Here is a 72,089-nt window from a genome sequence, read left to right as displayed (position 1 = left end):
CTGTTGCTCCTAGCAACCTGCACTTTTTGTTTGCAGGGTGAACTAATCAGAGGAGAATCTTAATGGACCAATAGTTAGTATAAGGCAGCTCCACATGTTCACCCGTGGTTAATGACTTCTTCCTATCTCCCTCTGAAGGAGGAGGCAACAAAAGGTCAGGGGCAGATTAAATGATGCAACTGATGGTGCCTTTAGTAGTGGAAGGAAACCACCAGATGGCATTTAGATCAGGGGCCCCCAAACTTAGACTCTGCCTTGATTCTCCTTCCCTCACCCAGAGTTCTTTAAAAAGTCTTGAAAATATATTTTTCTTTAAAAGAAAACATGCTGGGAAAGTGCTTTTGAAGTCTTTTAAAAGTGTTTTTAAGGTGCTTTTAAAAGCTTACCCAAAGAATCAAGAAAAATCACGCTGAAGTTGTAACCAGGTACAAGTGCAGAGGCAACAGAGAACATCCCACAGCATGAAAACATAAATTGCACAGGCGGGTGGGGGGTATCTATATATTTATGTGAGAATTGTGCCTCTAAGAGAAAGCTTCTGTAGATGTGATCAAGAATAGGAGTCCTTTTGTTCCCGAGTAACAGCGCTGAGCAGTCTTTTGGAATGAAGATGTGTGAAAGTGAGGTCATTTAAGATAAAACTACACCTGATGCTGAAGCTCCAGACCAGGAAATCCTAGGAGATTTAGGGGCGGAGCCTGAGGGAGGGCAGGGTTTGCATAGGGGAGGGACCATAGTGAGTTATAATGACACAGATCTAACCTTCTGAAGCAGCAATTTTCTCAAATGGTGCTGTTGATCCTTGTAGTCTGGAAACCAGCTGAAATCCTGAGAGATCTTCAGTCCCCTCCTGGAAGTTGGCAGCCCTACATCCAAAACTTCAGCCATGTAATTTGGCCCTAAAAGCAACTGTGCGGGAAGGAGTAAAGAAATCCCTGAAATGGGATCAGTGTTTGGAGAAGTGGAATTAATATTTCTGTCTTGCAAAGTTGGCTCAGTGAAAAATCTGCCTGCTCATACCGTGTTTCTCCGAAAATAAGACAGTGTCTTATATTAATTTTTGCTCCTAAAGATGTGCTATGTCTTATTTTCAGGGGGTGTCTTATTTTTTTCTGCTCCACAGCTGCATGCTCTGGTGTTCTGTTCGACGGGCATGCTTCCAAACAAAAACTTTGCTACGTCTTACTTTCGGGGGATGTTTTATATTTAGCACTTCAGCAAAACCTCTACTACGTCTTTTTCTCACGGGATGTCTTATTTTCGGAGAAACAGGGTATCCCCAGTTCCTTTCAGCCCCAATAGTGAGTAAAAGGGGGAAGAACAATAAGGGTATTCATCTTCTCCCCTTTCTGGAGTTGCATTTCGGATTTTTAAATTGTTGGAATTTCCAGCCTTGCTTTGCATGCAGCAGCAGCAAGAGCAGCATGGAATTCTGGGAAGCTGCACGAACATTCTAAAAGTGGCAGTTAAAATCCGTTGGTAGTGTTCTGTTCCCTCACACACACTCTCTGAGACTGCCTGACTGACTAACTAAAAGAAAGATGCTCTGTATTCTACTGCTGTTAACCAAATGATATATAAAGTGCTCTAACCAAAAGATATTGTAACGCAACCAAACTGTAACAAACCACTAGCTGTGCATGTAACTATTATTAGTGATGCTGTGTATATAATGTATCTCTCTCTCTCAGGTTAAGTAAAGTTCTGCTTATGTTTTAATGAACTTCTGAGGTAAAACGGCTGGTCTTTTGACAGATAAACTATTCTAATTTGAGGTGCCGCACAATCCACATTTCCACTTGCTACTTTCCTTGACAGGATTATATATTCCAAATATACCTGTTGCCCTTCAAAAATGACATGTTCCTAAGGTTGACAACTCTGGAGAGGAGAGACCTCATGCAAGCATAATGCCAAACAGTCCACCTTCAAAAGTAGCCTTCCCCCCCCAGGTGAACTGATCTCTGGAGGATGGCAACCCTAACTATTTCATAATATAGCAGCCGTGACTCTCATCAGTTCCTCCCCAGCTTTTTTTAGGACCAAGCAACATGTCTGGAGTTCCAGTCACAGAACTGCCAAATCTAATAAAACCCTTAAAACCAGTTTGGCTCGGTCATAAGGGGGGGGGGGTCCTCTGGGACAGACCCAGAGATCTTGTTTCTGTTCCTGTAGCTACCTGACCTCAGTGATCCCATTGCCATATTTTGGTTTATCTTGTCTCTTTGCACCATGAGGTTTCAGAGTATGGATGACCTCCAAAGGGCCAGATCTGAGCTGGGTTCATTTAGGCTCTTCCTTCCTCTTTATCCAAATAATGATACTAATAATTGTCTTTTAAGGAAGAGTTATGCATATAATTAGAACCTGATTAGTTTGCAAGTGAGAATTTAATGATGATCACTATCTCTGCGCAGGCATGTGGAACCTCCCAGGATCATGCCATTAATAATTGCGAGCAGTTCCTTGGAGAAATGCCTTAGAAGATAGAACCAGCTAGCGGTTAAAACAACAGCTCCTTCCTTATTATACAAATATGTATGTAGCCATGCTGAGTCTGTGAATCCACTGAGTATTTTTTTTTATTACGCGCAGCTCTGAAGAATAATATTTTCTTTGTGAGAAAATGAGATTAAACTGAGAGCTAGTCTGGTCCGATGAATAGCATGTCGGACTCGGGAAGCATTATTTCAAATCGCAGCAAAGCCAGCAACTAACTGGGTGGCCTTGGGCGATTCACTGCCTGGCAGTCCCAATTCCCTTTCTGTCAAATGGGAATAATAGGGATCTACCACACAGAGTTATTGTGGACGCCTAACAGAAAGATTGCAGCTGACTCAGAGGGCTGTAGCCACAATCCTCGGCATGATGGATTGGATACCAAGATCTGCACAGCTCATTCTGTGCACCATAGAGGGCTTTGGGGGCTTTGGGCTACCCAGAATGCTCTCTCTAAGCATTATGGTAAACGGCTTTTGAAACCAAGTGGGACTTATCAAAGCAGCTTGTGATGTGGTGATGCCATTCAAAGGAAGCAAAAAAGCACTAATAGGCTGGCTCAAGCCCTTGAGTCATGCCTAAAGCAGTTCTTTGGATCCCAGCCCCCATGCCCTCACATAGATAACTAATAGAGCGGTCTTGTTCCAGTGACTGGCTAGCTGGGACAGGATTATTCCTCAGTTCTACTCCCACTCCCCCCCCCCCCGACAACTTTGTTGCACCAGCAGGAAAGAAATGCTGCTGGCATCACAGTCGTCTGGTGCTGGGAGGACGCTACTGCCTACAGAACGCCACCAGTGAAAAGTGCAATTTGTGGGCACAGCAGTGTTACAGTACGGGAAGAGCAAAACCAGAGATTTTATGTCCTCTCTGGGCTCATTTTTGCCCATGCAATGGAGTGATATTATAGGTATGTTAGATGTTGCACACCCTAACCTGGCTAGCCCGACTGGCCCAGTCTTGTCAGTGTTTGGAAACTAAGTAGGGTTGGCCTTGGTTAATACTTGGATGGGAGAACACCAAGGAATACCAGGGTCTCTATGCAAAGGCATACATTGAAACCCCAACTTGGTCTCCATAGGTTGGCTGCAATTTGACAATAACAACAAAAAATTACATTGTAATTGTAATCAATGGGTAACCCCAGACAATTGCTTCCATTGGAGATATGGAGGGGGACAGAATCACAGCGTTGGAAGAGACCCCAAAGGCCATCAAGTCCAACCCCCTGCAATGCAGGAACACACAATCAAAGCACTCCTGACAGGTGTTCATCCAGCCTCTGTTTAAAAACCTCCAAAAAAGGAGAGGGGCAGAGGAGGCAGATGACCCAGGAACAATAAAAATCACCTGTAACAATAAAGCTTTTAGTGTTGCAAATGCTTTACCCCCATTACCTGTGCGACTTACTCCAATTCTGCAGAGCCTGTAAGATAGTTGACAGCAGCAACAGTGTCCATCTTGGCTGGTCTCCCTTCCCTCCCCTTCTTTCCTCCATTGTTTCCTTTTTACTTTCATTTCTGTAAAGGTAGTTCCCTGTGCAAACACCAGATCACGGGGTAACATCATATCACAATGTAGAAGAAGAAGAAGAAGGAGAAGGAGAAGGAGAAGGAGGAGAAGAAGAAGAAGAAGAAGAAGAAGAAGAAGAAGAAGAAGAAGAAGAAGAAGAAGAAGAAGAATTGTATTTCTATCTCCCCTTTCTCTCCTGTAGGAGACTCAAAGGGGCTTAAAATCTCCTTGCCCTTCCCCCCTCACAACAAACACCCTGTGAGGTGGGTGGGGCTGTGACTAGCCCAAGGTCACCCAGATGGCGTGTGTGGGAGTGCACAGGCTAATCTGAATTCCCCAGATAAGCCTCCACAGCTCAAGTATCAGAGCGGGGAATCAAACCCGGTTCTTCCAGATTAGAGGACACCTGCTCTTAACCACTATGCCACAGCTGCTCCTTAGGAGGACTTTGTTTACATGTCGGTTTGCCATTGCCTTCCCCAGTCACCTATACTTTACCCCCAGGAAGCCATTAACTCATTTTACTGACCTTGGGAGAATGGAAGGCTGAGTCAACCTTGAGCTGGCTACTTGAAACCGACATCTGTCAGAATTAAACTCAGGTCGTGAGCAGAGCTTTGATTGGAGAACTACTGCTAACCACTCTGTGCCACAGCCCTCCACATTTAATGTATCCTCATTTAAGGGTCCATTATGCATGGAGTGCTTTTTGTGAAGCTCCTTTCGCTGCAGTGCATTTGCAGTGGAGTCTCCTCACATTTCCTTGGAGGTACTCTATTGCCTGCTGTGTAGCTTGTGCAGCTTGCTTGCCCCACTTCTGGGTTGCTCCCCATTGATCACAAGATTGCCAGCTTTTTTTCATATAGATATACCTCATATTGCTATTATACAGGCTCATTATCATTAATGTGGGAGGGGAGCTGGCCATTGATCCCCCAGAAATACCTGTGAGGAGTGGGGGGAGGGACACTGGAAAAAGCAGAAACTCCAAAATGAGGGGAAACATGGGAGTTTCCCCACTCGCAGGACCCATGAGGCTTCCGGGATCTTCGGCACTGTAAATGTGAGTATGTCTGCAATTAAATCTCTGTCCCAAAGGAAATGTGCCTTTGCTGCAGGGCAGAACACCCGTGTATAATTGGCCAAGAATTCACTGTGGCTCTTTCCTTGATTTCTTCTCTCCCTCTGCTTGGGTTTCCTTTACATTGGAGTTTTAGGGTGCTGAAATAATTGAAATGTTTAGAGTCAGGGAAAAAGTAACAATTGTGTTTTTATTATTGCAGATTAGATTGTTGTGTGCTGCTCTGAGCCCATCATGATGGGAAAGGGCATGTTATAACTCCAACAATCAATCAAACAAACAAACAAATCTCACAAACCGTAATGTAGGATAGCACTTTTATCCCGAAACTGTAGACAAGTCTGAAGGAAAGAGTCCATGCCAGATGAAAGATTTCAAATAGGACTTCTTAGATCACAGTTCATTGTCTTAGCCAGAGTGCTACATCTGTGTGTACATTTATTACTAGCAGGACGCATTCCACTACAGTTAACTCTATCCTTATTCCATCTGTGGGACTGTTCCTCTAGTGGCCAGCAGCTAGGAATCCCCCTACTTGTTACTCACCTCGTATACTCAGAAAACAGTGAGTTTCCTGCCGTGGTCTTCCATTGGAACTGTAGGTCATCATCAGAGTTTGAGCAAGGGTACGTGAAGGAAGTCTCAACACCTCAGTGCCTCTTGATACACTCTCCTTCCTATTACTGCTAAAAAAAGCCAAGCATTATTGCTGCCTTGATGTGTAAGGGTACAGGAGCAGTATCAACTAAAGGTGGTAAAAACAGAATTAACAAAAAAAACCTTAAAAAAACCTTATTAGGTTTTTTCGAGATTTAATTTTGCTGAAAAAAAACCCCAGGCTATTTGGCAAAGCCAAATAGCTTAGTTGCCGAATATGATTTGGCTTTATTGGCAGAGAGGGCTTGAACTGAATGCTGGAGTCCAACGCTCAACTGAAGCTCTCTTCTTGTTCCACTTCCCCTGTCACCATTTCCCAAGTCCACATGAACTTGGGAAATGGGGTGAAGGGAGTTCTCCCTACTGCTGCTTCTCAAGTCCATGTGGTGGAAAGAACTGAAATATTTCAGGTTTCAAAAACAAAAAAATTAGTATAAACACAAATAAAGCCAGTGGGTATCAGCTTTATTTGGCTTTACCGAAAATTTTCTGCATTTTAAAAACTTGAGCCCGAGTACAATTTTGTGCTCAGTCCTAACATCAACATCCACTGGGGAGACAACCAGGTATTCCTAATCAGACAAAGTTCGGTAGGAGAGGTATGACTGGATGAGATTAAGGACACAGATCAGATGAATGAAAGCTGAGATCATTTATTTGAACAAGGCAGTTAAACCACATTGAAGGCTGAAATGAAGCCAGTATTGATCAGTATTGAAAAAGCAGCCCAAGTGATTCTTCCCATCTTCCATGCTGATCCTGCCAAGCAAGACAATATCAGTAAGAAATTCAAGTTCCTTTCATGTGGATGGGGACTGAACCTCAGATCCTTCAGAGCTATTGCACTGTGCTGTATCTATGACTATGTTTCTTGGTGAGATTGAAAATGGGGTATGTCCTTATGTCACAACTGGGCTCAGGAGAGAACATAAAGTCCAAATTGGCTCTTGTGGTTTAAGGGAGTTGTGGTGAGGAGGGAAAACTTTGAGGGCTAGTCCACTTGATCTCCTCACCCTCTAAAACCACTCTTGCTGACTGAACATTGAAAAAACGAGTTGAGCCCTGTGGCAGTCACTTCTATTTCCTGCCGAAAGGTTGTTTTCCAGGTAGCTCCTGTGAGTTTCCCATTTCAGTTTTGGGTCATCTTTGTGCATGGATAATGTGAGGATATCATCAGTGAGGTATTTCCCAGCTGGTATTGAACAGCGGGGTTATCAGGAATGCCATGGGTTTCTCTGGCTGTGCTTCTGCATTGGCTTTCCATTGGATCATCCAGCCCTACTTCATTTCTCCAGCTATTGTTCTGAAGAAGGTCTTCTGGTAACTGGTGAGTTTTAAAGGAAAAGCACAGCACCCTCCTCGCTGTGCAGCCCAGAGTAGAGTGGGGAAGCCGAGGCGAAGAGCCCTGTCACTGGTGCTTTGCAAGGCAAAAAAATTTTTTTAAAGAAAAAGCAGCAGCATTCTCCTCGCTGCATAGTGAGGGGAAGCCAAGGCAAAGAGCAAAGTGATTTTTATTAATTTCTGTGCCCCATTTACAAGGTTCTTCCTTTCTAAAAAACAACACCCCCCCCCCCCTACTGATCATTACTCCACACTGTGGGACAAAGTCATGATGTACTTTATTATATCCCCAACATCATATTTGGGGGGGGGGGGGGCTTCAGCGCAGTCACCCAGCTTCTTCCCAAGCAGAGAAACAAACTGAAAACTACTGAATGTGGGGATCTAAGACTTCTTCTTCATGCCTCGCAGCCTGAGCTTGAGAAACTGATATCACTGCACCAAGCACATTCATCCCATTAAAACTGTGAAGACATAACGGGTGAGATGGAAACATCCTCTTTCATATTGCTGAAACAGTTCATTGGTTTACTTTTACTAGTTCATGTTTTATTTGTGAAATACACATGTTTACAGTGTTAGAAGTGTAGAATGTGCAGCAGACCTGATACCAAGAAAGAGGTCACATATGTGTGTGGGGGAGGGGAGGGCACAAAGGATGCGCCCTGGGAACCAATGGGGCAACAGCCCGAAAAATTTAATTTAAATAATGAATTTAAAAAGTTTGAGAACCACTGTAAACCTAAACCATCTGCAGTCCTTTTGTTTTCTTGATATTATATATTAGATCTGCCCTGTGTGCTGTTTATAGTTACAAATCTCACCAGAACCTGAACAAAAAAACTGTCTTCTCAAAGGCTGCCTTTGAGTACCTGCAGATTTATAAGATGTGCCTACATCCACTATTTCTAGGGTAAGCGAGAACCGTTGCCAGCTAGGCGGCATAATTCTTTTTCAGAGCCTTTATCATTTTGCATTTGATGCAGTCTCAATATTTCAATTTCCTAGGATGTTCACAGCTTTCTCCCCACCCTGCCCCACCCCCTGCCGCCTTTGTTTTAAAAACAACTTGGCCATATGCTGCCACCGGATTCTGTAGCCAAGGCCACGAAATCCAACAGAAACCTAAATACGCTCCAGTTTGTTGAAATCAATGGGCTCGAGTGCACTTAATGTCATGTTGGATTGTGGCCAAAGACTTTTAAGCTGTTTGAAGTTCTTCCAGGTGTTAGTAACCACAACAAGGATTTATGAGGTATAGGAACAGGTTTCTCCTACCTCCTGAAAGTTTACAAGGCATTTCGCAAATAGGACTTTGAACTCAGAAGCGGTAAAACAGAGACAAAGTGTTACCACTAGCGTAGAAACAGCTTCATAATCTAAAAATATTTTTAAAAATAACAACATGATAATTTAATTTGAAGTACAATAACACTTGACGCTGGAATGAAATGCTATATATTTTCTTGGGTAGATTTCTCCAATAAATAGCAGTTCTCCATCATCCCAACTGGCAGCGCTGTAGAATGAATTGCATGAATTTCTTTATTTCCCTTTGATATATACTTCTAGATCAGTAACTCCTTATTATTAAAGAATATATATAATATTTTTATTTTTTTAAAGATGAATTTATAATGCAGCTGACATACACAATTCAAGACACCGCTGTCAAATGCTAACAAAGAACAGAAACATTATGCATATGTTGTACCAAAGCCTCATTGCATTTATTTGAGTAATTATGATTTTGAACCTTTTTGGGTTGTTTCCCAGGGTTATCAAGGAGAATTGTTTTATTTTTTTAAGATCCCTCAAACGAAATTCGTTCATGGAAAAGGTGAGATCTGTAGAGTACTAAATTCCTTTATTCACCAACACAGAAATATCACAAAAGAACAGTTTTACTGGGCAAATCAAATGGTTTTATACAGTTTTGTACATGCCCCATAAGTGATTTGAAATAAATACACCATTTTCCAAAACCTTTTTTTTTCATAATTGCACAAGCATACATACACCTGACACAAAGATCTATTAGAAAATTTAATAGATAACTGCACAGTTCAGAATAGGAGAACAGTGTGAAAAGAGAACATTTTTGTGGCCCATGTGACTGGGGGGGGGGGAAGTAATCCTAGCTCCCTGCAATTGGGAAAATGGAATATTTCCTCACGTTTGAGCTGTCTCTTGTTCGCTAGGAATTGGCCGATCTCAGTGTGAAACTGCCAAATTTAATAAAAACAAAATCTGAAACGTTTAGCGGTTACATGAGAACCAACTGTTTGATAGCACTATGCATCCGACCATGATCAAAGACCTACCACTGTTTTTTTGCAGGATGCATTCAGCCTGGATGGTATGTTCATTTAATTGCTTTCTCTCTCTTTTTTTTTCATTATTTGATTACAGACATAGCTGGTTTAAAGACTTTGCATTCTTTAGTGTTAATTGTATGACTTACATACCAGGGGTTTCGATCAAAAGGGAATCTTTCCTTTCTCTTGCAGAGTTTTCTATTATTAATTCTCATCATGCTTATGTGTGCTTTCCTGGCAGCCTTATAACAGAACAGGTTTATCTGGGGTATAGTTAAAAAATATCAAATTCGGTTTGGCGTACTGAGCACTCAGTTCAGCAAGACGTGAGTTGCACGCTCTCCTCCCAGCTGTGAGATCTACACGCATCCTATAACTCACCCAGAACTCTTTCATGAGGTATGCTTTGCTTCTATGGAAGAGGAAACCCTGAATATGTGTCCCTTGGCCCATAGAGAGTTACCCCTTTGACTGAAGGAAAAAAATAGCCCATGCAAAGAATGGGAGATTGTATATTTGCTCTTAGCAATGCAAAAAAAAAAAAGGATTAGCATTTCACATTCGAATTTCTAGGTTACTTAAGGAGGTTTTGAACAACACAAATGAGATTAGACCCTGACAATAATCTATGTTACAAATAATCTGATGCCCAATACAGGAGAAAAGAGGATAAGAGGCCAGAAAAGAGATTTCCTTCTTCAATACCAATAACCAAAATACACTAAAATACATCATACAAATATTGTGTCGGTAAAAGGGGAAAAAAATCTTTGCAAAGTCATGGAACTATACTCAAAGCTTTAAAAAACATACTGGGAATCAAAGTAAAAATATCGGTGTCTTTTTTTTCTTTTTATTAACAGGTTTGGTATTTTTAACAATTCAGATTTGACATGTAAAACATCACAATTTACAATATACAAATTCATCAGTTCTTCAAAACCAAACCAAAAAATCCCCCTCAGAAATGAAACCACATTCAGACATGCAACATCAGGGTATTAGACAGTAAGTACATTGCTATGAATCATTGTACACCTAATGTAACCTGGGCTGAAGTTTGTCCCGAGTGTCATTAAATTGTGATCACTAACTTCCTTCCAACCAAGGCAAACTCAGGAGCCAGAAGGGCAAATAAGGCTTCAAACATTTACTCTACTGATACTCAGTGATCAGTTTGGGTTTTTAAATTATTTTCCCCTGCCAAAGAAAAAAAGGCCATACAGTTCCCACTGCTCCTCAGTTAAGGTAGAGAAAAATTAAAAGGCTTGTTCAGACAGCATACAAACAGGAGGGCCAGAAATGTCCCAAGAGAAGCACAAGTACATTTTCTTTTGGGACATTCTCACAAGCACCAGTTAAAGCCACTCTTATCACATTGACGCAGTCCTTTACCTGCCTGACACAGGTCCTTTACCACTTTAAAGCCTAACACAGTCCTTTACCACTTACGGTCAGCTGCATAGACTGGCCAGCCCCACAGCTAGCCCCACTTTGCAAGCATTCCAATCAGTCACATGGGGTAGTGAAGTTTTAAGGGTGGCCTGTGTTTTGGATTGTGCTCACCAATATGATTCATTGCCAGCTTGTGGGCTAAGGGAACCTAAAACGTTCCAGACGTCAGCAGATGCAGCATGCAGTCCAAGAGATGAACTCTATGATGTCTTGTAGATGTCACAGAAAATTTGGGGCACACCTCTTGGATCAGGCTGCAGCAGCCAAATGTTGGACTGGCCCTGGCAGAAGTCAGCACAGGACAAAATATCCCCTCAAGTCAGGCAAGTTCAAATAGGTCTCATATCCCTTCTGGCTGCTGTCTGAAAGGGCCCTTAACCTGAAGGTCTCAAAACAATACTCGACACACAATGTCCAACTTAAAAACTTACAAATAAGGATATTTACGGTAACGATATCTATTTTACAAATTACCTTAATGAGCATAGAGAGTTGTTTATTTTCTGCAGGTATGGATGTGATGCCACATTGTTTTTGCAGCTAAGAACTATATACCAGCTGAAGCTTTGTGCAAAATAATGGTGCTTCCATGTTATCTCTGGGCCTGTTTCAGCTCATCTTTTGGCCCCCAACATACAAAAAGTAAGTTTCTTAGTCCCTTCCTCTCTACTAGTTCTGGTTTTGTTTTAATTATTTCCACAGTTCTTCACAACTTGGGACATATACATGAAAACTGAGCAAGATGCAGCTCATTTGAGAGCTGAGGGAAAGACACCACTTTCTCTACATTAGAATTAAACCTTTTGCAATTCTTTGTGAGATGGCTTTCCAGTAGAAAACCATACAGCAAGTGCCTTGAGAGATGGACAAAACTATTGAGCTGTGAAAAGAATCTTGAGCTTCCCCACTGACACATGCACACAGAAATCACATTAAAGTTAAGGCCATACAGATAATAAACACTGATGTGCTTTTAAAAAAAAATCTTTTCGCACTTAATTTCCACTAATTTCAATTAAACTTGAGCCAAATGGTCTAGAATGAACATTTTTAGCTGCAAGAGTGGCTCTGGGGACAGATGGTTTCTCACACCATTTGCTTTTTTCTTGCCCTTTGTTCGCAGTTAGGCCCCTTCCCAGAGGCGTAGCTCCAAGGGGATGCGGGGGCGCACCGGGTGCACACCCCTGTGGGTGCGTGGCAAGGGCGTTCCAGAGTGGGGGCGGAGGATGCAGAGTGCATTAGGCGCTTTCCCCCCTTGCTACGCCTCTACCCCTTCTGCACATGCAAAATAATGCATTTCCAATCCACTTTCAATCCACGTTGCAACTGTATTTTACTGTGCGAAATAGAAAAATCCACTTGCAAACAATTGTGAAAGTGGATTGAAATTGCATTATTTTGCATGTGCGGAAGGGGCCTCAGTGGCAACCATGTTCTTCATTGCTGCTTGATACCATCTCTCACCCTTTGGTCAACTCAGAACAAAGGCAAGAATGACCACCTTTGCTGATTTGGCTTTAGATATTATCATATCTCGAAATCTCATTGGCTACAGGGTTTTGGTACGAAGCAAAATCAGATTGAGGGCAATCTTGCCTTTGTTCTGCAGAAGCATCATGCTGCCAAAGAGGAGCAGAACCAAGAGAGTGGTCGGGACTATCAGTAAGCTGGATGAACACTTCACCCCTCTTGGTCGAATTTCCCTGAAGAACTGTCAAACCCAACCTGTTTCCATTCAGCCCAAATTTCAATGGTGCTTGAGCAGGTCTAACTTGCTTTGGATGATACACAGTGTTCTGGTTGTGTTGTGAAAGAGAACTGATGTCCTTTACTGTTCCCTTACAGGGAGTTAAACAGTCAAAACAACAACCACAAAACCCTGATACTAAAACAAAAACCCCACCCTAATTACAAATTCCTGGTTTTGAAGGCAGCTGAACTGATTCATAGTGATAACCTTCTCTGCTCATCTGAAATCATAATCTTTGTGGCTGGTCATCATGCTCAGGCCTGGGACAAAATGAAAAGCAGGAAAACAAACAAACTGCTGAAATTTGGAAAGAAAATGCTTTGTCGCTGCGCTGCCTTTTTACAGTTTCTGTGTGTACATCAGGATTCTGTGTCAAAAATCCCACATTTTGTGGCAAGGTGGGCTGCGTTTCTAAATAGGAATATGTTATGCAAATTGACCAGTTTTGCATATATCTACATCCTTTTTTCTGATGCAAAATATTGGGGTATTTTTTCCCTTGTGATGGGTTGGGGAGTGGTCTGGTAAGGAAGAGGACCGCTAACAGAAATATATATACAGCCGCATACATGAAGTTACACCCTGTTGCTTAAGCCAGCAATATTTCCCATTGCTTGTTTTGGTACTCACTATCACAAATGTGGGTTGGAATATTTACCCCCCAAGCATGTACCAAAAGGGAGCACAATCCAATCCTTTGAGCCTAAAGGGGTGAATTTAAGTAAAACAAAGGTACTTAAAATGTAGCAAGGAGTAACTCAGTGATGCTGAGCAGTCTTAAATATGTCTCCTTGGAGAAAGCAAAGATGTGAAGGAAGTATGGACTGTTTTGAATATAGAGGTTGCAACATCCATCACTACTACAGGTACAGGAAAACCCATACAAACAACCACAGATCTTTAGCAAACTATGAGCATGTTCTCTTTTTGTGTGTGGGGGAGGAAGTGCCCCTGTCAATCACAAGGACTACAAACTTCTAAAAAATGAAGCATCATTATTTGCCTGAGATTTTTCAGGATTTTGTGAAAGTTCTCACACTCCACATTCAAGCCATACTTAACAAAACTGAGTCCAGGAGCATTCTTGTACACACTTTTATCTCCATAGTTTTTATTTTTTCTATCTGCTCACTAGCACATAATACCCTTGGCAGGTGTATTTAATCATTTACACATGTAGACTGTAGCTTTGGATGAGACAGCAGAGGGGACAAAGTGATCTTTGTGAGATAAAAATTCACTGTCCTACATATGTTTTGTTTTATTTATGAATGATTTAACCATAGCCTCATCAACAAAGTCCTTTGTTTTAACCATACAGCTGAAATTATGTGCTGAAGGGTTCAAGTGATTGCCTGAGGGGGCAGTAAAGGAAAACTGGGTCAGGGAAAAGTGATCTTTTTTTTTTCAACTTTAGTTTGATCAAAGGAAAATGGTACACTTTAAAGACATTCAGGCCCCACTGCAGAAAAGATCCAACTCCATCTAAATTTACAAACTAGTCTAAGAACTAAATGCCATACATGGGGCAAAAATAATGTCATACTTTATATTTTTTAAAAAAATTCCTATTGAAAGGTCTATAAAGCAACTTTCAATGGAAAGGTAATATATTCATAGATTCCACCCCCCCCCCACACACACTGATACGATACTCTTTTCATTTTGTAATTTAAAACAAGCGTCATATAACTCTCTGTAAAATTGATTCTGTATGCCCACCTCTGCTATAAACTCTACTTCATGATACAGTATAAAGTCAGTCAATGAACAATACATGCTTTGGAGGGGTCTCATTCGGTAAAGCTCTTTCGGAAGCAATGCAACTGCATGACCACTACTCTAAATTTAGTGCTCACAAAGATTAACTTTTATGCTTTCTGTCTTCACTTCATACAACAGTATGGTTTGAAGGTATCTAGCAAATGCATCTCAAATCTTTGCTGTCTTGCAAACCTTTGCACTGAGTTACTAAGGAAGGATGCATGGTAAAAAACAGTACGGCCTCTGCTGCTACTGATCAACTGGCCAAAAATAATAATTAAAGCTTGAATTTATTGCTTCTGGTTTAATCTGCAGAACCACACTGTTGTGTACAAACAGTTAATCTCCGTAGACGCTCAGACGTGATTGTCTTCTTGTGTCTAAACACACAAAATACAAGCTGCTAGCTGTACAGTTTACAGTACTGAAACACATATATTGGAAAAAATGAAGTATAGATATGGTACTTTTGTAAAGATACATTATTTTACAGCAGGGGTTTACCCAAACTTTGTTTTTACAGCCACTTTAAAAATAGACAACAACTTCACTAGTATAGCTAAATTACATCAAAGAAAGAATTGGTGTACTGAATGTGATAAACTGGCCAATTCCCCAGGGCCCCAGATATGGTGGTCTCCTGATAAGAGAGTGGCCCTCTTGAAGCAGGTGAGTGTTCTCTACTGTGTAGTGTTTTCTTATTCTGTGGGCCTTTAGAGAGGAATGCAAATGACGGTGAGTCAGAATGGAAGCCAGCTGCAAATAATGCAACTATGGTCATTTGAACAGAGGGTAGAAGACTTAATGACTGCAAGAGGCTTGTCTGAGAAGTATGAAAACACAAGGCAGTGATGCATGGGGAGGGTACATTATTCAGAAAAAGTCAGACTGTGAACATGACAGGATAGGTGCTGAAACAGCATTATCTTATGTTCAGGCCTTTCAGCCGGGGAAATTTGATCCCAGAAGCGTTCTACAGAGCTGCTTTGATTCCCCTTCTTACCTGGAGACCACTCTACTTGAGAATTTGTTTTTGAGGAAACCCCTATACATAAATGAAAATAGTATCTGAATATATTCTTCAGTGGTGGACTAAGCAGTTTCTTAAAACAAGACTTTAGCTTGCCATTCACTTCAGGCTGCCTTGAAAATAAGATATACTACTGCTTAAAAGAACCATCGGAATGCTTCGGCGCTGGGAACAGGTGTTCTCTATAAAAAAAAGCAAGAAAACAAGTTAAGCTTTCTTTCCATTGCATTTGAAGATTTGTTCTTCCTTTACAGTTTACTTCTATTTTATTTTTTAAAAAATGTATTACTTCCTCCTTGCCAATCACTGCAAGTTCCACCAACAGATCCAAAATGGTGAATCCATGTGGTGGATTTGCATTTTTTTTTTAGCCATGAAGAACATACGTGGTAATGTACTTTTAAAATGAACGAGCTATTTTAAAGGTTGTTTTTTTAAAAAATCACAGTATAAATTCAATCAATTGAGAATTCCATGGAAACTTAAAAATCAAGCATGTAGGACAAAATTATTACAGCATGAGCTTCCAGAGCACACTTCATCAATGCATGAGAAAAAAAAGATCATGCTATGATATGTATGTTAGTCTTTGAGAAACCACAGGATTTGTTGTTGTTTTCACAATTATAGACTGTTGCAGCTGTTCTTCGACAGAGTAAACTGTGATTCAGTATCTCTTTCTTAGTGCCTTCTAAAGATAATCCAAAGCTTCTACAAACCTATGAAACTGAATGTTACCCTGACCCCCAAACAGATTGATTTCTTTTTCAGTGCCTTGAGAAGTGAGGCCAAAATGTTCACCATCAGTTCTGTTGGGTCAGAGTGGCCTAGATCCCTATGAGTGTTGTGGTTAGAACTGTCAAATGTGCATATTATTACTCCATTCACTTCATCTAGAATGACTTGATGCAAAACAGATTGGTGCTCCTAAACTGCTGATACCTATGTAGATGAGGGTGTTTTTTCTGTTTTATTTATTTATTTAAAACATTTTTAGACTGCCTTTTCACCCAGTCAAGGTCCACAAGGCAGAAAACCCTGTTTTATTGTTGCAGGGGGCCAGGATAGCTCTAGATGCTGAAATTCCTATGCATTTTTTGAAAAGTATAAAAGTCACTGCACTTTAAGAGAGATATCAAAAACAAAATACTCAAAGAGTTCAAAGAGGTTAGTTAATGAGGAGTTGCTGAAACAGGTCATTGGATTAGTTTTCTAGCCCTATCTATGTTCAGATATGGTAGGACTTCCCTACATCCAGTTCTCAGCCTCAAATATTGATAAGCAATAAGCCTTCAGTACTTCAGGGAAAAAAAAACAGATTTCAGTGTCATTAAAATTTTGGTTTGTATCCAATCACTCCACAACACAAAGTCTGAAGCCATCCTTCAGCCTAAGAAACATTCCACTAGCTTAAGTGGTTCTTCCTCCAATGGAAGAACTTCTTCCTGCCTAATGTCAAATACCACTCACTGACATCTTAGAGTACATCACATTTCAGCCCATCCCAGCACATAGGGCATACCTGGAAATGGTACAGTCTACATTAACATGACCTTAGATAGATACTGCGTAGCTACTCATCACTATTAAAGACCATCAAAAGGGATGCAAGATCAAAAGGATAAAATTTTCACTATTTCTAGGAATGTAAATTGTTTCCTTAGGCTTAATCCTGCTCACAGGTAGGCTGCTTAAATCCATTAATTTAGCCAGGGTTTTAAAAGTTTAAGTTATGTGGAGGACTTCAGGCCACAGGAATAGTACAGTCATGGTGATTTATTTAAGTCAAACGTCAGTATAGGACAATCCAAAAGCTTGTCAGATGATCTAGTTCAGCGCTTCTCAACCTGGGGGTCGAATGACCCTTTCACAGGGGTCGCCGAAGACCATCGGAAAACGGTCTTTTAATATCTTATATATACCAATTTTATGGTTGGGGGTCACTACAACATGAGGAACTGTATTAAAGGGTCGCAGCATTAGGAAGCTTGAGAACCACTGATCTAGTTGTTCTTGAAGCAAAGCAACTGGATTTTCCCCAAAAGAAGAATGTTTAATGGTAGAATAGAGGAAGGGGGACAGCTCCTCCAAACATCTGTAGCACAATGACAAAATATCCCCTTCTACACAAACCTTAACAGCACATGTAAATTGGAGAAAAGCTGGCCAAAAATGTATGTGCCCAAGTTTTTTCTGAACAGAAACCAAACAGCAACAGCTTTAGCATGTGGTACCTCCCCTCCCAAAGAGAAGCACTGGTCAATGGTGTTTGGTTTGTTGCTTTATTGGTTTCCATGCTTAAAAATAAAAAATTCATTACAGAAAAATTAAAAAGTAAGTACCAATGCACTCTAACCAGCAATGTTACACAATTATCTTTGGAATTTTCATTCCAGAGCCTTAGTTTCGCTTAGAACTCATATGGACGAAGGGAGGCAAACATCTGTTTTAGCTTCCTGTGTATCCTTTTTGTCATAGAAGCCAGTCAGGGAAGTGCTCTGAAGATGCAAAATTCCATAACAATTTCCCCATTTCATCTCAAGCAGTAACAATCTCAGGTCTACCCACTCTCCTCTATACTTAATCTAGTTGGAATAGGTATAGGATTCCCACTTTTTTCATGTGTTGCAAAAACCTTAGTCTTTTTACCACACTACACTCTACTCTTTCTGCACCGGTTCTACTCTACTCTACTCAAAGCAATCTGTAGTTTACTTAGAACAGTGTTCTTCAGCCTTTCTATACATGGGACCCAGCTTTGATACTCAAGGACCAGAATGGGATGGAAACTCACTGTAGGCTTAATAGCTTACCTACAGTTGTGGGAGACCTCTTGCTATCCACCTGCTGTGTTCATCAATGCACAGCAGGAGGGTAAAAAATGGATTTGAAAGTGTCCTCATTCATGAGTTCTGCACAAACCCATAAGTGATGTCACCATGTCAGTGAGAGGTTCACCCAACTTTCTATAGTAAAACCGTAAAGTTTTGTTAGGGTCCTAGAGTATCATGTCAACTCAGAGATATTGCTTCTCGGTTTGTACCAGAAGCAATGTTGTGCATACCCACCGCCATAATCTTCCACTGATTGACAAGCACAGTGACACTGCAGGAAGAGGAGGAGCCACAGTTTCTGAACCTGCTTGGGCGTAAAAGGAGTTTTCTTGAATGTTGAGTGACTTCAGTTTGCCTTCCTGCTGTGTCTGCCAGCATGAATGCAGATAGCAAGGAGACATGGAACTTTTGCTTTCTGTGCCCCATTAGCAGCAGATCTTTCCAAACAGCAGCAAAAGTGGCAGGCTCCATATGGACTCACAACCCAGAGGGTTAGGCTCTGCAATCACCAGAGAGTCCCTACCCATGGGCTGAATTCCATAGCCTACAGAAACTGTGAAGAAAAGAAGAGAAAGGGCCATAGTTTATTGGTAGGGTATCTGCTTGGAACATAAAAGGTCCCAGTTCAATCTCTGGCATCTCCAGTTGAAAAAAACAATAAAAAGGTGAAAGCTCTCTGAATGAGACACTGCAAAGTCCCTGCCACTTTGAAGAGACACTAACTGATTTAGTATAAAGGTAGTTTCGTGAGTTCACGCCCTCTCCTACACAATCTGCTGGTGCTGTAGCGGGAAGCGAATATCCAGCTAAAATTCTCTTTTGCACAACAACAACTGCAGTAGAGCAGAGAAGGGCCCTTTCCAGCCCTCTCACACTCTCTTGTCTGAGTTGTTGCATGACTCATCAATCACACTGGGTACTGCTTCAACTGCCACTATCCTGCTCTCTCTGAAAGAGCTGGTACCAAGATGGCTGCTGCAGTGAGCAAACTACTATATACTCAATTATGAGGGCCACGTCGGATGAGCTGCTGGGAGTCTGGTTCCTTTTTTAAAACAAATCACACCCCAGGGCACAATTTAAACTAGGACTATGTGCAAGGAGAGGGATGGTTTCAGCCTCTTCCCCTGCACTGTTTCCCCCTTTTGAATGGCCTAATTTCAAGTTTTTTTCCTCAGGTGCATGTAATAAAATGTGTATTGTGAGTTCCTGGAGACCTGTTCCAAGACACATGCAGGCCCAGAGTTGCCACATTCTTGCGGGCTGCAGACCCCCCACTTCCCACTGCCACTCAGCTGGGTGGTGGGAGAAAAATGGTGAATGAAATAGGGGTCATGACTCCAACATAACACGGAACAGTGTCATCACATCTGTGATGCTCTGGTATCTCTGTGGTTAAACCATAAAGTCATCATGCCAGAAATGACAATCGTGCCACTCCCAGCATAAGCCCTGGCCTCCTCCATCTCCCGCTGGCTCAGATAAATGGAAAAGCATCATGTCTGATATCTTAAACTCTAGTTTTTGTTTTTAGAGATGGATGTTGGATGAAAAATTGGCTGATGGATGTAAGGTGATTACGGAAGAGAAAGGCATATTACATGACCTTGATTGTAAAAGTAGGAAATCTAAGTTTGACTAAAACCTCAGATGCATCTCTTACAAATAAAGTGCATCTAATATAATCTTATAGTTTTTCAACTGTAGTTGACTTTCAATCCCCTAAATAATTTGCAATTCTAAATTCATCATGAATCTAGAAAACAATGTGGATCCACTGCTAATTCCTGAAACTCACCTCTAATTCTAACAAACTGATAACTTGGTTAAATGAAATTAGCGATGAGTTACCAGTTGAGAAATTAACTGCAGGCACGTGCAGACCTGAGAAAATGTGTCCTTCTCAAAACATGGCACCAAGTCAAAGATTAAAAGGGATCTTTGCAAGTTCAGGATCTGCTTTGGTGCTTGTGTACTGGCATGTCCACGAGTGAGATGTTAGCTTCTCTCACTTTCTCTGTTCTGTGTGGATGCAGGTACACATTGCAAGGTAGTTAGTGGCAGCAGTAAAGTCAAGTAAAAATTCTTTGTCAAAGCTACCAAGAGGACAGCACACAGATCTGCCAAACCGCTCACACAGCTTTGGCCCCTTCCGCACATGCAGAATAATACACGTTCACTCCACTTTCACAACTGTTTGAAAGTGGATTTTGCTATTTGGCTGCAAAGTGCACTGAAAGTGGATTGAAAGTGAAATTATTCTGCATGTGCGGAAGGAGCCTTTAACACGGCTGCTGACACAAGACACATGGATGTATAATAGATAAAGGAACACAAAAGGAGACAAAGTGTAGAATGACACCGATCAGCTTATGTATCCAAAGTAAAGTCAAAGGATCATTTAAAAGGACAAATGCCAACAACACCTTTATTTGAGCACATTATGGAAAATAACTGAACTTTTCTGCTTCTTCTCACCTAAAATGAAAAGATTTAGAAACAGATTTTTACCTTGCAGCAGCAAATTTAGTTGTCCTTCACAAATAAATTTGGGGTGGGGGAGGGGGAGGCATTGTCAGTGTGGGGTAATGGTAACAGCCCCAAACTAGGATTGGGAAGACTCAGGTTGAAATTCACACTCTGCCACAAAACTATTTGGATGATTTTGGGCCAGTCACTTTCACTTTGCCCAGCTTGTAAGGCCCAAATGGACAGGAGCAAATTATGTTTCCTATACTGAACGTTTTAGAAGAAGCCTAGGGCAAAAATGTGACAGATAATTGAAATGCTAATCAGACGATGCTCTAAATATGTACAGTGTTATTTGGAATGACAAAGCCATTATCTGTCTCTTTTAGAGCTAACTACAGAATGTTTTGAGGTAAACTGGAGCACAACAACTTCTGAACCCTTTCCAGGTTGTCTCTGTTGCCCATGGGGAACTGACAAAAGCTGGAGGGAAACTATGTGGGTGAAAAAAAGATCCCGGCTCCATTCTTCCTTCTCCTTCCTCCATCTAGATGGGAGGACTAGTGTGCTCACTGCATGATGTCAAAGTTCTTAGTTGGAATGTGCACTTTGACTTTTTTGCATTTTCCCCAAGCCTCTGTCATACCCAACTTGGAGACAGGGGCATACTGCCCAGAGGGACATATGGGTTAAAATGTCTCCAGGCTGCAGCCATTTAGTCACATGGGGGGCGGAAAATTGTCCCCACACCTCTCCTCCTTACCCCTGGGTCCATACAATGACTTCAAGTGCAGAAAAACATTGTTTGGTCATGGTGTGGGAAGGGGGCCATATGGAGGGGGCAGGGCCGAAAACTCTGATTTTGTACCGGGCTGCATTTTCCCTAGATACGCCTCTGCTTGGAGATCATGATGGATAGCTAGAAACATGCAAGTGTGCATTACCACAGATATCAATTAAACTTCTCATATATGCTATCTCTGTCTCAACTCTAAGGCAGTCTGCCCTAAATGAAGAACCCTTTAAAACAAAGTGAAAATGAGAAGCGTCTACATTACAAAAGGTATGGGTTGGATCCCAGAAATTATGTTCTGCTAACCTTCCTCTGATGCTACGTGTGGTAACAAGATAGTATCTCCACCAAAATTCAGTCATGGATTCATTAGCTGGCCTTTGACAAACTGGGGCCAGTTCATAAACTGCAATAGTAATTTGCTCCACAGGCAGTGTGGACATAGCTGGGACAATTTCCTTCACCTCAGTAGAGCTGTCAAAGATAAAAAGCCGTGAGCAGACATATGGTATGGTACCACACGCCAAGCAATCAACTTTACCCTGTGATTACAGATGCTCCATGGTGTGATTTCCTTGTGGCAATTGTAATGTGTTGGGTGCCCTGAGGCTGAAGTCACACATTCTGCTTAAAAGCACTTTTCAGACCCTCTCCTTCCACTGGGGTGCATGTGAAAAATCAGAAAGGCAGTTCCAAATGCATATCAGGTTTCTGACATGTGAAAAAAGGAAGGCCCCTGCACTAGCTGATGGTCATGGGTGATGGTTGATTTACAATCTCAATTCAACCTTCCTGCACTTAGCAATGCAAGTGGAGCTTTTGTCTTACCCTCTTTCTGCCCTGACCCTGTTTTCAAAATGGCAATCACAGTGATCTACCTCACAACGTTGCTGCTAGTGGCACACCAATTGACATTTACATGGAAATAAGGTTGATCCAAACGCGAGAGACTTGCTTTCAAGTGCACATGGTCAGAGAGCATGCGTTGCAAGCTGAAATCTTGTGGCAATTTATAAGCACGTCCCATGGGTTTCAAGATAAATTTACCATCACCCCCTACACGCACACATATACAGGAAAGCACAATTTGTAACGGAATTTTACTGAGTTAAAAAACATACCAAAATTATTGTTATTATTATTATTATTATTATTATTATTATTATAGCAGCAGCCTGTTTGTGAAACTGAGATCTGCCGCTTTTAGTGTATGGAGGAGGAGTCTTTAAAAATAATAACCAAAAAGATCTGGAATTGAAAGGACAGACTAAGGTCATTTCATCTCAGATCAGGAAATGAAATCCTTCAGTTCTGCCACAATCAACCGGTAAAAGAAGAGACAGAAGAAACCCAGCACATTTTTGCAGATGAGCACACCAACGTGGGAAGCTCACGCGCCCCAGCCTCCCGGTTGTACAAATTCAACCGTCCCTACTGGGGAATCAAAGTCTTGATGAGATTACAGTGCGTTTCTGGATTCTCGGCTACGCTTGCAGGAGGATCATTATCCTGAGTGACAGGGAAGACAGACTCTTCTGGAAGTGAGGGGGAGGGGAAGTCAGGAATAAAATTGGAATTGATCAGCATTGTTTAAGGCAGCCTTCACTGCTCATGCAGGTGCAAATACTGACAAACAGCAGCCTCATTCCCCAGAGGAAGCTCAAAAATCCTGCTGTTCTGGCATCTGCTAAAAGGTAATGCTGTAAAGCGCTGGCATTCACAAGAATTTACCGCAACAGAAGCCTGATAACCCTCAAGCCTGCAGTTCCCAGGTTCCCCCCTCCCCCTTCTTGGCCCTTTTTATTGGAAGGTGTTTTCTTTCTGCTAAAATAAAAGAAGGGAAGTATGAATGCATACAATTGGATCGTTCTTTTTATTCTGCTTGCAAAGCTCAGTGGGTGACTTTGAGCCAGGTACTATGTCTGGCTTGAGATGGAACATCAAATCTTGGTTTTAAAGGGCATCCAGAATGAACCTCATCCTGAACTGGATGGCCCCGGCTAGCCAGAGCTCATCAGATACCAGAAGCTAAGCAGGTTACCTTTGGTTAGTACTTGGATGAGAGACGTCCAAGGAAGTTCAAGGTAGCTACTCAGAGGCAGGTCGTGGCCGCCTCCCCCATTAATCTTTTGCCTTGAAAACTCCCTTCTGCCTTTTCCTCTTCAGCAGTTCCCACCAGTCCCCGTTTTGGATTAAAATGAGTGTTTGCTGTTACACCTGTATTGGCAAACTCTGGCTTCCACTAGCTCTCCACGCTATCCTCAAACTGTGATCTGCAATTCTGTTTTGGATGGCAAGCATGAACCACAGTTGCTGGTTTGCTAGCCTGACAACTAGTTTTTAACCAGAAATGAAGGGGCGGGGGGAACTGCAAAACTGTGTGAAGAACACAGAAAGATAGACCACACAAGCCCAGGTTAATTCAGGCAGCCCCAACCCATGCTTTGCCACTGAATCTGTCTGGAGACTCTCCAAGTTATTGTGAGAGTTAACATAAAACGTCTGTTCTTTGAAAGAAGAGTGTAGAAAAAAAGGGGGAATGCAGTTATAGCCATAGCAATTTGATAGGTAGTTTTCATGTTGCTTAACCCAGTAAACTTCAAGTTATGGGCTGAGACTCTCAGGTGAGTTGCACACCTCTACCTGCTGAGCCAGATAGCCTTATAGAGTCACCAATATATTTGGAATACTACTGCAATACTGCTTTCCTGTGTTTGCATACATGCTAAGAGAAGCAGCAGAGCTATAAAAAAACGGCCACTTTCTGACGGAAAGGATTCTTTTTTAAACACAAACTCTCTTCCTGTCATATGACTTTGTCATGTGACTATGATGTCATGCCATTGCCTATTATATGCTTGTAGTTAGTGGGCCACATTTTACTCCCTGGGACTTAAAGATGGGTCCCCTGTCTGAAACGCTGGACATCAGTAGCTTAAAAATTCCAACAGTCTATGAAATTACATATTGCCTCAACATTTTCAGACTACAGGGAACACAATGGAATGTTCCTTATTTTTAAAAATCTTTTTAAGGCTTTTGTTTCTACAGGCCATTTTCAAAGGACACATCTAGTTATACCCAGGAATAATTTAGAAACGTCTGCTCTGTAGTGGAATATGTTCAAAAATTAGTGGAAATCTGTAACTCAACTAATTCAGAGAAAATGGTGGTACGCCCATCACAGCTGTTTTAGAATTATATGGTCAGATCCAAAGTCCGCTGTAAAGCCATTTTGTCTTCTGCATCATAAATAATATGCCCAAGAGTCAGGACAGTCCCATAACGGGGTCTCTCTCGCACACCCCTACTTCATATATCAGACCAAATGATCATTTTTGTTATTCTTCTTCACAGACATTGCTTAAACCACACAATAGCTTGGCTGCGAGAAAGCAGAATTTTTAAAGTGCTTATTTTGTACTGGGAGCAGCTCAAAAGCTATCGAAGCCTGTGGCAACTGCTAATTGTCTTCTTAAAGAAATAATTATCCATAACACCAGGGTAAAAAGTTCCATATTTCAAAGGGATTATAACAACACATGAGACATATACATTCATTGGGAGGGACTCTATATTGTTAGTAGACACCTCTCTCCTGTAAAGATTGTGCTTTGGTGCACTTAGAGGGCTCATCTCCACAAACCTACCTAACATAATCCTTTCCAAAAAACCCCATTTTTGCTGAGAGTTTTTGTTTGTTTTTAACCACATATCCAGGTAATATTTTTCATCCATCACATATTCTTAAGACTTTTTCAGTGTGAAATCCTGTGGGCTAAAAAGTGGAAACATTGACCCCTTTCCCCTAATTATTCTAATGGGAAAAGTGGACATTTAGATGGACACTGGAAAAAAAATCCTATGAAATAATTTATCTTCTAGAATAAGTTCAGTGCTTTTTGAGCCAGGTTTTTACAGCAGCAGTGGCGTAGGAGGTTAAGAGCTTGTGTATCTAATCTGGAGGAACCGGGTTTGATTCCCAGCTCTGCCGCCTGAGCTGTGGAGGCTTATCTGGGGAATTCAGATTAGCCTGTACATTCCCACACACGCCAGCTGGGTGACCTTGGGCTAGTCACAGCTTCTCGAAGCTCTCTCAGCCCCACCTACCTCACATGGTGTTTGTTGTGAGGGGGGAAGGGCAAGGAGATTGTAAGCCCCTTTGAGTCTCCTGCAGGAGAGAAAGGGGGAATATAAATCCAAACTCTCTTCTTCTAGTCTGAGCCTGTTGATCTTAATGAGGTTGGAGTAACTCCATAGGATTGCACTGCAGCTGTCTAAAATGCTAAGAACCTTAGTATGAAGAATTCTGGGTAAGACTATAGCATCAGATAATGATAACTTCTATGTATACTATAGGCAAAGACAGCATATTTTCTAAGCTATGTCATACTAGCGTCTGTGGAGATAGTGTATTATTGAGGTAATCCATGTTTTCCATGTTGTTATCTGTTTCCAAATGTGTGGACAGCCCTTAATACTATGCATCTGTGATGATTATTTATAAGTACAAATAAACCTTGGTATGTTTACTAAAAAATTCACAGTTTGCATTTCAACTTTTATTTCTTTCCTGCTCTCAGCTGGGAAAAAAGCCCAACGACGTATGCAAACTCTTTCCCTTGTAATGGACAAGGGCATATTTGCAATTTTGCTCACACAAAACTAACATCAGAATCTAACAGTCATATCCTAAACAAACATACACCTATCAGTAACATCCTCAGCAGAGACATCCTTTGTGACATCCTTCTGATGTAATTTACCTCAGGATGGTCTCTCTGAAGCATTACTCTAGTGTAAACCCATTGACTGCAATGGGCTTAGACGGGAGTAACCTCACATAAGTTTACATTACTGGTGTAAACAGGAATTAAGTATTTTGGAATATTTAGGAAAAGTCCTCTTAATTAAGACCACATAGGGGCAGTTTAAGGAAGGACTGCTGGTCCAAGGAATTCTCAGAGAGCGCTGCACACTGTTTATGAGGAAAGGCTGGGGAGTCTGGACCTTTTCAGTCTAGAAAAATAACAATTAATGGGGGTATAGTGGAGGTTTATAAAATTATGCATAGATGGAAAAGTAAGAGATTTTCTCCCTCTCCTGTAATACTAGAATTCAGGGGCACTCAATGAAATTGTTTGAAAATAGGTTCAGAAAAGACAAAAAGAAATACTTCTTTACTCAACAAGTAATTAAATTGTGAATTGGCTACCAAGGAGGTAGTGATGGCTAGGGCTGGATCTTAGAGGGGGACAAGGGAGTTGCCTGCCCTGGGCATGATGTGGGGAGGAGACAGTAGTAGCAGATTATATAAAGAAAACATGTAAATAATATGTCTACTTTTGCCCTCCTCAAAAAAAATGTAGATCTGGTTTCGGTCGTGGCCACAAGTATAGATAGCTTTAAGAGGTATTAGGTAAATTCATGGAGGAGAGGTCTATCTATGGCAGGGGTAGGGAACCTGCGGCTCTTCTGCCCTTGCACTGCGGCTCCATGAGCCGAGCCGCTGGCCCCATCCTTACCCGCTCTGCAGGCAGCAGGGCAGGCGCACCAACTGCCCGCAGCCGGCTGGGCTGCGCTGCGGGCTTCCCCTCTCGCCTGACCCGTTGGAGCGGGGCGGGCGCTTTCCTGGCGGCCGGCAAGGCTGAGCCGCTGGCCCCATCCTTGCCCGCCCTGTAGGCAGCAGGGCGGACGCATCCATGCGCTTCTCAGAATGAGCGGAGTAAAAGGTTAAAAAAACCCAATATATACAGTGTTATCTTTATTTTAAATGTCAACAATTATTTGCGGCTCCAAGTGTTTTCTTTTCCCATGGAAAACGGGTCCAAATGACTCTTTGAGTGTTAAAGGTTCCCTACCCCTGATCTATGGCTACTAGCCATGGTGGCTAAAGGGGGCCTCCATCTACTTAAGGTAGCAAACTTCTGAATACCGGTACTGGGAGGCAACAGTACTAGGGAGGGCCCTGGCCTCTATGCCCTGTGGCAAACTGGTTGGCCACTGTGCAAAACAAGTTGGGACACAAGATGGACCACTAAAGTTGCCAGCATCCAAGTAGGGCTTAGAGATATCCTGCAACTACAATTGATCTCCAAACAACAGAAATCCCTTTCCCTGGAAACAAAATGGCTGCTTGGTAAGGTGTGTGCGCACGCTTGTGTGTAATCTATGGAATTATACCCCACAAAGTTCCCTCCCCACTCCAAACCTGGCTACCCCCAAGCTATACCATTCTAGCTCTCCAGGAATTTCCCAAATCCAGAGCTGGCAACCTTATGGACCATTGATCTGATTCAGCAGGAACTTTTTATGCTCATATTTATTCCTGCCCACATTCAACCTTGGCATTTTCTGGTTCATACAATTTGATTTGCGAAATGCAATCACTTGACAAACTCTTTCCATGTTTCCAAAGAGTTTTTAAACATTGAAGTGGCAGTCTGAATCCACATGACTGACTGAAAAGACATTCCTAGTCTGAAATGGAAGGAAAGATTAACAAAGGATTATGCATCTATAAATATGTATGGGAGGGAAGTCCGTTGCCTCAGTGTGCAAAACACACACACACAAACACAGCAGAAAGCTTTTTGCTAACAGTCAAGTACCCAGAGTCCCTCTTCCTTCTGTGGAACAGATGGTCAGTTTGTGATCACGTGAACACTGGAAGGAGGGGGAAAAGAGTGCTCAGAGTTGGGCAAGACTGACCGGAAAAGGATCAGTACCAGGTTTGAAGGCTGGATAATCTAACTAGTATTTGCTCACACAGTGCAAAACTTGGATGAAGGATATTCTCTACTGAACATGTGTGTTTTTTTGTGTATTGACTGGGGAGAGAGCTCTGTGCACAGAAACTCCACAAATGGTTACAAGATGTTACCAGTTCTTGGCAGAGTAAGAACAAAAGCATGTTAAGGGGCAATTTGTCTTTGGTATAAGACCCTGAGACTGAGTCCTAAATCATGAGCGATTCAAAGCCATCACTGACAGGCAAATCTAACTTATGGCAAGGGCAGGAAAGGGAACACTGCTTCTTCTGGTTGAATTACTCCACTGTACGGTCTCCTGTAGGTCTCTAAATAAAAGAAGGAAGATGGTCCAACATTCTGAGAATTTCTTTAGCCTTTTTAGTTACCAATATAAGTTTCACAATGTGTGCAACTGCCTTAGGGCTGACTCTGCACAGCACAAATAAGACATCCTGAGAATGGGAAAAAATGCATCTTAGGTAGGAACTCTCCCCAGCTTTTCCTCAGGATGTATTATTTCAGCTCAAGCCATATGTTTTTGAAGTTGATAAAATGCCAAATTCCCCCCACCCCAGAAGTCAGTTTCAAGATATCTCCTCTTGCTATGTGGAGCTCAGGAGCTGAGGAGATACCTTATTGTTCTCACCTGATTTTAAAAGGGGTCTGGCCAGTTTCTTCGGCCCCTCATGCCCAGAATTTTGTGGTGCTGCGGGGGTTCTTCAGGCCTGCAGCTTTTTTGGATAAGGTTTTCCCAGGACGTTTACTCTGCAGGCTCCAATCCTGGGCACCTTTTCAGCCCAAAAAGTACGTGGTTGTACTCAGTTAGGCCCATTCCACATGGGCCTGTGAAGCTGCGGCCCACAAGTATGAATAATACCAGTGGAGCCCCGGGACCGTTTGCATGCTTCTGTGCAGTCGGCCCCGGAGGCGTCGCGGCCCCCGGAGGCGCCTTCGCAAAGAGGTGCCTTTGTTTTGCTGTGAAACCTACCTTCTCTTCCCTGTGGAGCTCTGCAGGGAAGAGGGGACACCCTTGGGGGTTGGAGACCAGGAGACAGGTCCCCTTGTCCCTGCAGAGCTGTGCGGGAAGGAAAAGTACATTGAACAACAAAATGGTTGCACAACGCTGTTTTCAAAAAGACTCGCTCATTGAGTGAGTTTCAAAAACAGCATTTCCCCACTTGTGTGCCTCATTTTGGAGGTGGCAGCCATGCGAACAGCGCCTCAGGGATGGTATTTTTACCATTTCTGGAGCACTGTTTTTGGCCCGTACAGAACGGGCCTTAGTCCTGCTGATTCCAGCAACATATAGCTTTCCCCTTTATTTTCTATGAGCTGTTTTCAAAGACACGAACACACAATAAGAAAATCCATGCCGATGTTCATATTGTGTGCACACGTCTTCAAAGATAGTTGATCAAAAACATTTTTAAAAGGGAACACTATATATTGCTGACATTGATAGGACCAGCTGAATACAATTGTGTACTTCTTGGGCTGAAAAGGTGCCCAGAAGCCTTGTGGGAAAGCCCTACCTGGCCCTACTCACGTCCTAAAAACATTTAGCAGATGTCAGAAAAGGGGTCAGTGGGTGGGTACCATGACGCCCTCGGGCACCATGTTGGGAACCCCTGCTTTAAGTAACAAGCATTCCAATGTCCTGTAGGCTGACAATTCAGCATCCTCAGTGCCTCAGTCTCTGGGACACATGTGAATTTCAGGGAAATACACCTCTACTTAGTGCAATGGTGCTACACTGTACTAAATTCAGAGCTGTTAAACTATTTCCCTTAGCTTGGGACTGCATCTTCTGTCTGCATATAGCTGGATTACTCTGGAAGCAATGATCAGAGCCTAGAGGAACCTGCCTTCCAGTTTTTACTTATTCAACCATCCTTTATTTACTTCTAAGATCTCCACTGAAAAATGTGCACTTGTGCACTTCTACACCTGAGTGCTTATTATGACTTGATTTACACAAGAAGGGAGAAAAGAAACTATGTATCAAGAATTGTTCCCTCTTTTATAAACCTTTTCAGCCAAGGAGGAATTTGGGGCATTCCACAGATTCAAGTCAAACAGAAGGTAAACAGCAAGCCTTGACTTTTGAAGACGGAATATATGAGAAGAAAAGTTTTTGGCATGAGAGCCCAAGGATTTCCAAATAAACCTTTTGTAAGGAGACACATGGATGTGGGGAAACAGGTTCTTCAACTCTGTGCATTCCACACTGCTGTATTTTTATGCTTCTTCCAGTTTCTTTGGAGTATCTCTCTGAATGTAGCCAGGCAAATGGAGGAGAGATTGAAGGTTATTGGGCAGAGCCACCAAGCAGAGATGGGTGGAACAAATGATTTAAATTGGCTAAGTCCTATGGAAAACCTCCAGTCTGGTCTTCTGGACATTTGCCATGCCAGATTTAAACTGTTCTTCACAGTACAAGCCACTTGACAGCAGTGGCGTAGCTCTAAGGGGACAGGGGGCGTGCATGATGCACCAGGCATGCGCCCCATGGGGGTGTGGAGAGGGCATTCCAGGGGCGTTCTGAGGGCATAGCTGGGGCGTTCCAGGGTGGGACGAGGGCAGAGGACTCACCAGTGCTTTCTTCCCTTGCTATGCCTCAGCTTGACAGGCATCTACAAATGGGTTTTAGAAGTGGGTATTTTGCTGCTGTTAATTCAATGAGGGGATGAAAGAGAATCTCCCTCCTGACCACTGCTCCACTTGAATTGGAAAGTGCTTAGCTTGCAGGATGGCAAATCAGACCAATGTTTTTTAAAAACACAAAAATATAAAGTGTCTTCTACATAAAGCTCTGGAGCTGCGATACTATAAAATAAGTTATATCTTTTATTTTTGGTGGTGTGTGATATTCTGAAATAAAGGCCAAATCCAGGCACTCTATACCTTTTTATTCTGGGACTTGGCTTGCCTTCCTGGATCACAAATTAATCGACCCCTCAGCGCACTGGTAGAATACTTTTTTCTATGTTAACATATGTACAGAAACGTTAAAGGCCTCTCTCTCTTTTGCAGACTTTCTGACCTTGGAAGTCAGTAATCAGTAAAAACTGGGCTTTTCCGCACAAGTCATTTAAAACATTTTGAGGCAGGAAATAAAATGTTTCCTCCATGGAGTTCCAACTGTTTTTACTCTAAAACATTTTATTTCACTTTCCCCAGGGGCACTAATATTGGTTGCCTGGAGATTGGGTGTAACTCCAGGCAATCTCCAAACCCCATTTGGAAGCTGGCAACCCTAGTTACCAGAGTAAAAAAATATATACTTGATATGTCAGGTGTGCTGTGCATGGCTGTGAGCAGAACCCAATCCTCTTCCATTTGCCAGCTGGAATACTTGAGATGGACCACAAGCGAAGAAACAAGCACGTGCATATCTACCGTATAATCAATACAGCATGCGTGTGTTTTCTAATTAGATATTCATGATACCTGCATGCAAAAAGCTGATAAGCAGCTCTTCAGCACTAACCCCGTTGTGCTTTCTTCAGCGCAGACTAAAAACCTGTTTGAATGATCCCTAAAATTAGCAGAGCACTTCAGCAGAGAAAGCTACATGCATGAACAGCTTTCTCTGTGTTTTGCTGATGAATTGCAGAGCGAGCCATAGCGTCCATGTTGCAAGAGGGAAATTAGAAAGCATTTCCCCAACGAGCTGGCTACCTTTTCATTGCCTGTGTGAAAAGAGTTCTATACAGTACCAAGGGCTGCTCATTCGCCTCTTCCTTACTTGAGATTTGCCATTGATTTTAGAAAGTGAGTTTTGTTTGCATTGAAAGACCATGAATCCATGCCTTGGCAGCTATTTCCCCCTCTTCTGTTACATATAGTCTATATTTTATTTGACAGAAACCAGATATGGAAACTCATCTGAATTTCAGCTGCATTTCACACACATGCAGAAAATACAACTTTTACTTCTGCATAAAAGCAACAATGGATTTGACTTTTAAGGTCTCAGCCTGTTCTTGTACTTTATGAGCACAAGATTACAATCTCTGGAATTGCAGTGTGATTATATAAGAAATAAGATACTTTCCCCTGTCAAATCCTACACACATTTACCTGGACTTCCATACAAATGCATTCAGGATTAGATCAGAGTCAAAAAGGTGGGAATTTTTGACATTTTGCCAAAAGTTACCTTCTATTGGCAATTTCTCAGCAATTCCAAGGGAGCTGCGTTTCACCTACCCAATAAGGAAACCTGTCTCTTTGAATTAGTTTGGTTCGCCATCAGGGAGACTGGAAGGAATTCTAAGCAGGTCGACTCGGAAGTAAGTCCCATTTTATTCAAAGGAGCTTACACTCTGGAAAATGGTTTTAGGATTGCAAGCATGAACACATAACCAAATCTAACTGGATGTGTAGCACTGTGATGTTACCTTCATGTATAAACAGACTGACTAGTCACCCTCAGGAATATTGGGATACCTCTGATTGGATGCACAGGGCTGTGATGTCATGACATTGATCCACTATCATTGATAGGAATCAGCCTAAGAGGCAAAAGATCTCCTAACCTGGGGCAAGAGGGGTGGCTGAATAAGCAGCCGGAAGGGGAAACAAAGAGAAGTGAATTGAATTTTTTAAAAGGTAACTTTTTTCTCCACTAAGATTTCTTTTCCTAGAAATATTTCAGGAACTCTAAAAGCACCACTTCTTGCCTACATATCAAAACAGACAACCATTCAGCACAGGCCAGTTTATGGCCAAAACTACACAATAACATTTTAAGGAACTGTGTCTGGATTAGTTTCCCCTTGCAAACAGAAATAGCAGGGAACATTGTTTTTAAAGCCCTCAAGGATCCACACTGGTCCTTTCTGTACAAACATTTTAAAACATTTTGAGGTGGGAAATAAAATGTTTCTTCCATGGAGTTCCACATTGCTTTTATCCTCAAAACATTTTGTTCCCAGCCTCAAAACATTTTAATTGAATCCTCTTTTAAAACGGTTCTCTGGCTGAAATGTTTTCAAAACATCTTCAGTTGCTGTGTTATTGATTGACTATGTTTTCCATGCTTCTCTGCTTCCCTGAACTTCCTCCTCGGCACCATTTTCTGAACTTACTCTACAGTGACGTAGCACCAAGGGGACAGGGGGGTGCGCGGCGCACCGTGTGTGTGACCCTGCGGGGGCGTGGCGGGGTGTTCTGGGGCATTGCGGGGTGGGGCCACAGGGTACAAGCGTGCACTGGGTGCAGTTCCCCCTCGCTCCACCCCTGTTATTCTGTTCCCCTTCATCTGTTTATTTCAATCATTTGTTTTGTTTAATTTTTGGGCCACCAATCATCAATGCTACAAGTATATGAAGAATAGGGAATTGCTGCAAGAAGCTTTGAAGCATTAAGGAATCAATGCAACACAGAACTCAGAGAGAGAGAGAGAGAGTGAGAGAGAGAGAGAGAGAGATATCACATAATGGTGGCCAGGAATGATTTCGAGGGGGTGAGTGTTGAAATACATTGTGGTACACGGAGGGATTGAAAACATTTTCCAAATGTTTTTGGTAACGTGTGTAGCCAGGGCCATCAAGTCAAGAAATGTCCCAGTGGGACAGCAGCCCTTCTTCCCCCACACTCTATGGCCCTGAGATGAATCAGGAGCTTCCAGGCTTTAAAACTCATGTTCCCCATGACTGCTGTGCTGTGCAGCTTCAAAGAAAGGGAAAAAAACCCTCTACTGTGTAGTCTGGTCCTTATATGCAAAGCAAAATTTTTGGAATCTGGTCTGCTGTAATCTTAAAACTCCTAAAAATTACCAATGTCAAAATCTAGCACCCCTAATCCCATTATTTATTTATTTCATTTATTCTGACAAAGCAAACAGATGTTTAATTTTATGTACACCACTTGTGTTGTATAAACCTACATCTTCATTCTCTTTCACTTAAACTTTTTTTAAAAAAAATATCAGTTCATGGGATTAATTTAAACCAACAAAGCAACAGCATCACATCTTCATTTATGCTTCATCTTTTTGAAGAAAATAACAAGGAAATCCTGGTCCATAAAGATGTTATAATCTAGGACTGCAGCATGTCACACACTGAGGTGGATTCCGCATTGGCCAAAAACAGTGGTGTACAAATGGTTTAAAACTGTGTAAAAGGGTTTACACCATTTTCACACTGCTGTTTTTGGCCCATGCAGAATCTGCCTCACATTCTGACCCCGCCCTTTCAGAGGAAGAGTTCCAAACCTTAGACCAGAGGCAGCCATACACAATGATATGCCCTCAGACAAGCTGGTGGAACCCCAGAAGACAGAGGTCCCTGCATCTGCTGTCCTGGATTCAACCATCATCAGGACCATCCGCATCCCAGACGGTTTCTCTACTTTCCAACTGAGTCTCAAGAAGACAGGAAGAACCCCAGCCCTGCCAAAGCGCACAACCCCAGAATCAAGCATGGCCCTTTTAAATCTTAGCTGTTGCCACCAGGGAGGAAGGTCTGGAGACACACAGACCTCAGTAGAACTATATAAGACATCAATCAGGTTCAGTCACTTGCTGGGACAACATCTAAACTTCCTTACTTGTCAGGAACTTGCAAAGTAACCTGCTTAACTTGTTACTGTCAGCCTCTATCCAACCCACAATGAACAGTCTGTCTGATCAATGAGTAAAACAACTCTGAGTGCCTTTTTGGTCCATTCCAGGTGGACTCAAGCAGGACACTTAAACTTCAATCCATACATTCTTCAACAGAAGCAGGCCTCTTAGGGCTTTCTAGTGGATCTTGGGAAAACACAAGTGGTTTCTGAACATAGTATACAGTAACCCTCCAACTGCCCACATTTCAACTGAAGTCAAGCCAATTGTTCGCTCTGAGCCTCAACTTTTCAATATTTTGGTTTAGAGCTGCCACTGAAATGCAGAGGGCACAGCGTTAGTCTTCAGTAAGTCCTATTGACACGCGCCATGAATTGCACAAGCCCCATTGGTTTCGATTGGACTGAATCACAGTTAAGACATGGTTTCAGTGTGCCTGTCCCTCATTTCATGACGACAGCATTCAGTGAGTACGCACTAAATGACACAGATTGGATTGTTGTGTTGCCTCTCATTACCTCAAACACAAGGCTTTTCAGTAGAGACACATTCAACAGTGAGTCATCAGACATTGTTAAATGTGGTAATAAGAAATCAAGTGATCTGGATACGTGTGTGAAGCAGGAGGAAATAATTAGTCAGGAGTGACACTGGTCCTATTTGACTCTGGCATTGGATTTTGCAAATGGCCTTCCAGCAAAGAACAAGCCGGGCGCTATCTCCTTCCCACCATCCAAAGTCACCAGCTTGCTTTCTTGTTGTGGGCCCAGTTCCCACTGCCACATAGAGGGAAAGGGAGAGCAGGTAGGCAATGGCCATTGCTGCTTTTTTCCCTCCTTCTCAGAAGTTTGTATCACTTACTCAGAGAAAATGTTCAAGTTGATTATGATGGCAAAGGGATGCAGCAGTAGGACTTCCACGCCTCAGGGTTCCAACATTTACCAATAGACCCCCCTCCCCATTGGATTCATAGGCTTCACTAGGTATCCGGCCGTGGTGAGCCCTGACTCCAGTGTTTGTCCCTTTCAATGAGAATGAGACAGAAGCGGAGCTACCAGGGGACGGGGGGTGCACATTGCACTGTGTGTGCATCTGGGGGCCAGAAAATCACCCCCAAGAATGGATGAATGACATCATTGCAATGGCATGACATCACTTTAAGCCCAAACCCAGAAATGTCATCACTGTGTCAGAGTGATGCTCTAGGATACCAACAAAATTTTAACTTGGGGAGTTCTCAGAAAGTCATGCTTGCATGGTGACATCATGGGTTTGCACATGACACCATTGATGCAATTACTTCCCCAACGCCTTGCTAAGTGACTGTCAACAATATCAACTATCATAACTCAAAGCATTTCACTAACAGGAATAGAGGTGGTAATATGATTATTTATTACTAATAATTATTATCATAATTATTTCATCGGGGGGGGGGCTCTCGCCCCTACAGCAGTTCTTTCCTGTGTCAGATAACCTTGTGCTCACTGCAGAAACCATGGCATGCAGAAATTGTAACCACACTGATTTCTAAACTAGGATGATAGAGTGGATTGATGAAGTGGTAGCATACCCAGTGTGTACATTTAAGACACCTCAGCATGCCCCCAAGATTTTTTTTAATGTTTTGGAAGTGTTCTTTCAACATAAACACAAAATATAAACCTTCATTTTCATATAATTTACATGGAGCTTACTGTTTAAATTTACATTTTAATAGTTCACTTTTTTTAGTTACGTTAGCTCCAAACAAGGGGGGGAAGGGCTTTTTGGAGCTGGTGCAAGCTTGTGCTGGAATGTTTGCCTATTCTGCCAGTGCATTCGACTCTGGTCTTCTTTCCACTGTGTACAAAATTATTCATTGTTCTCAGTCATTTTAAACTCTTTTCATGTATGTAAATTAGTAACATTTGGAATACAAAAATCAGCTTTGGTAGTATATTCATTTCAAATGCAGAAATTCTTTCTAACCACAAAATTATTAACTTTTTCCATCTTTTAAAATCTTCCTTTGCAACAGTAGTCAATCTAACAAACTATGTAAATAGAAGACAAACCAAGAATTTCAAGAGAAAATGTACTTTTCATATTATTCTTAAAAATAAGATAAAAAGAGATTTAAATGATATAAGGGCATAGAATACGATAAAAGGTTTTTTAAATGGAAAAATTCATTTTAACAATCAGAATAAGTAAAAAGATAAAAATCTGATAGTATGATAAACAGCTTATAAGAATTGGGATCAGAAACTAATGATAATAATCATGTATCAATACTTATTATTAATATTTTATTATTAGAATTTTCTCATGATTTTATTGAACATCATTTATATAAATATGCTAGCTAACTAATGCTCATAGTTGTAGGTTAGAAAATACCAGTTTTTTCCTTACTATTGTATTTTACTCCAAACAGATGGGGGGGGGCAAATGGGCTATGGAAGCAGCATTGTGCTGTGCTGAAGTGTTTGCCCTCTCTGCCAATGTAAGGGGGACTCCTGCCAGCAGAGTGGGCCAAGGTGCCGGGGGCCAGGTACACCACAGATCTGCAGTGGCAAAACCTGGAAGTGGATGCCACTGCGGAGCAACGCTGGAGTCTGATTGGACACAAGTGCAAGTGGGGGCCGGCTGGGCCTTCCCAGGGTTGGAGCCAGCTTTTGTCAGTGTCCACCCAGGCTTTAGGGCCTGGAATTCCACAGCTGGGGCTTCAGACTTGCATCCCCCTTTTGGGTGGCGCAATTCCATTAAGCCTTATGGAGGGTTTCCAGGTGGCCAGGGTTTGTTCTTTTAGCTGCCTACCCATGCTGTCTGGAAGTTCTCTGGAGGTGGTGCAGCAGGTGGCAGCAGAGCCATCCCTGACCACCTTAGACTTTGGATTGGGTGGTTATTATTTTATCTTATTGTCCTTTGTTTCTTTTTATATTCTGCATTATCTTAGACTTTTTTTCAGTCTGCATCTAGAATAACTAGATTTAGAATTTGTTCCATTATATATTTCAAGGAGATATTTAGTTTTATTGCTGATATAACATCATCTGCATAACTTTTCATTTTATACTATTTTTTTTAATTTCAGAGATCCTTATATCATGTCTAATTTTTGTAGTTAGTATTTCAATTGCCAGAATAAATAATATTGGTGATATTGGACATCCTTTTTGCAATCCTTTTGCTATTTCATTTTTTCATTAAATATCCATGTATTAAAATTCTAACTGGCTTTTTTATATAAATATTTTGCAGCCAGTTTTTAAAAATTCAGTTCCACAATTCATATCCTGTAAGACTTCCATTAGAAATAACCAAGATACACTGTCAAAAGCTTTCTCTGCAACCAAAAAATTAAATGTTTTTTTCTATTTTCCTATTTGAATATTCAGTGGCATTCAATAATTGTCTAAATTATTGTTCATATATCTCCTTTGAAAAAATCTCATTTGAACTTCAAGAATTAAGTCTAGAATACATTTCCTTAGCCATTCAGCCATGATTGTTGTGAAGAATTTATAATGCGTATTTAGTACAAATATGAAAACAATGCATCGAGGAAGAAAAGCATTGCAAGAATTATTACCCCACCTTAAAACGCACACTTTTAGGGCAATCATGCCCATGAGCATGAGTATTTTAAGGATGTATGAAGAAAAAGCACAGAGCTATGATTTACATTTTATATGCAGCTACTAAATTTTGTACTGTCATATGCATACACGAATACAAAAAGAAAACTTGTAGGAACCTATCCTATTAAGTCAGCAGGATGAACTATCATTGCATAGGGCCACAGGACTGTAGCAGAACATTTGCTCTGTGTGCTGAAGGCCCCAGGTTTAATCCCCCACTTTCCAGTTTACAGGATCAGATAATAGATGACCCGAAGACTTCTGTCGAAGACTATCAAGCTCAGTATAGTCAACAAGGATTGGGAGTGGTTGGAGAACCACTTCCAATCCCTGTTGACTACACTGACCTTGATAGACCAAGGATCTGACTCAGTACCTGACTGCTTCACAGTCCAACCCCTGCTTAACAGCACAGAACCATTTAAATACGCTTAGAAGATATAAGAATTAGCACTTTCAGAGCATTCTGGCCAAACTTTGGAACAGCTAGTAATGACTTTTTAAAAAATTAAAGCCAGAGATGGTTGTAACATGACAGGTGAAAGAGAGGGGCTCTTTTGGCCCAGAAACCTGGTGAAGGGATTGTATGTGAAAGGATTCTTATGTGGTCATGGGGTTAGGATGAAGACAAATATAGAGCAGAACCACCACCACCCTGCAACTCAAGGACACTGCTGAACCACCTACTTAGCCCAGTTCATGATAAGCCCTTCTGATGGTAATCAGAAGAGGGTTGCTTAATAGTACTGAGGCTTCTAATTCATTTCATACTAATGTAACCATCTCCATTATCTTTTTGTGAAACTGAACAAGTGATGACTGGACAGGGAACAGATTCTTATTTTGTCTTAATTGTTTTCTTCCTTGACCCTGAAATACTGATATGTTGATTATTTAAGATCCTCCAGCCCCCTTTTCCCCTTTTATACATATTTCCCTTATTACCAGGATGACTGCAAAACCCAATTCCAATTTCTGACTTCCTGCTGTTGCTCGTGGACATGGCTGTTCCTTTATCCAAGTGACATAATGCTTGTAGGTGTGATTATCCAGACTCAAAAAGAAGATTTTTCCCCCTTCTGTCACTTATGTTGGGTACTTTCTGATGCCACAGAGAAGCTTGTGAGCAGGTGGGAGGAAGGAAGTGTGGTCTCCCTGACCCCTCTTCTGTAGCTGGTGTGCTTTCTTCAGACTCCTGAAAAATTATCCTTCATGAAGCTGAGGGAAGGGCAGGAGCTACATCTATTCTTGCTGAATTGCAGCTGTCAGCCCCTTTTATGTCATGTGATAAACTGCTTTTGAAACTGAATGGTTTTTCCAATGGAGTTTGGAAAGTCAGAGCAGAGAAATCAAGAAAAACCTCAACCCCAGCTTTAAAACTCATCCCAAAATTTATTTGTTTGTTTTAAGCGCAAAACCTGAACCAAGAATCTATTAATTGCCTTCAGCCTGAACCAAACTGCAGTTTACAGACACACCACTGCCAAAGAAAAAACTCACCTGAACTAGTTCTTGGGCTAGGATTCAGATGAAGTTTCACTTGCATTGGAAGACCCAAGCTTAATTGCTCACTCTGCTATGAAGATAACCGAGCCAGACAACCTCTCTCAGCCTAACCAAAACAGAGAGAGGAAACCATACATACCTGAGTAGGTTCTACAGACGAATGTTGTAAATTAACTGTTGGCAGAGAGAAGAGAGGAGCTCTTCAAAGGGAAGGAGGATCAAAAAATTCACTGGGCTAATGTAACATACAAGCAGCAACCGAGTCCCAGCTAATTTTCATGGGCCTGCTCAAATGCCTTTCCAATCAACTTTAACCCTCGCTATTCTTTATTACTTCTTCTTTTAAAATGCTGCAGAGTCAGAGAGCACGGATACAACAATCTAGGAGGCTGCTGTGACTACTATCCTTTCCGTACAAACCTTTTAAAACAATTTGAGGCGGGAAATAAAATGTTTCCTCCATGGAGTTCCATACTGTTTTTACCCCAAAACATTTTATTTGCAGCATCAAATCAATCCCCTTTTAAAACGATTCTCCAGTAGAAACATTTTGAAAACAGTATCTGTGTGATCTATTTACTATGTTTTCCATGCTTCTCTGCTTTCCCTGAACTTCCTCCTTGGTGCCATTTTCCCAGCTCACTCTCCATTCTGCCTCACCTGTTTATCTGCTCATTTGGGGTGGGGGTGGGGGTGGGGGGGGAGGCAATCTTCAAGACATCATTTATAGGAGGAATACAGAATCATGGCAAGGATCTTTGAAGCACTGAAGCAGCAATTCAACACAGAACACCAAGGGGTGGGGGAGGGAGGAAAAATCACAAAAAATGGTGGCCAGGAATTTGAGAGGGTGAGTGCGGAAATACATTGTGGTAAAGGGGGGGAGGGGACTGAAAACACTTTCAAATAATTTTAAGTGATTTGTGAAGAAATACAGTTAACTATCAGGATCTCTTGTGTATACCACTTGCCTCTCTTTACCTATGTAAGGAATAACTGCCTTGCTTTTAAAGATTTCTCATAATTTTTTTCTTAATGCATTAATTTTTAATCAATTTTTAGTCTGACTTTTCAGCTTCTTCATTTGCTTTAGATGACTTTCTCCAGGTGGTTAATAGCACAGTCTCTATGCAAACATTCTTGCCCTTGCTCTGAATCTTTTCCAATGCCATCTATTATATCTCATTTCTTAAGACCAAAGACAGTGACTGCCTAAGCGCTCTCCTTCCATAACCTGTATTTTTCTTTACTGTTGGGCTGTGTGCCCTTAACCATTCTCGTTCTGCTCTGCCTACTGCAGCTCATGGCAAGGCTGTAACATCCCACTATATACATCTATCCACGGCAGAAGGCTATTTCCTGGATAAATCCCAGGCTCATGTTTCTGATTCCACAGTTATCCTCCGCAGCTCAAGCTTCAAATTTGCTCCAAAGATCAAAGTCTCTGGCAATAAAGTTGTGCTCCCAGCATTTTTCCCCTCTAGATTTTGATTATCTCTGTTTTCTGCATGCACTCCAGAATTCTTGAAGCAGCTTCTGCTGAAACCTATTATCACTGCTCCCTTTGCCAATTCATACACATTACTATATTTTTATTTTTTATTAAACTGCCCATCCTATTTTTTACCAGACAGCTCTCTAAACAAGATTATACATAGAAATGCGCCAAAATCCAAATGCAAACCATTCAAAACAGAACCATAGAACACAATTTTCGCTAAAAAGAGGCAACGTCTAAGATTAATTATGAGCTTTCCGCAGCCTTCCTGCCATGTCTTGACTGAAGAAAACTGTCCTCGTTGCCCTTGGAAGAACACCAGTTGAGCATATCAGACAAATCTTTCATAGGACATAATCCTACACACAAGGGACTGCCTCCAAAACTTCCTGTACTGAGTGGTGGTCTCAGCACCATCCGATTTCCCCTTTTGTTACCTAAATCCATCCATCTGTTTTTGTCTGAGCAGACAGTCCATGCCTAGAGCAGCTTCAATACACTCCTGGAATTTTGCTAAGAATCTTGTAAACTGGCACATCTCCTCTGCCTCAAACCCAGCATGTTTAAAACAGATTTCTGTCTTGTGTCATTGCAAGTGTTTCCAAAAGCTTTTCCAAAGCTGTCCTAAGCAGAGGTACACCCTTTCATACACTTATGCTTTTGGTTTGCAAATTGTGGTTTGGATTCAGACTAAATTTTTCCAGTGACATAATGGAACTTTATTTCTCCCCTCTTCCCACTGCAGACCACTGATCTCCACAAAATGTATCTCTTGGGAGCAGGGGACTCTAAGGAATGAAGAAGAAGAAGAAGAAGAAGAAGAAGAAGAAGAAGAAGAAGAAGAAGAAGAAGAAGAAGAAGAAGAAGAAGAAGAAGAAGAAGAAGAAGAAGAAGAAGAAGAAGGAGGAGGAGGAGGAGGAGGAGGAGGAGGAGGAGGAGGAGGAGGAGGAGGAGGAGTTTGGATTTATAACCCCCCTTTCTCTCCTGTAGGAGACTCAAAGGGGCTTACAATCTCCTTGCCCTTCCCCCCTCACAACAAACACCCTGTGAGGTAGGTGAGGCTGAGAATGCTCCGAAAAGCTGTGGCTAGCCCAAGGTCACCCAGCTGGCATGTGTGGGAGTGCACAGGCTAATCTGAATTCCCCAGATAAGCCTCCAGAACTCACGTGGCAGAGCTGGGAATCAAACCCAGTTCCTCCAGATCAGAGTGCACCTGCTCTTAGCCACCACGCCACTGCTGCTCACATAATGACATAAAAGGGACCTGTAGTGGGAAGGGGGAACTGGCAGAAATGGCCAATGTATGCTGTATTCCTCCCTGAATCTGGGACTGCTATTTCATGAAATGGGTTTCTGGACATTCCGTTACATGCACGTAGCCCCTCTGAGGATGTTACAGCCCTGTGTGAGCAGTCAGTTTGTCCAGAGGGAGGGATGGTGTACTTGATAAGAAGACAGGGACTGTGTATTCTTGCTCCCTTCCTCATGAAGGGGAGGGGCAAGCCCATATTGTTCAATATAACCCTCAAATTCTGAATGGAGAAGAAAACTGAGAATGGTATAAAAAACAGCCTGATGCACATTGTTAGCTATGTGCATTAATTGATACTATAGACGTCTTTTTTAAGATGCTGAGGTTGCTCCACAAAGAATGTTTAATTTTTGGTATCACATGTCAGCTGTCATGTCCATTCAAAGATCTTATTCATCAACAGATTCTAAATATCAGCTAGAACCACTGGCCAGGATCTTATTAGATATACTACACGATTCTCACCAATAATGTTGCCGCTATTAAACTAGAAGCAGCTCTTAAAATATGCTAAAGTTATGTTTGTATCCATTTAATCAGGAATGCTGCACTCCCAAAGGCATCTGATGTAGCACTTCCAAAGGCATTGGGAGTAGCAGAGTGCTGGGCTAGATGGACTCTGGTCTGATCCAGCAGGCTCTTTCTTACATTCTTATGTTCTTATGAATGCTCTTTCAAGCCATACACTGAATAGTTTTATCCAGTTTTTATCTCAGTTCTCCTTATCATAATCTTCTTTGCAAAGTGTTTCATTATAGCATTCAAATCCAACATTTTCAAATATTTTAAATCATAATTATGTTCAGTGCTGGAATTCTGAATCTTATCCTTTCCTGAGACAGTGAAGATTTCTAAAACTTTGGTAAATACTTTAAATCACTAATGAGGGCTGTTTGGATAAGGGAATAAACCACAGAATTAAGAAATAAGATCACGTTTCTCTGTGTTTCTTTCACAACATGGAATGCAGAATGAATCTGGCCAGTTAAAATCGGAAAACAACGAATTTTTTTTAAAGGTAGGAAACTCAATAAGCTTACCACATACCTGGCTATGGATTTTTATAGTCCTAAATTAATAGAAAGCCCATGGATTCCAAGGAGGAGAAAATATTTCCCATAATGTTTCAGAGCAGAAGTTAACAAGCCTGCTGGGATCTTTTTAGCCCCTGCAGAGCTAAGGCTTCAAGATTATTAAATGGCTGTCGCATCTGAAGCACGGTGCAACGTAACTCAATAAACAAGAGAAAAGATACGACGCCGAGGAGGGGAGGCTTTAGATTACCCTGCAGAATAATTCAATTTGAAGACAGGTGTTTGCATGTGAAGGAACAAGATTCAACAACGTGGAAGCTTCACAGATAAAAACAACTGAAAGGAAGGCAGCCACATGTACACAGGCACACACATACATGTTCCAAAACAGGTTCATCTCTGAACAGAATGTGCACATTTACACCAATTCACAGCAGGCAAAGCTCTAAGCTAGTGATGGTGAACCTTTTAGAGACCGGGTGCCCAAACTGCAACCCAAAACTCACTTATTTATCGCAAAGTGCCAACACGGCAATTTAACCTGAATACTGAGGTTTTAGTTTAGAAAAAACATAACTCATACATTAACATCTTTTGTCTTAAAAGAAAAACACAATAACAGAGCTTTCAATGATACAAACAACGTTTTATTGAAAGGTAAAAGTTTGCATTTGGCATGCTTTTGAACAATTAATGCGATTTTTGCTGTTGTATACATGCTGATAATTTGTCTAACCTTGGCTCATACTTTGTAAGTTTGAGAGCAACACATGTAGCACTCAGGTCATCTGTTAGTCTGTTTCTGGTGTCAGATTTGAAGGGGAAGGGGGAGATGACGGCATGCGTGCCCACAGAGTGGGCTCTGAGTGCCGCCTTGGGCACGCGTGCCATAGGTTCGCCATCACGGCTCTAAGCATTACAGGATGAGAAAGAATGAATTGTGGGGGGGGGGGGAGAAGCTTCAGTAAATAACCCCACAGTGTTCCACATCCTAGTTAACTGCTGAGAAATATAGCAGGCCTTGGGGATCTGCTGGCATCCACTCCTCACTTGTGCTTCTTTTGTTCCCACTCCTCTGTCTCATCTCCTGTCATTGGCTGATCTGTTTTCCTCTCTCAAGGCTGGCTGTGAGCCTTGCAAATATTCAACTGCTTGGCTCCAAGGCATGAAAGGTCCCTGTTTACCACCCCCACCAGCTGCCATTAGCCAAGTTGTTCAGATATCATGTCACCAAGCAAGGAAGCCCACCGCTCAAGAAACAACAAAGCTTTAGATTTTGAATTCCAAAGTCCATAGCCAACTTACAGAAAAAATCAAACAGAACTGGCATTTCTGCAAGCCAAAGGCTTTTCAGATGATGTCTTTCTGGTCCCCATCAGTTTAGTCTGCGAGCCTTGTTCCGGAACAGAGAATGCATTTGGGGGCTCTTGAAAGCGAATTTCTTCAAAACTATGATCAAGACAGCAGGAGATGCGTCAACAGAGTTTCCGAATTTTAGGTTTTTCACCCTTTCAAAGCAGATGCAGCAAGGGGAATGAACATTGGGGCTATGGTAGTGGGAGAAAATAGCTTAATATTTTTTCCTGAGGCAAATCATATCCCCTTCCTCACAGCTCCAATTTTCCCTGCAGGTAGATGTCTGGTGAATGCATGTTTCTTGCACAGTACACACAGAAGCTGGTTTAGACCAGTGGTCCATCTAGTCCAGCATGCTGTTTGGCACAGTGAACGACCAGTTGTTCTGGAGGATCAACAATCTGGGTATAAAGGCCAAAGCCTTCCCTAAAGTGCCTCCTAGCACAGAATGTAGAGAAAAGGAGACAGTGGAGAGAAAAAATGAAATCCTCCATTTCCCCATACTACAGTGTTGATCTAAATCGTTCCCTCTGCTAGGCCCCTTCTGCACATGCAGGATAATGCACTTTCAACCCACTTTCAATGCACTTTGAAGCTGGATTTTACTGTGCGGAATAGCAAAATCCACTTTCAAACCGTTGTGAAAGTGGATTGAATGTACATTATTCTGCATGTGCAGAAGGGGCCCTACCTACTTTTATTGTTTTTTTAAAAAACACACACAAACCTGTCAGTGTTCAGCTTTTTGTGGGGTTTCCTAATATTCAAAGAGACATGATTCACCCCTCACTGAGTTCTTTATCCAAAAACTCAAATTCGGATGATTCTTTTATGCTAGTGTGTTGGGGGGGGGGGGGTTGCTTTTTTTTCAATATCCATTTTATTGATTTAAATGTGTTCTGTTATTTCAAGCACTAAAAACTATTTTTTGCTTCCCGGATGTATGAACAGGTTGGCATGATACTGTATGGGGCATCTCACTGAACTCTCCCTCACTATTTACTTTTTCTCTTCCTTGGCAGCCCCCATAGCCTCTCCTTTATCCCTGTTTCTTTCTCTCTTTCCCTTTCATAAACCAACCTACCTTTACCTGACCAACCTCCATTTTTAGCTTTCCTTCCTCCCCTCCCCCGGCAGCCTCTGTCTGGGAAAACTATGGTCCAGTTGTGTAGTGCTGTCTGCTAGGATCAATTGCATAGTCCACAGTACTCCACACTATCTCCTCCTTTCCTCCTACTGCTTTCCCCCACATTATCACCTTTCTCATCTTATTCCGCTCCTTCCCATCCAGCAACCAATCTATTTTTCATCTGCCACCCAATCTTTGGCTATCCTGATATTAGCTTCTTTTATAACCTGCCTTTCTCCACAATGGGGACCCAAAGAAGCTTAAATAATTCTCTTCTCCATTTTATCCTCACAGCAACACTGTGATATAGGTTAGACCAGCGATTCCCAACCAGGGTTCCGTGGTACCCTGGGGTGCCGTGAGCATGTCCCAGGGGTACCACGGCAATGCCACCAGCCCCCCTCACTTTTGCGGTGTCTCCCGCCAGCACCAGCAAGGATATGGAGCTGGCCCAGGGGGCAGGACCTGCCGCAAGGTCAGCAGCCACTCCCCCCACCCCCATGCTTCCCTTCACCTTGGGAAGGGAAGGTGGGGGTGGCAAGCAGGGGAACTGGGAGGGGAAGGTGGGGGAAGGATGGCTGAGGTACCATGAGATATGAAGAGTGAGGTCAAGGGTACCGTGACATCAAAAAGGTTGGAAAACACTGGGTTAGACTATGGACATGTGACTGGTTCAAAGTCACCCAGCAAACTCCCACAGCAGAGTGGGGGTTCAAACCTGGGCTTCTCAGATCCTACTGTGAAACTCTAACCACTACACCACACAAGCCTACTCTGCACAGGCCAATAAACATGGGTTTAGAATGAGGGGGAAAAACCATTGGGGAAGGGCACTTCACACAGATCCCATCCCTAAAGCAAGTCTGTCCCGTGTTTTTTTGAGAAGTGCGCTATTCGTGAGTCTTTTGAAAAATCCTGGGTTGCAGCCACTTGTGAGCAAGCAGCCGGGCAGGAGGCGCTTTATTCGGCTGTACTTTCCTTTTTTTATTTTGCTGCTTACATCTGCGACACAGGTACAAATAGTCGAATTGTGGTATCGTGAGAAGTCAGCATGACTGTGGGGGTTCATTTATGCATGCCTGCAGAGCTACACATCAGTGAGAAGGCACGACATTGTTTCCGTGGGCTCCAATCGCTGCCTGCATGGATGCATGCGAACACGAAAACAGGAAAGTGGGCTACTTTTTATCCCAACTGCAACCCGCTATACATTTGCTGTGTGGAAAGGGCCTCAGGCTTTTGCAAGCAGAAGGGCCTGAGCAGTCATGGAAATCATGTGGTAGCAAGTCACCCAGTGCTTTCTGGTAGGCCTTGTCCTGGATAGGGTCTAGCCCTTGCCTTTTACTGACAGAAGACAGGCTTGCAAACTGACAATATAATTGTGGTTGTCTAGCAATAGCCCCCGAGGACATTCATATCTTAAAGCTACAGACACGGCTTCTATAATTCTGGAGGTTTTTAACCTCCCAAGGTATTTTTTTTCCTTCAGATTTTGAAGTTTTCTTTAAACTTGAGGCTTTGCAGAAAATTATGTATTCAGTCTCTGGATTTCGGAATCTACAAATTTGGTCTTGTTGGGAATCAGATACATTGATGTTAATCTCTCTCTCTCTCTCTCTCTCTCTCTCTCTCTCTCTCTCTCGTGTGTGTGTGTGTGTGTGTGTGTGTGTGTGTGTGTGTGTGTTAAACAATGGGGCTTTATAGGATCCTTCCTCTTTCTCTCTACATGGCAGACAATATTTATTGCATAATGGCTTCCTCCTCCCTACCCAAAATGAATGTTCCCATGCCATTCTCCAGGAAATCAGCGCATTTCTTTTCAGGCACCAATGTTTTTAAACTGATCAACATAGTCAGATAAACTTTTTTTTAAAAAAAAAATCAGCAGTTACAACTGTTGCTCTTTTTAAAGATATATTCTTTCCCCCTTGCCTCAGCTGGGAGGCTGCACCTCCTTCAAGCTCTTATGGATACTTAACAAAAATATGGCAATGGGTTACTTCTGAAAGAACAAAACATCTGCCAGCTATTTTGAGCCATTAACCGGATGGTCAGCCAATGTTTGGTCAGCCAATATTTGAAGCAGCGCCATCACAGATCACAGTGAGACACTTAGTATGAGCTTTTGTGCAAATACACCAGCAAGAAAATATAATGACATCCTACAATGCAAAAGAAAAAAAAAGACAGTGAAATAATGTTTTTTTAAAAAGAGTACAAAAGAAAAGCCAGGCAATGCAAATATGCCTTTACTTGAATTCTGACCGGGGGTCAAAAGTGATTGTTGTTTGCTGTTGTGTCCCATACCACAAATAACCCACTCAGAATTGAATGAACACCTTTGAACCTTCTGTTAGATCCTTAAACTGCCTCATCATAGAGCTCATGGAATTTGTTTATCAGCCAGGGGAATAACAGACTAAAATGGTGCCCGGAGCAAGTGGCTTGCCCTGCCTGCCATTTGGCTACATCATGTGGGGGTGTATTGCTGAGCTGCTGCCACCCCCAAATGTGCCTCCACCTGAACTCCACATGGTATTTGGGAGCAGGGGCACAGTTAAATGCTGAGCCAGCCAACATGGGCTCACCCCGCCCCAGACTCCATGTGGAGTTGAAGTGGGGCAGGTCTGTTTGATGCTGGACTGCTTCGAGCCTGCCATTTAAAGCTTGACCCAAACTGAACTGAGAAGCCAGGTAGTCTGGCTTCAGCTGTATACTGTAGGCTCTACCCACCCAAGATCCACCTGACCAGAGCCCAGCATTGAATGGCCCCACCCTGCTCCGAACTTCATGTGGAGTTTGATGTGGAATGAGCCCATTGGCCAGCTTAGCATTCAACTGTGCCCCTGCTCCCAAACTCTCTACGTGGAGTTTGGCTGGGGACGCAGTTGGGGGAGGTGCCTCGGGAACACGCCCCCATGTGACCTGACGAAGTGGCACTCACACCTCCCCCTACTGCTACCAGTCACATTTTTATCCAGTCCTTCCACCAGGAGCTCAGGATAGCTTCTACAGCTCTCCTTTCTGCCCATCTTATAATAGCTTAGCTAAGAGTGAATAGCAAACCCAAGATCCCCCAGTAAATTTCATGGCCAAAGAGGGAACTGAACCTAGATCTGCCAGTTCCTAATCTGACACACTTTCCACTACACTATCCCGGCTCTCAACTACACACCTTCATGATATCTTGTGATAAAGCACGTTTGATTCTCTTGAAGGATAAAACATAACAGTATTTGTTTTTAAATCTAAGGTGCTGTGCCCAAATAGTATTTGTAAAAAGGACCTTTAAGTAACCGTTTTACCGCACTTTTTTTACAGTGCACAGAAAACTGCCATCACACAGTGACTGTGTGAATCAAACTACATTGAGAAACAGCAACTTCGCCAAAACAACTCAGTGAGTGTGAAGATGATCGGAACTGTGCCTCCCACAGTCAGACTCACATTATCCATTTCAACCCAATGGCTTTCTTACTCATTCATGACCCAGATATTATAAACACTCATGGGTGGACACTCATTCATACAGCTTCATTGAAAGCACACGCCCAGACATTCACATGTATGCCAATGCAACTCTAGCCCAGGGGTCTGCAACCTGCGGCTCTCCAGATGTTCATGGACTACAAATCCCATCAGCCTCTGCCAGCATGGCCAACAGGAGCTGATGGGAATTGTAGTCCATGAACATCTGGAGTGCCATAGGTTCGCCACCACAGGTCTAGCCCACTCCAATCATCTGACAATCACTCAAAATACACTCCACTGCTACTTCATCAGAAATCAAAACTAATTTAATAACATCAGTGAAAATGTACGCTTAGAATACCTTGAGAATTCAACCTAGGAAGAGAAACGACAACAGAAGTCTGCAGTTCACATATATCCCTGCTTGCCCTGAATCCCACTGGATGACCTTGGCCAAGCCAGCATCGCTCAGCTTAACCTACCCCATCGGATTATTGCTAAGATTAATAGGGGAAATTGTATGTATATCCCCCTGAGTAATACGAGGGGGGGGGGGATAGAAGTATGACAAATAAACAGCATGCAAATGTTACTACTGAAGGACAGAAAGCATGAAAGAGACCCTTTGAACTGAATGTGTAATCTTCCAAATGCACATTATAGACATGGAAAAAAATTTAAAGCACTTTTAGGTGCTTGCGTGCAAAGCAGAGACCTCCAGTTCTGCTGTCTCAAAAAAAGAGTACACTCCATTTATAACATACAGACTCAGCAGATAAAGAACAGCTGCTTATCTAGACAAAAGATGATATGCCGTACTTGGCAACGGCTGGGGCTACTGCTTATAATTTGCATCAACATATCTGATACAAGCACTGCTCTGTGCAAGGAGTGTGAAAGACTCTTACAAAATGGAAAGAAAAACAGCACTGCACTCCAACCTGATCCTGCCAACATCCACTTTAGAAAAAGCAAGAAGCAGTGTTTAAGCATGGCTGCTACCATCGCTAAAAAAACAGCACAAGGCCCGGTACCCCAGATCTTTCAAAGCAAAGAGAGTTTTGGCATTGACTTCAATCAGAATTGCTGTTTATAGAGCACATTTTCTACAAGCTCAAAGTGTTCAGATATGACAATGGGCTCTGTGTTGCAAGTGAGAAGTTTCCCTAGATAAGCACTTCATGAAGTAAATCTGCTCCTGGAATGTACCACTGCAGGATCTGGATGGGGTTTGCATGATGGAAGGCTCCTCTGTGAAAACAAAATAAAAATGCAAGGAACAAGCATGTCAGGGAAGTGAGGTGGTATAGTCTAGGAACAGAGCTGCTGAGAATCTCTACGGCAGTTGCTAGAATGAGATTACCCTGAAGAATGAAGTTGAATTGTACAAGGACGAGGGGCATAGCTCCATTACGCGTTCCTTAGGGAAAAGGCCAAAAGAAATATGGACTAAGGGAAGAAAGAACACCTCCAAACCATCTTATCTTGAATGCAAAAAAGAAAATAGAAGCTAGCAATTAAGCCCATCATCACCTTAACTATCCTGCTGAGTAAGAGGTAGAAGGAAGGCCCCAGCATTCTGCAGGAAGTGTGCTGAGGCTAAAAGATCATAAAATATGTCAAACTGACTGATCAGTCCATTGCCACGAAGCCAAAACCCAGGCTAGAATCTGCCAACCTTTCTTTCGCTGTAGATCAAACCAGAAAAGACACATCAAAGCTTACAGCAGGGGTTTCCCCACAGATAGCTTGTGAACTATCAGTAGCTCATGCAGGCTCTAAAAGAGGGAAAGATCATGAAAAGAACTGCTCCAGGCTTAAAGGAAAGAGTTTCAGTGCAGTGTAGATATCAGACTAGGTTCTGGGAAACCAAAATCCCCATTTGCACCATGGAAGCTTGTTGGGAGACCTCCAAAGAATACCAAGATCATGCTGCAGAGGCAGGCAATTGCAAACCACCTACAAACACCTCTTGCCTTGAAAACCCTACAGGGTTACCATAAGTCAGCTGTTGCGAAGTAGAGGGTTAAAAAATAATTTCATAAATTGCTTGTGCTGCTTCTGGTGCCGTTCCCAGTCCATGTTCTGTTTCCAGGATGGAACAAGGTTTGGTAACATGACAGGAAGGAGAAAGCATTGTGGGGATATTTTTCATCAGTCAGAAGTAGCTCTCACTAAAAAAAAGATTAGCAAATTCCAGCTGATAGCATATATGCACTGTAAATACAAAATAAATTCAATTTCAGCAGTGACTTCCAGATTGGTCCAGGGATGCATAAAAAGTTATCTCCATGCAGTTCATCCCTATGGTTTGTTTACATAACACAGAACACCTTTCAAGGGTCCAAGTCCTGTTTGCCTGTTATGCAAACAAATATGTCAAGACAAACCATGTGTGTGAAAGTTCTTGCACATACTTGGACTGCTGCAGAAACAGCAGCCAGGCCAGTATAAGTAAGTATGAAGTTATAGGAAAAGGTTAGTAAACATTAATGAAACTATAGTTCCCAGGGCTCTCTGAGGGAAACCATGAGTACTGAACACCTTTCAAACTGGTTTACATGTTCAGGTGCCTGCAAGTTACCACTTTTCATTACATCTATTCAGTTGCAAAGAGGTAATTTGGCCCTGGACATTTGATACCTATTGTGAATCAGCCATATGAGCCCTCTGTGGCTACTTTTGTGGTGCTTCTGTGAAGCAAATACAGTGAAATTATGACTCAGCTCCAACTTTGACAGTACATCAGACACATGTCTGAGCTTTGCACAGCCAAAAATGATATTGGAGAAACAAAGTTCCCAAGCACTCCACGTAGGGTTGCCAACCCTGAGCTGGCATTCCCCTGGAGGCTGGGGGGGGGGGGTAGGGCTAGGCATCACACAACACCACGATGTCACTTCTGGTCACCTAACCCGATGTGACATCACACAGAGTTACTGCTTTGCTCTAGTTTCTTCCAAACCTCTGTTTTCCCACAGAGAATTGTAGGGCTGCTAAGAAAAAATGTCAGCAATGTGTGACATCACTTCCAGTTATGCAAGTGGAACTGAGGTCGCGGCATCATGTCAATGGCACCCCCTCCCACGGTTGCACCAGACAGCAATAGGTGACTGATGCAGAAGGTATCCAACGATACCTGAAGACCTGTTTTCCTCATCTGCAGAGTCTGATTTGGCTTGGAACCATGGAATGGAAACAGGAAGGACTTCATCCTTCCTCTTCCTGTGCTATTTTCCCAAACCAAAATATACTCCATGTGTGCTGGGTACTGTGAGTTAAGGCTTACAGCAGGGCAAAATAGTATAGGAAGCCAGACTGAAGCGCCTCCTCATCCCATGCCATGGTCCCAAGACCAATCAGACCTCAGTCTGCCTGGGAACCTGTTAGCTTGTGCAAAGATGAGGGTCAGGAAGCTTTGGTTCTAGTTGCACCAGATGTAACATCTAGTTTGGATCCAACTGGCACATATTCATGATGAACATAATCAGAACTACTCCTCCCTAGTTCCCTTATATTACTACTTGCTATAAAATCAGTCCACATAGTTTAGAGGTCAACAACTCCAAAGGCAACTTTAGGACACTTGTAAGAATACCTTTAGGCTCACATTTAATATACCCTTCCTTGTAAGCAAATCTCACTGAATTTACTGGGAATTACTTCTGAGCAAACTTGGATTGGCTCACACTGCCTCTGCTTAAAGTAGGCCTATCAAAGCCAGATCTAGGCAAGGATTTTTTATCTGCAATGGAACACTGATTAAGATCCATTCCCTGCTTATTTAAGCAAAACTCAGTACACTTTGGATATTACTGAATCAACTGAATCCCTCTCTTGTGAAAGCCTAGTTAAAATAAGTGGGATTTTAAGGATGATCACTAGCCCTAATTATTTATTTCATTTTTATCCTACTCTTCTTCCAAGAAAGCAAGGCTCATGGTTCCTCTCAATTTTATCCTTACAACAACCCTGTCACTTAACTCACCTTCAGTATTGACTGGCCCCAAATATCCCAGAAAACCTCAAGACAAACTGTGGATTTCAACCCAGATCTCCCCAATCCCTAGGGTCAAACTAGACTTTTTTTACATACATAAAACCTTTATTAGGCATAATACCAATATAACAACCAGCATTATCCAGGCAAATGTTCCATACATAAAACCATCACAGGTATTATTCCAAAGTTCCTTAAAGGAACCTAGCTACAGAATTTAAAATCTCAGATCAAACTAGACTTGATGTTTGTGGCATGAGCTGGTTTTGGATTCTCTCAACCCAACTCACATCCTTCACAGTCAAATATTTTGTTGAAAAAACAAAGTTGCCAAGTACATCCGGCTCCAATTCAACCATGAAGAGGAGGCTGAAACAGCCCTCAAGTCCACTGTGAGAATGAACATGACTTGAATAATTTAACGTGTAGCCCCACAGCAAGGCAAATAACACCCCAGAGCACACCAAATAACAACTGAATCCCCTTCTTCCCTACCCCATGATCCTGAGCCAAACTGAACACCAATTCTGTCCTCAACATAACATAGATCAGAACCAGCTTGGTTCCTAGTTTTGACACCAGTAAAACACCACTTTGCCCCCAGCTACATACGCATAAATTCCACTGATGTCATTTGAAGTTATACATATGTTTCTGCGTGCAGATTAGAAGAAGAGTTTGAATTTATACTCCATTTTTCTCTCTTGTAATGAAACTCAAGGTGGCTTACAAATTCCTCTTGCTTCCGCTCCCTGCAACAGATACCTTGTGAGGTTGGTAGGGCTGAGAGAGTTCTGAGAAAACTGTGACGAGCCCAAGGTTACACAGCAGGGTTCATATGGGGAAACAAATCCAGATCAGCAGATAAGAGTCCATTGCTCATGTGGAGGAGTGGGGAATCAAATCCTGTTTTCCAGAATAGAATCCACCACTCTTAGGCCCTATCTGCACACATGCGGAAACGCACCTCCACCGGCATGAAGTATGCCAGTGGAGGCTCAGGGACCATTTGCACGCTAGCATGCGTGCAGCCCTGACTTCCCCTGGAGCCGCCTCTCGGTGGTCCCCCTCCACTCACCTTCTTGTGCAGCATCCCTCTGGAGGACTGCAGAGACCCGCCCATGCTGCCTTGCGACCTCGAGAGGTCACAGGGCAGCGTGGGTGGGTCTCTGCAGCCCTCCAGAGGGACGCTGCACAAGAAGGTGAGTGGAGCTGACGGGGAAAGCAGCAGCTTCCTGGCGGTGTGGTTCGGACTGCGCCGTGGGGAAGACGCTGTTTGTCAATAACCTTGCTCATTGAGTGAGGTTTTCATGCCGCCTGGGGAAAGCTAGGACAGCACTGCTGCGCAGCAGCAACGCGTCCTGTGCAAACGCTCTCCCAGGGACGGCGTTTTTGCTGTCCCTGGGACACTGTATTTGGCCCATGTGGAAAGGGCCTTAACCACTACATCACGCTGGCATTCCTTAATGAATAAGCAGACAAATTCAGGCACATTCTAATGAAACAAAACTTCTACCAAAGAAAAATAATCTCAGGGCTTGTTTACATAATTTTTCTCTTAATTAAGAAAGCAGACTTAATGCAAAGAAGTAACTTGATTTTCTTAAAATAATTCATGGAAGAATGCCAAATCGCTTTACCTACCCCTCCCCCAAATATACATGCTGGTTTGTTAGGCCAAAGAATTACACACATATAACATTTTGTTTTGGTTCTTTTACTTCCTCTGGGAGAAGAAGGATTCAACAATATTAACCCACTTCCTCCATCAAACTACTAGATATTGACTTCAGTGGAATTTCACCCGATTGTTGTGCTGAACTAGCCATTTAGCTCTGTTATCTTCTAACGGCGCTCTCTTGAAATGTATGCATAGTATAAATGAAAAATAAGAGCAGAAATGAATATTCTAAAACACAGGGAAAATTCAAATTTCTGTGAAAGGGAACAGTGTCTAAAATTAGATTGTTGCCTATAACAAATACCAGTGCAGCTGATTTGGCAACTCTCTGGGATTTATTGTGTTGACCCAGATAATCTCACGGAAGTGTTCATCTATGGAAAGAACAATCTTATTCATCTAGCTATATGATTGGGCTCAGTGACCCTCCAGGAATTTATGTAAAGGAAGTTGCATAACAAACAACTGTCATGCACATGCCTGCAATGCAAATTCCAATAAAAGTGTTTAGCAAAGAAGATAAATTCTGTATTAATACATTATATAGGGCAGGGCTTTACAAATCCCAGGTGCCAGGCACCATGGCACCTACAAACTGCACTGTGGCACCTAGGACTTTCAACAGACTGTTACTGTAAGAACAACTTTGTGATTCTCAGTAGAATTACAAACCTTATTTACATGAAGAACAGAGGTTAGCTTTTTGTTGTGATAACAAGGATTACCCCATGGTAATCCAAATGTTTCAACACTTCTGTTACAGCTTTAGAAATATGATCAAAAAAACTGTAAAGAGTTTAAAATTATATTTTGTGGCCGCAATAATTGGAAAGTACAGTGCTTAAAATATAAAGCCCTGAAGGCTAAAAAAATAAGTGGCTCCTAAATTTTTGAGGTGGCTCATAAAGCTGATGAAAATTTGTCAACACCTAATAAACAGGGCTGCCAGGTCCCTGGTGGCCACTGGTGGGGGATGGAGGAGTAGGGCTGCCAGATTTAGGTTGGGAAATTCCTACTGATTTGAGGATGGAGCATGTGAAGAATGGGGTCCTCAGCAGGACACAATGCAAGCCACCCTCCAAAACATCCATTTTCCTCAGAGGAACTGATTTTTTTCAGTCTGGAGGTTAGCTATATTTCTAGGGCATAGGTGTCAAACTCGCGCCTCTCCAGATGTTATGACTACAGTTCCCATCATCCCCTACCAGCATGATGCTGGCAGGGGATGATGGGAACTGTACTCCATAACATTTGGAGGGACACGACTTTAACACCTGTGTTCTTGGGGATCTACAGGTCCTACTTGAGGGCTGGAATCCCTACTAATAAAGGCCATACTGAAGCAAATACGTTTTATCTGAGGCAAACTATGAATACTTTAGGACTTGGCTCCTTTACTCTCAAGAGACTTAGGCTCATTCCGCACATGCAGAATAATGCACTTTCAAACTGCTTTCAGTGCCCTTTGAAGCTGTGCAGAATGGCAAAATCCACTTGCAAACAGTTGTGAAAGTGGTTTGAAAACACATTATTTTGCGTGTGCGGAAGGGGCCTTACTCTGAAGCAAACAGGCATAGGATCAGAATGCGTAAGCAACAGATCGTGGATTGGATCCAAAGGGTCCCTGGAGCATGCTTAGAAGCACTTCTGCATGCACAAGTTGAGTCCACAATTTTTGCAGACTGCCCACTTGAGCTGCAGTCCCCCTTGCTGCGCTTTGACCCACAGGAGAAGGTCTTGGGAAAATATGGGGTGCTACAGAAGGTGGGTTGAGAGGAAAGGTTTATTCTGCAAACGACCTTCCACTTATGGTTTCTTTGGATCAAACTTATTGAACACAATCCATGCCTGAATCCCAATCACTACACATGAGTATAGCCATGTGTATCTTTTTGTGAGTCACAGCCACGCCTGGCAAACATAATGCCCAATTTAAACAAAATGGATAGCCCTAGTAATGCACAACAAATTCAGATTTGAAAAAGCACAATGAATTTCAAGTGTGGGGCAAAAGATGCCATTTGGAGTTGGCCTTTCGCCATTTCCCTGAAGCAAATATTAAACCTGTATCCTTTTAAAACTTTTGTGGAGGAAAATATTCAGCAAACTAGAAATACATTTAGCCAGGCAGGATTCATTTCAAGCTCGACTTGCACTGAGAGCTTCTTAAATCTAAATTGTTTCAAAATTATTCTGGAAATGTGGAGTATGACAGGCAGAACAGAACTGCCACCATGAGGAAGTCAGGCCATGTACCAATGTATTATCATATGGCAACTGCAAGAACAGATTGTGTTTAATAGATGTTTATTATCGTATTTATCCATTTGACTCATTAAACTGTCCATCTCAGGAACCAGCGTTACTAGCGGTACTAAGAGCCAACCAGTATGATAAAGCACTTTTCTGATAGTCCTTTCCTGATGGTCCTTCTTTCTTGACGTCCAGCGTGGTGTAGCGGTTAAGAGCAGGTGCACTCTAATCTGCCCCACTGTGCCACTTGAGCTGTGGAGGCTTATCTGGTGAACCAGATTAGCTTGTGCACTCCTGGGTGACCCTGGGCTAGTCACAATTCTTTGGAACTCTCTCAGCCCCACCTGCCTCACAGGGTGTTTGTTGTGGGATGGGGGGAAAGGGAAAGGAGATTGTAAGCCCCTTTGAGTCTCCTTTCAGGAAAGAAAGGGGGGTATAAATCCAAACTTCTTCATTCTCTGTCCTCTCATTATTTCAATGTATACTAAAACTAAATGTATTCTGTTCCCTTTCCTACTCTTACTTTCTTTCTCTTTTCTTTGATTTTGTCTTTTTAGTCTTGCCTTTCTTCCCTCAGCTGCTCTGATGTCACAGCAGCCTGAAAGGTTTTCACAGCTCTTATGTGTTGGATTTAATGGCAGTTCATTCATCCATTTAAAATACAGGACAGCCTGGAATGTTATGATCACATTCCACACAGAATTCAAGTAACGTTATGGAAACAGTGCAACAACACAAAACCACACATAGAAGTTTCCTTTCTATGAGGCCTATTTGGGATAAGTTCCTTGTCGGCTGTTCAGTCTGCGTATACAGCATGGACATACATGCCATCTCTGCATCAGTACTGAACATTCAGTGGAAAGGGAAATTTTGCTTTTATTTCCTTGAAAATGTCATGTATAGGAATTGGTGAGAATGAAGGGGATTAAATTTCAGCTCTCTTTAAGAGGATATCAGGTCCTCTAGGGATTTTAAAGATCAAGGGGCCATTAGAACAGATGATCAGCAATGAGTCTTCACAGATCTGCCGCTTAATCCATTGGTCTGACATTGCCAGGTGCACAGGGCCTCTTGCAGAAATATTTTAAATCTCTTGTCTGTCCCCCTCAAAAACATCCAGGTTCATGCAAGAAAATCCAGTGGTTTCTCTGATTTTTTTAAAACCAAATTAAAATTATGTGATTATCAAAGTTTAGGACAAATCCAGTTCCCATTAATGTCAGAGGAAGAAATCACATCGATTACTAACAAGCAGCTTCAGTGTGACCTCAAATTATTATAACTTGCTAATTAATTTACAACTCGCGCATTATTGTACATACTGATGAAGAATACTAAAAAACAAATGTATCCAGTCAGATTTTTTTTTTGGTTCCATCACAGGTAATTCCACTCCTTATTTCAGCTCCTGTTCCATATGGCTTTTGTCCATGTAGGTCCCTCGATCCACAGGTGGCCTATTTTGGTGGTCAAAGAGAACCCTGTCTTCCCTTTCTCACCAGCAAAGAAGCTGGTTAGAGCCAATCTATATACTCCCAGGACAAACACATCTCATCTTTTCTCACAGAGAAATAAAATGTCAGTGCTCAATAAAATATCAGTGGAAAGCCCAAGTCTGTACTTCCCCTACAAAAGAAACCAGAGCTAATTTTTACAACAGACAAGGTGAGCACATCTTAAAAGGGCCATGCCCCCAACAGTCCAGCTTCATCCTTTAAAGGACAGATTCCAAAAATAGTATAACAGGATTCTGCTACAGTGTAAATTTCACTGGTGGTTGGAAGAACTAGAGAATGAGCCCAATCGTTACCCTATAACCTTCCACAGTAAGCAACTAGTACTTTCAGGGCCAGAATGCAAAAAGAGAGAAAAAAAGATGGGGGGACTTGGTTGGGTCTTTGTCTCCCTACAACACGCTCTGGAAGCCAGAAAACAGACCATTATTTTTCTGACTTTCCAGTTAGTTAACCTAATCATGTTAGCTGCCTGTTCCATTTTAGTCTCCCATAATCTCCCTATGCAGCTGATTGCCATCCCAGAATGCAGAAGACAAAAGGAGGAGGAATCTCTCCTCTGAAGTCTTCCTAATTGAACTCCTAGCTGCAGAACTCTGGGGCTGTTTTACGCTGTCCCCTTTTACCAGAAAAGCAAAAGAGCAAAGTTGTATTGCTGACCAGAGGACCTTTGTCTCCCCAGCGGTAATACCAGATGTTGCTACAATTTAAGGGCCAGACCTTACTGCTTCCATTACAATCAGGAAGATGCCAGATTGTGACTCTCCTCCAGCTCATCCTCAAATCCCTGTAGGCTTCAATAAGAGCAGATTTACACCCTGATTCTAAAAAAGATATTATGCACACAAAATCCCAAGTGGTCTCATATTCTGCCTCGAAGGTCAGGTCCCCTGATTTCCGCTGAACGTCTCTGCAATTTAGCATGGAACTTACTTCTGAAGACGATCTGACCTTAAATTGTCCTAACATTTAAAATGCGTTTTTGCTGAAAAGTTTAACACCCCGCCAGTGCTTTCACAGAAAAACTAACATGAACGTAACAGGACCAGTTTGGATATACTGTGGCCTGGACTAGAAGTCCTAACTCAATTTCCTAACTCTAGATTTCCTAACGCCATTGCACCTGTTGTCACAGTCAAAATCAATTACTTTGGACAAAACGTAAAAAATAACAGCATGCAAAATCAACCTGAACCAGCCCAACCCCCCCCCCCCATGTGTGAAATAAGCTAAGTTAGCCATGCCCCTTAGCCTACAATTTACAGTAGGAATTATTTTAATGTACACTAATGGGAAGCAAATAAGTAGTCTCTTTGGATAAATAATGATTATGCCTTTTTAAACGTACCATAGATCTAAATTAATACTGTGGATGGGTGTGAATATGCAGGGCTCTACATAATATCAATCTTATTTTATGTATTTACCTTTATTAATTGCATGTGTCATATTTTCATATTATTATATGTTGGGGGTTTTTCTAATCATTCAATAACTAGGGTAGATTTATATAGGAAAAAATGAAACCAATTCTTTTATTTTCTTTCAAACATATGGAAAGAAACACTTTATTCAAAAGTATAGAAGTCAATAATGAAAGAACCACCTTCCCTATCTTCTTGTTGCCAGTAGGAATAATCTCTGGAACAAAGAACATTAGTTGGTTGTGGTGGGTTTTCCAGGCTGTGGTCAGACCACGGCCAAACAGCCCGGAAAACCCACCACAACCAGTTGAATCCAGCCGTGAAAGCTTTTGACAATACAAAGAACATTAGTGTGGGGTTTTTTTAACCTTCAGGCTGTGATTGCATCACAAATGACTTATGATGGCATGCACTGAATTGCACAGTTCCTTTGGCAAGTCAGCATTCCCATTTGCAGACAAGATCTTCATTAATTCCCCTTTCCCACTGGAGACCCCTTTTTTACCCATATGCTATTCCCGAAGGTCCAATTACTGCCTTAAGCAAAATTTAGGATGGGGGGAGACTTAGCGAGCGACAGCAAGAGTGGAAGCTGAAAAGTCCCAAAGTTTGTGCCTAGACACCATTGGTATGCATAAACAGGAAGACAAATCAAATTCTAAAATGTTGCGGACAACTAACTTTTCTGAATGTATTTGCTAGCTAATGGCATCCAGAATAATATGGCCACCTATGATTTGACCACAGTCAAATATTTAACCAAGTCAAGAATGCCACTGTTTTAAATGCCAGTTTGAATGAATGAACAATGTACCATTGGGCAGCAACTGACTCGTTGCGATGGTGTTCAAGCCAAGAGGTGTAACGAAGTAGTTTGCCATTCGCTTCTGCTGCACAGACAAACCTGCCGCCCCACCCCGCAAACTAACTTGGTGTTCTTCCATTCAAATACTAACCATGGACAACCTTGCTTATTTTTCAACCTCTGGCAAGCTTAAACTAAACTGGATTGTTTGGGCTGCTAAGCAGCAGCTCTCCTTTCTTACTTCATTATGGTGTCCTTCAATAGCAACAGCGGAAACTAGGTCTACTAAGTCCACAGCAGTCAGAGGCAGACCAAGCAACACAGTGCAACATCTCCTACTTCCTGCCTCTTCTAGTTGCAGTTGCCTACATACAGAAACACAAGGCAAAGGTCGCACCTCCACATTATTTTTAAAGCACATAAATTTTAGCAATGCTGTACCAAAGTGCATCAGCACAATCATGATATCATTCTAGCATTTCAGGCAAGAGGAGGAGGAGGAATCTGGATTTATGCCCCATTTTTCTCAACCATAGAAAGTCTCAAAATGACTTTCAAACTCCTTTCCTTCCTCTCCCCACAAAATACACCTTGTGAGGTAGGTGGGGCTGAGAGAGTTCTCAGAGAACTGTGACTGGCCCAAAGTCACTCAGCAGGCTACCTGTGGAGCAGTGAGGAAACAAATTCAGTTCACCGGATTATAGGCCACCACTCATGTGGAGGAGTGGGGTATCAAATCCAGTTCTCCAGATTAGAGTCCTCCGCTCTCAACCACTACACCACGCTGGTAACTGTGTTGGCATAAACAGGAACCAGCCTTGAACTCCATTACAATAATCCAGTGCCCAACAAAATCTCCACAGGAGTCAGAGGATATGTCTTTCAACACTAGGGAACATCTCATGCATGCAATAGGATTATGTGAGAAAAATATCTGCTATCTGTTGAGCAGGCAGTCCTCTGTGCCTCTATTTGTACAATGGAATTTCCGGAATGGGCCTGTTGCAGAATGTATAACAGTATTAAGTTCTACTAATGCAGATTTAAGCAGACAGGGTTAAGGAGTGCTCTGTCCGGTTACCATTTCAAGGCATTTCTATTTCCCCCAGAAAAAGCCTGCAGCATCTCTTGCTTAACTGGGAAGCCCCTTTCACAACTTGCTGAAATACGGAACACAGCAGGAGAGCCCAGCGTTCGCTCCATTAGGAGCCCATCTCGTCTGCAGTGAATCACCACTGGGCTTGTTACTGACTGAAAAAGACTGCGAGCCAATCTCACCCGTCTGTAACCACCGCAGAGGCTTCCGTTCAGTCATGTAGGCCCTGTCAGTCTCTGACACACTTCCAGCTGGTTGCCTTACAACCAGACCTAGGTAGGCGCACATGTGCTTCAGGCGTTCACGCTGTCACTATTTATTATTCAATTAAAACAAAAACAAAGCAGGAAGAGGAGGGAAATGAAGAAATAACAGGGGGAATCCCTAACTAAAATAGAAGGTGATTCCATTTTGAATGTGCTTCTGACTGGCCAGCAATGTGCCTGCAAGGAATATTACACCATGACAAAGTTCTTGACTGGCTGTGACCCATGGGTGTGAATGTCTCCCAATGGCTCTACAAGCTAAAAACAGGGAATCCTGATAATCCTGGTAGAACATTTTGTGTCTGTATGTGTGTGTATGAGAGAGAAAAAACAAGGAAACTAAAAAGAAAGGAGGTTCTGGAAGTACAAATAAAAAGAATGTACTTTTACTAGCAGCAGCCATTAAGCAGTTTTAAGATGCAGTGCTCTTCTGACAAGCCAGGACAATTTTTAAAGATATTCAGTCTGGCAAAGAGAAATTCACCCAATGTGCCTACAAGCAGGCATCAACCCTTCATTAAAAAATCTGTTATTCTCCCCCATCCCCAAATATAACCAGTTAGCTAATCAGACAGATTGGTAACCAGACCAACGTGTCTACTACCCAGAAGCTACTTTATGGCCACATTTGAAGGATACAGTCCCAGGCATGTTGACTAGGAAGCAAGTTCAATAGAATTCAGAGGGACTTCCTTCTCAGCCAACATATTTAGCACAGGGCTACAAACTTTAGAAAAAAGTTTGCCAACAAAATTGCTTTACAAAAGATTGCTAACCTGATGGAAAAGAACTTTGTCTCTGGTCCAAAGGTAGCTGCCATCGTGGGAAGAGCTAGAAGTTAATAAACACGGGGTCTGAAGCGAATGCTTTGCTCACACAATGTTCAGAAATGATGTGGGTGGAAACAATTGGTGGATGGAATGTTATAGTTAAAGAACTGCCCTCCCAGCCACTGGTCCTTCTAGCTCAGCACTGTCTACCCTGACTTGTACCAGCTCTCCAGGGTAGAGGGAGAGTTTACATTTATACCCCACTTTTCTCAACTATAAGGGGACTCAAAGCAGTTTACAAAACCCCTTCCCTTCCTCTCCCCATAACAGACACCTTGTGAGGCTGGTGGGGCTGAGAGAGTTCTGACAGAACTGTGACTAGGCCACCTAACAGGCTTCATGTGGAGGAGCACGGAAACAAATCCAGTTCACCAGATAAGAGTCTGATGCTCATGTGGAAAAGTAGTGAATCAAACCTGGTCCTCCAGATTACAGTCCACCTGCTCTTAACCACTGAACCTCGCTGGCTTTCTGGTATAAGCCAGAAAAGGATGTTTCCCAATATGTTGTCTTGAGACTTTTCAGTGGAGATGTCAATAGATTTTCCGCAAGCAAAGTGTGTGTTCTTCCCCTCCCTGTGCCCTATGCAGATGATGCCAACTCTTTTTCCCATCTTATTTGAGCAAACATGGCCCATGGCTGCAATCCCAGACACACAGGGGCCCCTTCCGCACATGCAGAACACACTTTCAACGCACTTCGCAGCTGGATTTTACTGTGCAGAACAGCAAAATCCACTTGCAAACAATTGTGAAAGTGGATTGAAAGTGCATTATTCTGCATGTGCGGAAGGAGCCCTGGTTGACTAAGCGAAGTCACTAAACACAATGGGATGTGCTTCTAAAGGATTTGTTCACAACTAACCTTGTCCTCTGATTTCAATGGGTCCCACAGATGGACTGAAGCCAAGTTTATCTAGAAGCAAAATCCCACTGTTTTCAATGGGACTTCCTCTCAAGTAAATATGCTTAGAGTGCACTCTTGATCAAAATTAATTTTAGTTGGCTTGGGGCCAAAGTGTCTAACGACTCATGGTGTGCAATGGGGCTAATGCCAGCAAAGGAAAGGGGGAGGGAAAATAATCATATGTTTTAATTATGGTTTAGTGTTCAAATCCAGCATTTACTGTTTATTGTAAAAATCACAATATACATTCTTTGAAATGTTCTATGAAATAAACAGGAGTGCATTTGCAACCAAAAAAAAAATAAAATAACAGGTAAATCTATATACAACTGATTTCTACCATCTGAAATATAATCCACAGAGGTTGTTGCAGTGGTGTGTTTTATGTATCGTACATGCACAATAAGAAACTATGGGAAATATAGTAAGAATTAGTTATTGATTAAACTTTCCAAAAGGATAGTTCAGCCTTCTAGGGTGAAAGGAAACTAGCATGATGCAAATGTGTTTTTTTTTCCAGAGGAAAACTTTAAACTCAGTGGTAACATTGATAGTAATAAAATGGTTATTTGTTTAGAAGATGACTTCTGCTGACCACAGTGGATATTTTCACTATGTTGCTAATTTTGGTGACTTTGCATCTCCCAGCAAGTAAACAGAAGAATACTCATCTGTATCAAAGAAGTTCTAACTCTCCCTCTGTACCTCTTCACTCTTGCCTGACAAGTTCATCTAACCAGCAACACTATAATTTTAATAACCACAGGGATTTAAATATGATTACAAGTCTTTCCTTTTGTTTTGCTCCATCTAAAAATAATACTATTAAGTCACTTTACATATTTTTTTTCCTCCTTGCTGTCTGCTAGACTAAAATACATGAACTGAAATTTCCACAAGATCCTCTCTTGGCTGTTATTTGTATGTCTGCCAAATTTGAAAACTTTTTTTTTAAAATAGCTCTGAGATACTGAATACACTGTCAATTCTGGACAGACTTAAAAATAAATGTATATACATTTCAATCACACATAATAATTTCAGGCATAGATGTATTTTTCACCCAGTTAACCCATTTGTAACGCATACCACAAGGGGTAATTTGGTAAGAATGCAGCCAAAAAGAATAGCATTTCATAGCATCCTTCATGGGCCCCTGTATTTCCCACCACCAATACTTTTCCCGCCCTTATTCCTTGGATCAGATTACTACCAAATCATCCCCTAAGCAGTCACCCCAAAATTAGCTAGCTATGACTTTGTTCTGAACTGATGACAATGATCAAAATCAGGAGTTCAACTTGGAAAAAAGAAATCCTGCCCTACTCTCCAAACAATGCAAAATCCACACAGCAGAAAAAGGGGAGGGGGAGATCCCTCATCATGACCACCATTAATTTAGAAATTAAAATAAATGCCTTGTGTGCATTCAAAATATATCAAGTTTTTAAAAAGATTCACCCTTCACCATTGGTTTCACATAAGTAAAAAATAGTTTACATGTCACCAAGACAGAACTCTTTATAATAACAGATAAAATATACAGACTTTGTTCAGATCAATTTATAGTCGTAATTTATAGTGTAGAAGTGATTTTTTTTGTTTAAAACTTTGTGACATTTTTGTTTTTGGTTTGTTTTTTAGATCCTTCTCTCTGATGTTAAAAGGTTTTGTCAGACTTTTCATTTCCAAATAACAAGTACTTTCCCCACCCTTTTGAATCCCTTTTCTTTTAAGAAGGCTTATTCCCAGACCCCACACACATTCCTTTTCTCAGGTGGGGTTTTGCCACCCCCTCCCCCTTCAGACCTGGGTTCATTGACAGGTCCAAACCAGTGGCTTTGTTTTGTGGGGAGGACACTGCAATAAATAGGGAGAGGCCCCAAAGAGCCTTTTTTTCTTTTTCCAAAAGGAGGGTCGAGGGGGGGTGCCCCCTCGGTGTCCCCCCCTCTTTCACAACCTGAAGGAGGCTTCGGAAAAGGGATGCTGCATCTTGAAACTAGACAAGAAGCACTGCAGAGGCGGGGGCAGGGGGTTCACGAGGGACGGCGGGAGGCTGGGAAGAAAGAAATCATCTCCTCTGACCTCTAGCGACGTGCCCGGTTTTTTCTTTAGCTCTTCACATTTCCTAAATTTGCAGATCTGGTGTCCCGTTTTGCGGTTCCTGCAGCTGCTGCAGACGCCACAGTTGATAAGCCTCTTGCAGGGCACGCACACCCCGCACCGTTTCCGCTTCTTCTTGGCCGGGTTGCCCGCCCCTCCGCCTCCACCAGCAGCAGCGCCGCCGCCCCCTCCGCCTCCTCCAGCGCCGCCGCCGCCGCCTCCCCCGCCACCCCCTCCTCCTCCGGCGGCTCCCAGGGAGGAGGAGGACGACGAGGCGGAGGAATGGCTCTGCGGGCAGTCTGCCAGATTGGCAATTTGAAACGCGCTGTCTGTGACGGCCGCCGAGGCCGCGGCGGGGGAGTGCAGGGCTGTCATGACGATGACCCCGGGCGGTAATGAGAGGCCCCCCAGGGCCGGGATGGCCGAGAAAGTCCCCACGCGCTCGGGGAGGTTCATGATCTCCGCTTCGGCGGCGCCGCACTTGAGCTTGTTCATGCACTCCCCCGCCAAAGGCCTGCAGTGCTCTGGGGCCAGGGAGGAGAGGAAATTGTTGTTGGCCATTTGCAACGCCGGCTGCTCGGCGGGCGCGCAGCCAGGCTTGGCCAGCCGCTGGGAGTCGGTCCGATGGTGCAACCCCCCGCCGCCGCCGGCGCTCCTGCTGGCGGCGTGCAGGGAAGAGGCGGGCGAGGACGCCGCCGACGAGGCAGCTGCTGCAGCCGAGGAGGCTTTGCGGGCCACTACGCCTCCGGCCGCGGCCGCCGCGGGGTTGGGCCCCCCGACGCCGGCTCCGCCGCCTCCCGCGCCGCTGCCCCAGAGCATGGCGGTGGCGGCGGCGGCCGTGGCGGTGTCGCAGTTCCAGGGGGACATCCCGATGCGGGCGGCGGCGGCTGCGGCGGCGCTGGGGAAGATGGGGGTGGTGATGCGGGCGATCTTGGCCGCCTGCGGGAAGGCGCCGCCGTTGGTCTTGTAGAAGGTGGCGAAGGAGCGGTACCTCTCCATCTCCGAGTTGTAATCCACAAGGCTGTTGAGCGCGCCGTCGGGCAGGTGGTTCTCCTTGGGCAGCCCCGGCGCCTCCGGGTTGGGCCCCGTCTCCACGCACACGTTGGTGTTCATGGTGCCCAAGGGGTGCGGGTGGGCTTGGGGCAACAGGGTGGGGGGGAAGGGGGAGGAGGAGGAGAGGAAAGGGGGGCCGGGGAGGGCCAGGGGAGGGAAGGGCAGGGCGGGGAGGAGGGCCACTGGAGCCGTCGGGCGGGCAGGGACGGGTGCGGGGCGGGTGGCGGGGCCGGCGGGGAAAGGAGCCGAGCCGTGCCCGTTAATCCTCTCGGGCGGACATCTCTGCCGTCGTCGAAGGGGTCTCAGGCAGCCTGGCCGCTGGCATGCTTCTCCTCCACGGTGGGCGCCGTCCGCACTGCAAGAGAGAGAGTCGTTTCCGAAACGGGCCACGGCCAAGGCATTGTGTCGCGGCTTCGCAGCAGGGCGACCGCGCGGGAGCCCCGCACCGCACCGCACCCGCGGGGGGAAGAGGCACATCGGCGGCTCCAGCTGCTTTGCATAACAATCAATAAAGACATGATCCGATCACCGCCGCCGCAGCCTCCCCTCGCTTCCCCTCCCCCTCCCCCTGGCTACCTTCCCTTCACCTCCCCCCTCCCCAGTAAACGCTTTAATCGCCGGGAACGGGGAGGGAGGCAGAGCTGACAAATGCCAAGGGAAAGGGGGCAAGTGGAGTGCTAAACACATGCAAATGACGGGTGCAAAAAGGGCTCCGAGTCCTCTCACTGGAGGGCGTCGGAACACGAGGAAATGTGTGAACAAGGGCTGCCGGGGCTGGAGGCTGGAAGGAGAAACCCGCCAGGAAATCAGCAAAGGGGGGAGGAGGGGGGGGGGAGATCCTTACCAGGCTTCAAAAGTAGAAACTGCAAAGCCAGCCCTACGGACTCTGCTAACCTAAATCTGAACGCTGCCTAGAGAGAGATAGACAGAGAGACCTGGACTCTTCAGCTCCTCGGAGAATTAGCAGCTGCTCCCCTGCGCGTCCTTGCGTGTCTGAGGGTCATTAGTTCGACTCCCAGCACAGCTGGCTGTGGCATCAGGGTCCCCGGGCCAGGTCCCCTTGGTACAGAGGCAACCCGGTCGAGCCTCTGGCCCTTCCCCAAGCACCGAATCCAGCAGAAAAAGCATCCCAATAGAATCATGCAGGCATAAGCAAGGCATTTTCTCCGGGTCTGATACAAGAGCTTGCCTTTGCTTTGGGGGCGGAATTACCTGGTATTCTCCAGGCTTGCTTTTCATTCTAAAAGCCATAGTGGTTACACACAACTTTAAGCTAGGTAGCTAAACTGAGAGCCTCCTGGAGGGATTCTGTTGTTGATTTTGGAGAGGGAAAATATTTGCAAGGTCTCCTGCCCAATACACTAGCCATGCAACACAGCAGTCTTTGGGGGTTTATTGCTTTTGCAATTATGGATTTTAAAATATCAAATCTGATAGGCCATCCTTACAACACTGGGTAAGAGAGGGGGCTAGTTTCCAAGAGAGAAACACACTTTTCTGACCTTTGGAAAGAAATAACACACCATAAACTCTAGCCACAGCTCTACCCCTTTGTAAGCCAGAATGCATTTTCTGCAAAAAAAAAATGTTTTATTTTCCTTTGGTCATGTTTTTTCTTGATTCCCATCTTTTAAAAAAAATCCAAATAGATTAGGTTCTGTTTAGGCACTAAAAAGGGCCCAGGTACAGCTTTAGACCCCAGTACCTTGCGTGTTGAAAAACAGTTATCAATTATACTAATTGCAGTCATAATTAGACTAATGAACCATCACAACCCCCTCTACCAGCTGCAAAAACTTTGTCTAACCAATAAAATACACCATGGAGTAAGGGATGGGATGTAGATCGACTCCAAACTAGGAAAGGGCAAACCTGGAAAACAGAACCTCAGCTGGAATGAGAACCAACATTCGTCGTTCAATCATTGAAAAGACCCTAATCAGACAAGAGCCACCTCTCCATTTTGACATCAGGGGAAAAAAAACCTGAAATCATCCATCCCTGTAGAGATCTGGTGGCAGTGAGGTCCTCTCCCTGCTGGCTTAAAAAAAATCTACACACAAGAGATTCTATGTTTAAAACAGCCTTCCTTCTCTTTCTTTTAAAGAAAAGAAACTAACTTTCATGTCTATTTACAGCTACTTAATTTCACTAGTTTTACTGATTTGGTGTGTTTAATCCACTCCAGGGGGAAGGAAAACCAGTAATTTGAGTCTTTAAAAAAAACAGAATAGAGGCTGTAAATAGAACATACATCGATGCCCCATTTTCAGAGCATTAAAAGAGCTTTTCTCCACAAAAGCTTTCTTTGCTACCATTCCATGCTCTCTCCCTCTTCCCTTCCCCCGCCTTCAATTCCCCTGCAAGGTTTATTACTACCAGAAACGAGAAAATTATGGTGCCCACCAACCAGGTCATTATTGTTTAATCGATGTGTCTCTGGAGCACGAAAAAGGTGTCTATGGCATGGCTGTTGATTTATTTTTTATTTCTTTTTAGAAAAAAGAGAGATTAAAACTGTAGCCCAATTTAAAAAAATATATAAATTTAATGAAAAGCAACTAAGGCTTCTCGATTTTGCTCGCTGCTTCAGCCAATGTGACTGTACATGTTCAATATTGCATGTCTGCTTTGCTAGAGACAGAGAGATCAAAGGTCATATTTAACATTCAGGAGGAGGGGCTGGTGCAGATTAATTAATAAATTAATACAGTCGCGCCTTTTATTGCCCGAGCCCTGGCATTCGTCTACTTTAACAACCCCGGCGGTCCAGGAGGCGGAAAAAGAAAAAAAAACAGAACGAAGGAGGAAAGGGGGAAGGAAGGAAGGAAGAAAGAAAAGAGAAAGGGGAAAATGTTGTTTGGGGGGGAAAAAAACACAATCACTTACCAGTCTCTGTATTTGGGGGGCTCGGATTTGCAGACGCTTAACCCGCCTGTCTGTCTTTAATTAGTTGCACATCACTCCCTAACACAAAGAAGAAAGGGGTGAAAAAAAAATCCCGATGTGTCTTTGGCAGCTCCTCAATTACAACTTTGATACTTGTAAACAAACTGTAAAGGGCGGCGAGTGCGGAGGGGGGGAGGGCGGGTGGGACCGAAATAAAGACGCCGATCCTCTAAGCAAATACCTGTAAGTGGCTTTTTTTTCTTGTTGCAGAGAAAGGAGGAGGAGGAGGGAGGGGGAGAGGAAAGAGCAGGCACCGCGAGTGTGTGACTGTGTGAAGGGGGGGGGGGGGGGCGTGCGTGCGTGTGCGCCTGGATGTGCGAGAGCGCTCGCCTTGTGTGTTCGCCGGTCTCTCCCCTGCGCGCTGCGCTCCGTGCGTCTCTCCAGTCGCTGTGTGCGAGGAGGGGAGGGAGGCCGCCGGAGGAGTTTCTTCCCCCCCCCCTCTGTTTTGTGTGTGTGTGTGTGGTTGCCGGGGGAGGGAGGCGAAGGGGCGGGCGGGGTGGCGGCGAGGAGCGCGGCCGCGCCGAGGAGGTGAGGAGGATGCGGGAGGCTGCTGCGGCCACCTCCCGATGATTGGCTGCAAATTGCACGGGGAGCCAGAGGCGCGCACGGGCCACGGCTCCGCTTCGCCTCCTCCCCCCATCCCCTCCCTCCGGCGCGCCACGTCGGGCCGCCCCTCCTGCTTCCTGCCTTCCTTCCTCCACCCCCCCCTTGCATCCCTCTCTCGCCCCCTCCCTCCCTCCCTCCCTCCCCCCAGCAGAGGTGGGGGGGGGGAGCTGCCTGGAGGCTCATTTGTAAGGAGCAGCCACTTGCCGCGGACTCCAGCCTCTTTATTCCCCATTAACTTGCCTCTGTGCGTGCGTGCGTGCCGAGAGCGCCGGGGAGGCCGGGGCAGGGGAGGGGGCGGAGGGAAGGGGAGGGGGCTGCTGCTGCGGCTGCCGATGGGAGGCGAAGGCCAGCCGCAGAGCGAAGGGGGAAGGTCCCGGCTCGTTAGGAGGCCGCTGCTCAGGAGCGCCCCTCGCACCTCCCCGTCTTAACCATTTGCAGGCGGCGGTGCGGGAAAGAGACGCTGCTGCCGCCGCCGCTGGCTCCGGAGAGGCTTTTGAGGCTGGAGAGGGAAGGAGGGAGAGATAAGGCGCCGCTGCCGCTCCCACGGAAATGATCTGCGACCCTGAAGTTAACAAGGAAGACCCGGCAGGTCCTGGCTCCCGGCCTCGAGGCTTTCCTCCCAGGGGAGCCCTTCGATGCGGTCAGAGCCTGGCCAGGACCTGGAAATGGGCTACCTGGCTGGAGGCGAACTGCGAGGGATATTAATCTTGCTCTAACGGAGGGGGAGGGGTTTTCCAGCTTGTCTGTTCAGCTCTCTCCTGAGAGGCCACGAAGGGTGATAGGCAAGGCCAGGGCATGAAGTGGCCACTCCTTCTGGTGGGGCAGGTGACCACAGACGA

At 43.3% G+C, this 72,089-nt stretch overlaps 1 protein-coding gene across 3 annotated transcripts; it reads right to left on the bottom strand.

Annotated features, from left to right (window-relative positions):
* Positions 1-12,173: 12,173 nt before the first annotated feature.
* On the bottom strand, positions 12,174-71,365 carry CXXC4 (CXXC finger protein 4). 3 transcript variants are annotated; one of them, XM_048508820.1, is made up of 3 exons: positions 70,585-71,365; positions 66,625-68,050; positions 12,174-15,589 (listed from the first exon to the last, which is right to left on the bottom strand). In XM_048508820.1, exons 2-3 carry the CDS (start codon positions 67,753-67,755, stop codon positions 15,545-15,547), a joined length of 1,176 nt encoding a protein of 391 aa, XP_048364777.1. In that variant the 5' UTR covers positions 67,756-68,050; positions 70,585-71,365; the 3' UTR covers positions 12,174-15,544. The 3 variants fall into 3 exon arrangements, with proteins under 3 accessions (XP_048364777.1, XP_048364775.1, XP_048364776.1); XM_048508818.1 differs by lacking the exon at positions 12,174-15,589 and having other exon boundaries at positions 64,735-68,050; positions 70,585-70,662; positions 70,826-71,365; XM_048508819.1 differs by lacking the exons at positions 12,174-15,589; positions 70,585-71,365 and adding an exon at positions 68,540-68,753 and having other exon boundaries at positions 64,735-68,050.
* Positions 71,366-72,089: the final 724 nt, after the last annotated feature.

The sequence above is a fragment of the Sphaerodactylus townsendi genome, linkage group LG10, assembly GCF_021028975.2.
Source record: "Sphaerodactylus townsendi isolate TG3544 linkage group LG10, MPM_Stown_v2.3, whole genome shotgun sequence".
NCBI lineage: Eukaryota > Metazoa > Chordata > Lepidosauria > Squamata > Sphaerodactylidae > Sphaerodactylus > Sphaerodactylus townsendi.
The sequence above is the reverse complement of the archived record's forward strand: the minus strand, read 5'-3'. Positions and strand labels throughout refer to the sequence as shown.

Excerpts from the sequence above, each read along its gene's own strand:
- CXXC4 (XM_048508818.1), bottom strand. The coding sequence starts at position 67,755 with ATGAACACCAACGTGTGCGTGGAGACGGGGCCCAACCCGGAGGCGCCG.